This window comes from Lithobates pipiens, unplaced genomic scaffold (genome assembly GCF_037356315.1).
Source record: "Lithobates pipiens isolate NorthernLeopardFrog02 unplaced genomic scaffold, aLitPip1_a1.2 Scaffold_19, whole genome shotgun sequence".
NCBI lineage: Eukaryota > Metazoa > Chordata > Amphibia > Anura > Ranidae > Lithobates > Lithobates pipiens.
In genome coordinates this window covers 119,188,706-119,260,794 of record NW_027507764.1, presented here as the reverse complement: position 1 = coordinate 119,260,794, position 72,089 = coordinate 119,188,706, and positions in this window count along the sequence as shown.

Genomic DNA, 72,089 nt, shown 5'->3' with positions numbered 1-72,089 from the left:
CCAGTAAATACAAAAAGTCCTTAAGCCGACATTTACTCACGGCAGCTAAAAGCTTAATCCCCCTATACTGGAAGACGACCAGAGTTCCGACCATTAAAGAATGGGTCGAAAGATCACAATATATATACAAGATGGAAGAAATCTTAGCAATGAAGCGAGAAAGTAGTAACACATTCCATGAAACTTGGCAACCTTGGTTTCTTTTTACCCTCTCAACTGAATATCAACGCATTCTTACTTGATGTGTAATGGCTTTTTGTGAAAAATGAATACTCCTAGTACTACTCACTCTGTATACACCGCTTTTCCTTCATATTGTCTCCCCCCCCTCTCTAAGTTTGAACAATATACCAATACCTGTCACACAACTTATTACTCATATGTCTTGTTACTCAAACTTACTCTGCTCCCCCTCTGGCCTTACAGGCTATTTGTTTTTAAACAACACATACCCCTACCCAAACGTCCTCCTGCCCTTATTTCTCTTCTCTCTTCTTCCTCACCCCCCCCCCCCATTGTTTTTGTTTTTTTATAAATTTTACATCTTCATCATCACAATTTGCAATTTTAATTTTTCTTCTCCACCCCACTCCACTCCCTTCTTTCTAATGCACTCATTGTTTATATTAATGCTTTCCATAGAATTCTAATTAACAACTTATACTGTACTACCACAAACTGTACCAGTTTTTATTTTTGTCATTTTCATGTTATATAACACTGTATCAATGTATACAACTTTTGAATTCAATAAAAACTTTAATTGTGAAAAAAATAAAAATAAATGAACTTCTCATTATCTGGACAGAATGCTTGGGGAGATAGTGATGTGTTCCTGCTTAGGAGATATATGTTAGCTTGGGGTGGGGGGGCTGCAAACTCTGCAGGGCTCCAACACACACTCGCTACTATTCCAACCCTTCACATATTTCCACATAAACTTCCCTCCTGGCAATAAACTTTGCCAGGTATTGTGCTCAGCTTACCACCCCAAACTGATGTTCCTCCCTCAGCTCACCTCTCTCCCTGCATGTCCTGTGAGCAGAGTAGCTGATCTACCCGTCAGCTAGAGCTAGACCTGATCTACCCTTCAGCTAGCTGTGATTGACAGGTAGATCGAAGTGGAAGCTGTCATGGGGTCCCCTACTGGCAATGCCTGAATGGTCAGGTGTGCGCCACTTACTATTGCGAGCTGTGTCGGCAGCTGCTAGTGTAGCACCTGCCACACAGCTCACATACTTCAAAGTCTTGCAGGACGCGGCTGCGAACGGGAACTGAGTTCCTGTTGTGGAAAAAGTACAGGAACTCCATTCCCATGCGTCCCCGCAGGACTTGAGCCCTGTATATATATATATATATATATATATATATATATATATATATATATATATATATATATATATATATATATAAAGCAAATAGTACATGGATAAAAATCAGTTCATGTCCTGAAAATATCAGTACTAACACAGCGCTAAACAATAAACAAATTAAAGTCCCAAATAACAGCATAAAAATCCAAAAGGAGATTGTGCAGAAAGGATGACAATGATGGTATAATCAACGCTGTGAGGTGATAATAATGTTCATCAAAAAGTGCTGTAACTACTCCATCCACCAGGATTGCACCAATATTTCACCGCATGAAGTTCGTATCCCCTCAGGGGGTTAAACTCACCAGATATAAGAATAATAAGCGCCTTTAAGGGAATAATCACGTTTTTATATACCGCAATTCAAATGTCCTCCACCAGGGTTCGTCTGCCAAACACGCTTCCTTGCTTGCTTCTGGGCTCTCACTCTTTCTGCTACACCCTATCTTCTCTCTTCTTGTGCCAGAAGGTATATAAAAACGGGATTATTCCCTTAAAGGCGCTTATTATTCTTATATCTGGTGAGTTTAACCCCCTGAGGGGATACGAACTTTACGCGGTGAAATATTGGTGCAATCCTGGTGGATGGAGTAGTTACAGCACTTTTTGATGAACATTATTATCACCTCACAGCGTTGATTATACCATCATTGTCACCCTTTCTGCACAATCTCCTTTTGGATTTTTATGCTGTTATTTGGGACTTTAATTTGTTTATTGTTTAGCGCTGTGTTAGTACTGATATTTTCAGGACATGAACTGATTTTTATCCATGTACTATTTGCTTTATGACTTTTTCTACTTTAATGGCTGCTGCCCTATAGACCCTCGAGACTAATTCGATAGGTCATTATTATATCTGTTTACTATTTTTCTGAATGTTTGGTCTGCTGAAATAGGCGCTGAGTGGGGTACTGTGGGCCTATCTTATACCCTTTTTGTTCTATATATATATATATATATATATATATATATATATATATATATCTATATCTATATCTATATCTATATCTATATCTATATCTATATCTATATCTATATCTATATATATATATATATATATATATATATATATAAGCCCTATGTGATTTCATATCTATATGTAATACACTCTTCATCAAATGTGCTTTAAAATGTATGGCTTTCCCTTTCATGAACAAGAAAATAAGGATGTTATTCTGTTGGGCTGGTATAATAATGCTGTGGGGCTGGTATCAAATTTTTTCCAGGGCTGGTTTTTACTCCCAGTCCAGCCCTGCCTGAAAGGGAATTCAACATTCTGGATAACGGTTCAATGGTGATGTTGAAGAGGAGAGGGGAGAGAGGGCACCCTTGACGCGTGCCTTTAGTGAGGGGGATGTCGGGAGACATAAAGTCAGGGGTGGCAGTTGGAGAAGCGTATATCTTTTGAATAAAATGTAAGATGGGGCCTGACATGCTGAACGCCCTCATGACCATGAACAGCCAGAAGAAACTAATGTTGTCAAAGGCTTTTTCGGCATCAAGCAGAATAATGGCTGTGTCATTGTCAGAGTGCATCCTGGCAAACTCGAGGACCAGGAGGACTTTGTGGATGTTAAGTTTGGCAGAATGCCCCAGCACAAATCCCAATTGGCCCTGGTGGAGGATTAATGGATGGAAGCATGCCAAACGGGATGCAATGATTTTAGAGAGAATTTTAGCATCAACATTGATTAGGGAAATAGGTCTATAGGAGCCAGGAAGAAGAAGAAGATCCTTTCTCTTTTTGGCTATGAGTTTGACATGTGCTTGTGAGCCAAAGGGTAGGTACGGGCCCTCAGCCCACATGGATTTATAGGTCAGCTTGTAAAATTCTGCAGATAGTCCATCGGGGGCTTTTCCCGCAGGAAGGGGTTTAAAAGTAAGGCAAATATCCTCTCAGGATATGGTATTTGCAAGTAGTTTTCCCGCTGCATCCCTGTCAATAAGATCTTCAGAGTAGAGCGATTTGTAGTAGTCAGTCAGGAGGGTTCTGATCCCAGAGGGCGCATTAACAATAACACCAGTAGAGGGGCGTAAAGCTCCAATATGGGTTGGTGGGTGGCGACCAGAACATAGTTTTGCCAACAAACTGCCAGCCTTGTTACTATATATCTATATCTATGGAAATGCAAGGTAGAGTATGATTGCCTGGTGATTTCCTGCTGAGCGGACCAATGGTCAAAAGTGCGCATAGCTGTTTGCCAGGCAAATATATTAGCTATATATTAGCTGTTAGCTTTGTAATATTGGATGCAAATTAGTTTTTTAAATTGTGAGGTATAGGAGATAAAAAGATGAGCCCCATTGGTTTCGGCAAATTTTGCCCACGCATTCTGTAGGGAGTGTTTAAAGTTGTCATTGTCAGTCAAGTAGGAGGGGGAAGTGCCAGGTGTTAGCGGCACAAGGTAATGCTATTCTGGAGAGCTATACACTAATGGCGGAGTGATCAGAGATAACCATTTCCTCAATGTTAAACTCTGTCAATAGAGGGAGTGCACCTCGGGGAGTAAAAAAAAGTAGTTAATACGGGAGAATGAGCCGAGGTGAAGGGAGAACAAGGTGTATTCCCGATCTATGGGGTGGAAGAAGCGCCAGATTTCTGTAAGGTGAAGCATGGAGACCGATTGGGCTAGCAAAGTAGAAGTGTCAGTTAATGGGGTTTGTCTTGTGGATCCCTGTGTGCGATCTTCAGATATGTGAATGACAGAGTTAAAATCTCCCCCTATAAGTTGGAAGTGTTCAGGGATCTGTAGTGCCCAAGAGTTGAAATTTTGGAAAAAGGTTTGTCCGGGAGAGTTAGGTGAATAGACATTGGAGATAGGGGGTGTCACAGGAAGCAACCGTTAGGTGAACAGTGAGTCTGCGACCGTCCAAGCCCATCTCTTTTGAGCGTAAAGTGTGATGGAGATTTTTGTGAAGTAAAATAGCAACTCTGGCCTTGCGTCCCACTGCTGGAGAGCCATAGACCTAACCCATCCATAATTTAGAAAGGTGAGGAAAGTCCTCTGCAGCCAGATGGGTCTCCTATAGTAGCACAACATCTGCTCGCAGACACTTAAGGTGCCTCAAAATTTGCATCCGTTTATTGGGGGAATGGAGCCCCTTAACATTCCATGAGATTACCTTTAAGTGACCCCCAGCATCCCAAGGAGCCATGACTGACATAATAGGTAACCGTAAGGTAGCCCGGACAGACATCGCCCTGTCGGATTCAGTATCAGAAAGACTTTGGTGGTGTACTAAAGAGAACTTGAGAAAACAGAGAACAGTTAACCAGACACGTAAAATAACAATAAAAGGGAGGGCAAGTCTCCAAAAACCTGTGTGGGATTTCACTTTTTTCCCTATGGCGAACACTTCCAAAACACTCCTGCCAGAGAGCGCTCTCCCTGAGCATGAATGTATGAGCCAGCTCTGAGGAGGGGGTAGGGGAGGTGGGAAAGGGAGAGTAGGGGGGTGTTGAGGAGAAATAGGGAACAAGGGAAGGGGGAGAGCAGAGAGGGGGAACCAAAATTAAAGAAGAGACAACAGGTTGGAGAGTTCAATACAGTGCTTCAGGCAGCAGGCTTCAGTCAGTAGGGTCCCCTGGGAGGGATAGAGAGAAAAAAAGAGCCTTGGTCCCTCAATGGGAGGGAGCCTCACCTATCAGGGGAGGCAAGGGGCACTTGAGGCCAAGGGTGGGTGATAATAGAAATGGTGGGCTGCAAAATAGAAGAGACAAAGTCTACCAATGATGGATGGAGTAGGCAGTCAACAGTGTGCAGATTTATCATCCAGAGGTCCAAAGCGCACCCTCTTGTAGGGAGGTTTTTGAGGACTTTGCTGACTTCTGGAAGATGAAGCAGATCTTCTGGGTGAGGAAGGTGGAAGGATCTTCCTGTTCCATAGCTGATGGTTGTGCAGTGCTAAGGTAGTGCTCTGCTTCAGATGGAGAAGTGAAATAAAGGCGCGTGTCTGGTTGGATGTGCAGGGTTGCTGGGTACGTTAGGGTAAATTTAATGTGATGGTTGTAAAGTGAGGAGCAAACAGCAAATAAGGCTTTGCACTGGCACATAACTTCAATAGAGTAATCTGCAAAGAGTAGTAATGGATGGTTGTCAACAGATAAGTTGTGCACTCTGCAAAATTTTTGAATTATGCTGTATTGGTCTGTGTAGTTGAGATATCTAACAATCACTGGTCAAGGCTTGGAACGCATTTCTGATGGCTGGCCAATGCGATGCGCACGTTCCACTAAGCATGGAGTGCGTAACTCCAGCTGCTCCGGGATGGTGGAGGAACAGATGGTGGTAAGCCTGGAGGGGGAATACGATTTAGGAAATCCAATGATGCGCAAGCTGTTGCAACCTGAGCGATTTTCTGAACCGTCCACTTTTTCTTGTAGATCCTTCTGAGCTGTGGAGAACATGGCAATGGCAGCAGACATGGTCACAGCATCATCCTCTATGGAAAAGATTTGCTCCTCCAGTTGATCAATTCGTAGGGCTTGTGACTGCAGTTCTTTATGGAGGTGTTCTATCCCTTTAAGGACTGCTTGGTCCACTGCTTGGGTGACCATAGGGGTCAAAAGAGTCACCATAGCCTGGGCAATACTTGCAGGAGAGGCTGGGTCCATCGGTGTTGGTATAGAGGGAGCCTGCATACTCGTGGGCAGTTCTCCAGTGTTCAGCACAGCAGAGGGAGGGAGCGACATATTGGCTGCAGCATGTGTCATGTCCCCTATTTCCGGGAGGAGCGGTGGCCGTTCGGGCCGTGGATCGCTCAACAAAATGATCCATAAGTGTTCCCCTGGCAGGGGAGAGGACATTGGGAGAATACCTCAGGCTTTGGCTGATCTGTGTTGTGCAGTATTCGGGGGAGCGTGGCGGGAGCTGTGATCGCCTAGCTCCTCTTCATGCGGCGCTGTAACCGTTGGGTGTGTTTTACAGCAAAAAAAGTTAAAACATTTTTTTTCAAAATTGTCCGGCTTTTTTTTTTATAGCGCAAAAAATAAAAATCATAGAGGTGATCAATTACCAACTAAAGAAAGCTTTAAATTGTGGGAAAAAAGGGCATCCATTTTGTTTGAGAATGGCGCCGCACGACTGCGCAATTTTTAGTTAAATTAATGCTGTGCCGCATCGCAAAAAATGGCCTGGTACCTTTTTTTTTCAGCAAGAAATCATCTATGTAGTCTTTTATTAGACTCTCCAGTATCTTCCCAACTATAGAAGTTAAACTAACAGGTCCATAGTTACTTAGTAAAGACTTTGATCCCTTTTGAATTATAGGCACCACATTGACCTTATGCCAATCCAGTGGTACTATGCCAGTCAATAGTCATTAAAGAGTCCCTAAAATTAGAAACAATGGCTTAGAAATGACAGAGCTCAATTCTTTTAGGATCTGTGGGTGTATGCCATCTGGTCCAAGTGCTTTATCCATCTTATTCTGTATAAATATTTCTGGATCATATCACTTTTGACCCATTGTGGATTATTTGGGGCTGTGTCAATACCACCCCCATTATGGCCATGGCCTCCCCCATGGTCCTTTGTATACACAGAGCTGAAGAAAGTATTTAATAAATTTGCCTTCTCTTTATCCCCAGTCAGACCCGTCATAAAATAAATGCTTAAGCTCACACTGCCAAACTATTTTGAGTAATTTACCTGGAACATGTGTGTAGTTCAGATTTAGGCCCCTCTCACATAGGCCATCTGATTGGGTCCACCTGTCCATTTTTCAGGTGGACCTGATAAGAAGGTGGGTTTATACCCACCTACCTCCAAGTTTGATCTGGTCTGATGAAAAAAGACTTAAGGGAATTTTTTTCTCTTCTGTTTAGGTGAATCAGATTGGATGGTAGTTGGGTGTAAATGGACAGGCAGTCTATTTCACATAGGCTGCCCATAGAGCGGGCTCTGTCCAAATCTGTTCTGCAGAAGCAGAGTGGACACAGATGTACTCTGCTCTGATCAGCGAGTCTGTGAGCTGATCGGAATGGGTTCTGCATGGAATCCACCCTGTGTTAAAGGGGCCTTAGGCTAGAGACTGAGAAAGTATTAAAGCCAGAAGATCAGCATGACTAGGCAGCTAAAATTTTAAGCTAAGCAGTATATATATTTCTTTCATCACGGGTTGCCCTTAAAAAAGTTTTATTTAAATCAGAACTAAAGCATCACAACTTATACCTAACCCTCCTACTTCAATGGTTGATGCCGTTTTCACAATTACCTGTATGTGTGAGCGGCAACTGCATAGAGATCTACCACTTATACCTTTCTTAGTCATTACTTCCTATACTTGCCCAAAAGTTCAAACTATTCTTTAGTAATATTGAGTGGATTATATATAGATTAGGTCTGAATTGGAAGTGAGGAAACAGAGGCTCAGACTCAGCTGTAAGACAATTCAAACATGGCTAGAGGTAAATTATAATTAATGTTGGATTTATGTTTCTAGGCTCTTTGTTTTAAATGTTTGTACAAGGTGCACCCATGACACCGAATTTACAGACCATTACAGGTTTTCTAAAGACAGAACACATAAGGAGCTGTTAGCCTACAGGCTCCCTCTCTCTAATTGATACTTTGGAGGGAGCCATCAATAGACAATAGGAGGGAGGGGGGATGACATACACCTGTGAATCATTGATTTGCTTGTACATTTCAGCTTGAACTTTAGAGCTCTGTACACAACAGACAGTAAAGCAGTAACTTTTTTTGTATTTCCCCCAAATTACCAATTTAACTGCTGGAAAAATGTCACAAACGTAAAAAGTTCAATTTGCTGCTCACTTTGCTGCTTAGTTAAACTTTTCTAGAAAAAATATATATTTTTTTTTAATTTAGTGTTTATTTTTGTAAATTTATTTAATTGAATATCATTTATAATATGTTTTCCCTTTGTGTACTGTCACTTTACATGTTTTCATTTTATTTTAATTTGTTTGCTGTCTGTTTTCTTCCTGTGAGAAAAGTGAAAAATAATGAGGGTAATGAGAGATTGATTTTTGACACATGAACTGGTCCAGTTTAGTAGAAAGGAACTTCGGTAACCCTCAGAAGCAATTAAAAGCCCATTTCACACCTATAAACCAAAAAAAAATAAAAAAAATAAATAAATAATAATAATTTTGCCTCTCCTATTGACTCCAATAAACTTTACTGAAATCTCAGAATTTTTGCTGAAATTTCAGCATGTTCTATGACATGATTGATAGCCTGGTTACTTCACAGTAACACTTGTAATACCTTTTCAACACTGGCAAAAGGTCACCATTTTAGCAAGATTTGGAAGTGTTGGTCTGTCAAATCAGTGAGATAGCTTCATACATAAGACTCCTGGCATTAGAAAGGGTTGTCCCAAAACATTGCTATTTTGTGTGGAGCTCTCATTGATATGCCAAATATAATATACCCTATGACACCCTGTTATAATGCTGGATCAAATTAATTATACTGATGTTTGAAACTTGAAAAAAGACTTTATGAAAATGGATGTCCACTGTGCTGACCTTTTGTTGATTTATACTTTCTATAATAGTCATAATAGTTTAATAATGAAATGGTGTAGTGCTCTCAGTACGATTTCCAGCATGGTGGCCTGTATTTTGATTTCTACCCTGGATGCAATTTTGTATACAATGAGCTCTGGCTGGATGAATCCATCAGATCACACTTTTAAATTGTCTGCTGTCTCAAAAAATAATAAAACAGCTGCAAAGATATGGAAAAATCTTTAAAAATCTTTAATTGCATTCATTTATCAAATGGGGCTAGTTTAAGGAAGCCTTTTTTGATAAGATGTCTATACACATTTTTCCTTTTTATCTGTTGTGGAAGAAAGCTTCCTATTACCTCCCACTGAATCCATATTCCAGAACAGCATCAGGCTCCCTAAGGCAAATAAGAGTCACAACAGTCTTTCTGACCTGCTATTTATTTAAACAGCATTATCTATGTTCTGGTACGTTTCTATAGAATAGCCAGAGAGGAGCAAATCCCCTGCTGTTCCGTTTGCAGGATTGTATACAACATGCCATCAGCGGCTCTGTTTAGTGATTCAATTCATAAATCTTTTTCCATGCTAGTTCAAATAAAAATACCTTTACAGATCTATATAAAAGTGTTAAAATTTTAATAAGATGGGGGCACCATTTAAACATATGGGATTATTGAAGCTTCCATCTTTCAGGCTAAACTTCCCTTTACATGACAGTATACTATAATGATGTACTCAGGTGCAGTGTAGACTCTCAATTTTCACGTTATGCTTAAAGTGATTGTAAGGGTTCATTTTTATTTTTTTATTTTTATTTTTTTAACATATCATACTTACCTCCACTGTGCAGCTCGTTTTCCACAGAGTGGCCTCAAACCTCGTCTTACCGGGTCCCTCGGTGGCTTTCACGGCTCCTCCCCACATCAGATAACCCCCTAGGAGAAGCACTCTCCCGAGGGGGTTACCTTGTGGGCGTGCTCCCGGGTCCACCATTCGGTGTCCATAGCCGCCGAATGTATGACTTGGCCCTGCCCCCCGGCACCCACGTCATTCGATTTGATTGACAGGAGCGGGAGCCAATGGCTGTGCTGCTAACAATCTATCCAATCAAGAGCCGAGAACCCTGGGCAAAGAGAGAGCACGTTCCCGCCAGGTCAAGTTCCAGGGCTCAGGTAAGTAAAATGGGGGATGAGGGGCCGGTCACTGCCAGGTGTTTTTTCACCTTAATGCATAGGATGTATTAAGGTGAAGAAACACGAAGGTCCACAACCCCTTTAAGGTAGGTTTTTAGGATTCGAATCATACTAAAAAAACAAAAAAACAAAACAAAGACAAAACAAAAAAAATCTTATAGAAATGGAACAAATCCTCTTGGTGTCAAAGTTAAAGTATTCAGTGCGTCCGGAAAGTGTTCACAGCGCTTCACTTTTTCCACATTTTGTTATGTTACAGCCTTATTCCAAAATGGATTAAATTCAGTGTTTCCATCAAAATTCTACAAACAATACCCCATAATGACAACATGAAAGACGTTTGTTTGAAATCTTTGCAAATGTATTAAAAATAAAAAATAAAAATAATCGCATGTACATAGAGTAAGTATTCACAGCCTTTGCCATGACACTCAAAATTGAGCTGAGATGCATCCTATTTCCACTGATCATACTTGAGATGTTTCTACAACTTGATTGGAGTCCACCTGTCATAAATGCAGTTGATTGGACATGATTTTGAAAGACACACACCTGTCTAAATAAGGTCCCACAGTTTACAGTGTATGTCAGAACACAAACCAAGCGATTTTATTCCAAGGAATTGTCTGTAGACCTCTGAACCAGGATTGTATCGAAGCAGAGATCTGGGGAAGGATGCAGAAAAATTTCTGCAGCATTGAAGGTCCCAATGAGCACAGTGGCCTCCATCAACCGTAAATGGAAGAAGTTTGGAACCACTAAGACTCCTCTTAGAGCAGGCCACTCAGCCAAACTGAGCAATAGGGGAGAAGGGTCTTAGTCAGGGATGTGACCAAAAACCTGATGGTCACTTTGACAGAGCTCCAGCATTTCTCTGTGGAAGAAGAACAACAACCATCTCTATAGCACTCCACCAATCAGGCCTGTTTGGTAGAGTGGCTAGACAGAGGCCACACCTCAGTAAAAGACACATGACAGCCCACCTGGAATTTGTCAAAAGGCACCTGAAGGACTCTCATACCATTGCAAACAAAATTCTCTAGTCTGATGAAACAGAGATTGAACTCTTTGGCCTGAATGGCAAGGGTCATGTCTGGAGGAAACCAGGCACAGCTCATCACCTGGTCAATATCACCCCCACAGTGAAGCATAGCGGTGGCAGCATCATGCTGTGGGGATGTTTTTCACTGTCAGGAACTGGGAGACTAGTCAGGATTGAAGGAAATATGAATGCAGCAATATACAGAGACATCCTCAATAAAAACCTGCTTCAGAGTGCTCTGGACAAAAGACTGAGACGAAGGTTCTTTTTCCAACAGGACAACAACTCTAAGCACACAGTCAAGATAACGAAGGAGGGGCTATGCACAACTTTGTGAATGTCCTTGAGTGGCCCAGCCGGAGCCCAGACTTGAACCCAATTGAACATCTCTTTAGAGATCTGAAAATGGCTGTGCACCGACGCTCCCCATCCAACCTGATGGAGCTTGAGAGGTCCTGCAAAGAAGAATGGGAGAAACTGCCCAAAATAGGTGTGCCAAGCTTGCAGCATCATACTCAAAAAGACTTGAGGCTGTAATTGGTGCCAAAGGTGCTTCAATAAAGTATTGAGCAAATGCTGTAAATACTTATGTACATGTGATTTCTTTTCATTTTTTATTTTTAATACATTTGCTAAAATGTATTTGCTAAAACTTCAAACAAACTTCTTTCATGTTGTCATTATGGAGTATTGTTTGTAGAATTTTGAGTAAAATAAGGAATTTAATCAATTTTGGAATAAGGCTGTAACATAACAAAATGTGGAAAAAGTGAAGTGCTGTGAATACTTTCTGGATGCACTGTATATGAACCCATTTGGTTTAAAACAGAAATGCTGTTTTGTTCTGCTCTCAAAGTACCACCTCTGCATTTAGAGAAAGCAAATCTTACACTTAAATGCCCATCAATGCAGCCTTATCAGTGTCCATCTGCATGCTTGTCAGTTTCATTTGCAGCCTTGCAGCCTTGTCAGTGTCATTTGCAGCCTTGCAGCCTTATCAGTGTCCATCTGCAGCCTTCTCAGTGTCATTTGAAGATTTGCCCAGGCTGCAGTTAAACTGCATTGACATGCCAGTGTCACTGCAGTTTGAAAATGGCGCCCCCAAGATACACAGAGCCGGTCCTGTGTATCTCAGCTCTTCTCAGCTCCTCTCATAGTCCCGCCCGGTCCCGCCCTATGATGGACATAACACAGGTCCAATGGCGGGACTGGGCATGACTGTGAGCAGAGCCGAGTGCCGCCCATATACATACATAGCTGAGTGTACTCGGCTAGGCTCGGATAGCTCCGCTCACAGTCACGCCCAGTCCCTGTGTTATGTCCATCATAGGGCGGGACTGGTCGTGACTGTGAGCGGAACTAGCCGAGGATAGCCAAGTACACTCAGCTATGTATAAATATCAGCGGCGCTCGCTCCTCCACCCACAATCAGCGGGGGATCAGTGGGGATCGGCGTATAACACGCACCCACGATTTTCCCCCGATTTAGAAAAAAGTGCGTGTTATACGCCGATAAATACGGTATATTGCAGCTTACCAATTATTGGATGTTGTGGCTGCATGAGTTTCCTTTTCTTTGGCTTTTCCCCTTTTTTTACCTGGTGATCTGGCCAACAACACACCTCCAGTATTAGTGAGACATAACTCTGTGGGAATGAGAATAGGTGGCACAGCAGACAGTAGCATTGTCCGTCTTGGGAGGCGATGGTAGTGTTAATGTTAAATGTATTAGCAGGTTTAGAACCACTAACAAGTTGAAGCCAAAATCCATCACACATTTTATAATCAATTACAGCAAACATTTATTTTTTCATTTGGGATAAGGGTTTTGCATGAATTAATAAAAGCCAAACATTTTAATCACCCCTGCCAGTATTAAGTGGTTTGTCTTATCCATGCAAATTGACACATTCTGCTGGAGAGTTTGTGCTGTGAAAAACTTGCTGGCTGGATTACCAGATAAAAATAGAAGAACGACGTCTAAAAATGTAAACTAATGCAGCCATCACATCTAAGAATTGTTAAGCTGCAATATAATGAATGATTGGTTTTGGGTTTAATGCTACTTTAAATGCATTATAGCCTATAAGGACTAAACTGTTTGATGCTCTGTATACATATTTACCTAAGGTATATTAAGAGATGAAAAATTACAAACACATTACAATATCCCTTATCTCATGGCATATTACACTGATTGATTGTAATAGGTACAGTTTTGATTTAAATCAAAAAGCTTAAAGAAATAAAATGATACCTTTCTAGCATTCAGTTGAATTGTTAAGCAGTTTGCAAACCACGTTTGCTCTTTTTAATGATCGAGAAATTGATTGCGGAGCGGTCATTACAAGAGTAATTACCAGCAAGGAAATATTTAAACACCTTTCAGAGCAGCTCAGAATGCCTCTGCAACTCTTCTCAGGGTCACCGGTCATTTACATATCTATGCACTTACTGACATACCGTCAGCCTTTTTTTATTGTTGTCCTTTATCCACTTTTGACATTGAAACTATTCCCATCTTCCATTATCTATATGTCACACATTTTTCGCATGCTTGCAGTTGTTGTTAATATGGAATGCACAAGATCATTTGTTTTAGGGTGTCACTTATGTCACCATTTCATATATAATTATATACTGGAATTTTTGAAAACACATAAACCCTAGCCTACAAAGCTTACAGGGATCAATATTGTAAAGACTTATGTCATGATTGAATATTAAACTTATATACAGCCATGTTTACTATGTACTGACAGATTAATGTTCCATTAGTTGTGATAAATAGCATAGCATGTTTCTTTGCACAACAAAAAAAAATTGAACCACAGTGGGTGCAAATGGCAAGGAAAGCTTGTTTTATATCAAACATATGTAATTTCCCTGTCCAGGCTCCATTTCTAGTCTGTTACGAATAACTTGTGTCCATTCATAAACTACAAAGCTTCCTACGAGTAGCTGATTAGCACTCAGCCCAACTCGATTTTGTTGTGGGAACAGGACAGAAAGTCCCTGTGCTGCTGCTGGAACACAGCAATGTGTACTGTATTTAGCTTATACTACTGTAGTGCTGCTACTTCTAATGCAGTACGTGCTATGTGTTTAAATTTAGTTTTTGCTCAAAACTGTAGTAAGTTTTGGGGTTAATTGTGCTAAATTGTACTTTGGCATCAATTTGGCTGGGCTGTATAGAAGTTCTGCCTGGTCATAGGTGGGGTAGTACACCTGTGGGAGGCTTTAGAACGCAGTCTGGTTGGACGCATTGGGTACTAATCTCTATCTCGGAGCCAATCAGTGGGCGCGTTTGTCTCACTGTGTAATCTGGGAGAGGGTACTTAAGGTGCCGAAGTCACATGGTTCTGGATTCCGGTCCAGAAGTTGTTGCTGACTCCGTGCTACTGGTCCTCCTGACCAGCCCCCTCTTGGCCTGGGGTGCGGATCCATCTGTTTCCAAGCCTCAGAGCTGGCTAGCTTGAGGCGCAGTAACTGGAAGGAGGATTCTAAGGTATTCCGGTGCTGTCTCGGGTTTGGAGAGGCCCAGCAACTCTACATGCGACCAGGGGAGGACGCTTCAGTAAGAGAGCCACGCACAGGGCTGGCTTCTCGGTAAGAGCCTGGAAGCTGAACTGTCATGGACAGTGATTGAATCCACAATTCTTAGGCCGCGTACACACGGGCGGACTGTTCGCCCAACTTTGTCCGCTGAACAGTGTTTCAGCGGACAGTCCGCTCGTGTGTGGGCGTTCAGCGGACAGTTTCAGCGGACAGTTTGACGAACAAGGTTTTTCGGAAATTCCGAAAAACTGTCCGCTGAAACTTTGTTTGAGCGAACAGTCCGCCCGTGTGTAGGCTTGTTCGACAAACTAAGTTCCGCGCATGCTCAGAAAGGCTTAACACGCCGAAAGTTATAATGCAGTGTATAGGACGTCGTATTTTTCGTCCCGTCGTACGTGCCGTTCACGTCATTGCGCACGGTTTCAGCAAACTGTTCGTTCGTCGTGTGTGGCCATGTCCGTCCATGCTAATTTTGAGCGGACTGTTTGCCGAAACTGTTTGACGGACAAAGTTGGGCGAACAGTCCGCCCGTGTGTACGCGGCCTTACAGTATTGCCGGACCAGTTTAAAGATTCTGGTACAGTAATAAAAGTTCCTACTTCTATCCTTCCAGTTGTAACTAAGTTTCCAACCAAGTCTGTGTGAGAGACTTTGAAAAGCTAGAATTACCTGTTGGCTGGTAAACCCAAACTTAAGGATTTTTCCAACAGTTAAAGAGTCCAGTTTGGAGCGGCTGTTCCTTGGATTGTGTACAGAGAGAGAGACTTTTATTGAAGTCAGCAGTTCCAACCACCTGAGCTAAACTTTACTCTTATACCCTCTATTCCCAACTTAGAGACTGAGTTTGTTCAACTGTTTTATGTAAAATAAAAATCCTAACAAGGAATTCAAGTGTTGGTCTCTACAGTTACTGGGTTATCAACCCTGGGAACCCCTAGACAAGGACAAGGACAATGAGTGGGGGTAATTGGTAAACCCAGAAAAATTCAGAAGCTCCTTCGGGGTTAGTGCTACACTACATACAGTGTATACTGCGCTCCCAATGGGCACATCTGTTAGTAAAGAAAATAGTTCATTTGGACCAGCTTGGTCTAAAGCAGAGTTCTCAAACTTGCTCAGCTGTTGCAGGACTATAAGTCTCATCATTTGCCTGTGGCGGTCATGCTTATAACAGCCTTGCAATGCCTCATGGGACTTGTAGTTCTGCAACAGCTGGAGGGCCACCAGTTTAACCACTTGACATTCGTGCTATGGCCGAATGGTGGCCAAAGCGCGTATCTGAATTCCTGGGAGGCCGTCATATGATGGCCTCCCTTGTGCATGCTCCCTGCGCGTGCCTTACAGGGTGCACGCAGAGCACGCTGTGATCACAGAGTCACTGAGACTCGGGTGATCACCGATCCAGTCCCGGCCCCTTACCATGTGATCAGCTGTCAGCCAATGACAGCTGATCACATGATCAAAATAAAAGCTTGGTGATTGTTTTTTTTCCTCCTCACGCTGAGAGCGGAGGAGAAATAAAAAGCCGATCACCAGCTCATCTTAAAGGGACATCGGTCCCGAAAAAGGAAGAGGCAATTGTGCCTCATTTATGCCACCTATCAGTGCCCAAAGTGCCACCTATCAATGCCCACCAGTAGTGCCAATTAGTGTCACCTAGAAGTGTAACCGATCAGTGCCCATCACTGCCACCCATCAGTGCCCATCACTGTCACCTATCGGTGCCCATCAATGCCGCCTCATCAGCGTATATTAATGACAAAAATGACCCATTTTAAAATTTTATAACAAAATTTTAAAAAAATAAAAAATCGCACAGGTGATCAAATACCACCAAAAGAAAGCTCTATTTGGGGGGAAAAAAATGATAAAAATGTCATTTGAGTACAATGTTATAGGACCGCGCAATTGTCATTCAAAATGCATCAGCGCTGAAAGGTGAAAATTGGTCTGGATAGGAGGGGGGTTTAAGTGCCCGGTAAGCAAGTGGTTAAGATCCCTAGTCTAAACTATCTATTTAAAGTCTGAATAGATGAGAGACACCACACTATTTAAACTATTAAAATCACAGTAAAACTGGAGTAAGGTTTTAATGCTTAAAAGAACCGCTTCTCTTTTTAGTAAAGTGTCCTTTTACATTTTAACTTATCCCACTCATTAAAACCCAGATAGTAAAATACTTACCTTCATCTATGCTCCTGAGAACTTTACTGCTTTCCCTCCCTGGCACCACACAGACTTTGCAGCAAGAACTCCTGGCAGCATCCAGCTCCTGCTGCAAAAGTGGACTGGTTGTTCATTTCAGTATATCTTTATTGTTGACATGATTAACCCTGAACATGACTAAAAAAACAACTTTTACGGTAGACGGTAGAGCTTTAGGATCCTTTGCAAATATTTTCCAGTTTTGCTTTAGGCCCCTTTCACACTGGGGAATTTTTCAGGTGCTACAGCACTAAAAACAGCGCTCGTATAGCGCGTGAAAAAATCTGGCCCCTTTCACTCCAGTGTGAAAGCCGGAGGGCTTTCACACTGGAGCGGTGCACTAGCAGGATGGAGCGGTGCGCTAACGGGCCGCATTTTTGGAGCTGTGAAGGAGCGGTGTATTCACTGCTCCTAAACCGCTCCTACCCATTGAAATCAATGGGGCAGCGCGGCAATACCGCCGGCAAAGCTCCACTGCAGCGGCACTTTGCGGGCGGTTTTAACACTTTTTCGGCCGCTAGCAGGGGTTAATACCACCCCACTAGCGGCCGCATAGCGCCGCTAAAACTACAGTAAAGCAGCGCTAAAAATAGCGCCGCTTTACTGCCGACGCCGCTCCCGCCCCAGTGTGAAAGGGGCCTTAGTGTTGTTTGCAGACCTCAGTAGCTTAAAGTTATTGTAAACCTTTGTTTGTTTGTTTTTTTATAATAAACATGTTATACTTACCTGCTCTGTACAATGGCTATTTCCACCAGAACAACATTGGAACTGTAAGTTGTAACAACTAATGGGTTTTTCAAACCCTTGAAAAAGTCACGTGTCAGTGACGCAACGCATCGGGAGAAGCCGGGTGATGTCACTTGTGGTCATGTCCGAGACCGGAAGTCTGTGTTTTACACGCTGCTGATATTTGTAATTTGAGATGTAAGTTGCTACTTTTTAACCACTTCAGCCCCAGAAGAATTTACCCCCTTCCTGAGCAGAGCACTTTTTGTGATTTGGCACTGCCTCGCTTTAACTGACAATTGCGCGGTCATGCTATGTGGCTCTCAAACAAAATTGATGTCCTTTTTTTCCCACAAATAGAGCTTTCTTTTGGTGGTATTTGATCACCCCTGCACTTTTTATTTTTTGCGCTATAAACAAGAAAAGAGTGACAATTTTGAAAAAAAGCATTATATTTTACATTTTGCTATAATAAATATCTCCCAAAATATATAAAATTATTAAATTAAATATATTGTTTTCCTCGGTTTAAGCTGATACGTATTCTTCTACATATTTTTGGTAAGCAAAATCTCAATAAGCGCTTATTGATTGGTTTGCGCAAAAGTTATAGCGTTTACAAAATAGGACATGGCATTTTTATTAATATTTTTTTTTACTAGTAATGACTGTGATCAGCAATTTTTATCATGACTTCGACATTATGGCGGACACATCGGACATTTTTGACACATTTTTGGGACCACTGTCATTTATACAGCAATCAGTGCTATACAAATGTACTGATTCCTGTGTAAATGACACTGGCAGTGAAGGGATTAACCACTAGGGGGCAGTGTAGGGGTTAATTGTGTCCTGGGGAGTGTTTCTAACTCAGGGGCATGGCTATATGTGACACATCACTGATCTCTGCTCTCGATCACAGGAAGCAGAGATCAGTGATGCTATCTCTAGGCAGAATGGAGAGATGTTTGTTTACTTTAGCTTCTCCCTGTTCTTCCTCTCCGTGAGGCAATCACGTGTGCCCACTGGCCGCCTCTTAAAGGGCAACGTACAGGTATGTTAGTTTGCCTGTACAAGCCCTTCTGCCAACGTATATCGGCATAAAGCGTTTGGCAATCGGTTAATAAATGTAATTGTTTTAACTACTACACAATGGAGATCCCTTTTGTCCTTGAATAACATTCTCTAAGTGGAGGAGCTTTGGAGATAGGTCATTCTAAAACCTAGACCGCACAGGAAAGGAGCTGTGTCCGTGCCTCTGTCCCGCTGTGATATCTCCAACAGAGAGGAATGAAGTACAGATTGCCAGTAAATATTATCTAGATGCATGATTAGACCCGTTAGGGGTCTCTACTGGAGGTGAGAGGCTAGAGCACACTGGTTGTGGATTTTAAAGTGGTCTGCAAGTTTTTTACCACATTTATTTATCCTCTGCACTTGTAAGCTTATTACTTCCCTTCCCTTCCCTTTTGCACTACTTTGCACAGTTGAAAAAACTACTTTTTGCATTTTTTGTGTATTTACAAAGTCTTGATTGGACTATTATTGTTTTTTGAACTCCATATTATTTGTTATTTATTTACATTTTTATTTGAATTTAATATTTTTTTCCTACAGCAGTTGCTCACTGACACATTGGACCCAGAGCTACTGAATCAAGTGACGAGACCAGGCCAGATTAAAAATAGGTAAGTACACAGATAATTTTGTTTTAAATTCAATAATTTTTATTGTGTTTGGGAAAAGTATTGCAAAGATACTTTGGATAACCAAACACAAAGGAGGTCATTTACGAAAGGCAAATCCACTTGGCACTGCAAGTGCACTTGGAAGTGCAGTCGCTCTAAATCTAAGGGGTAGATCGGAAATGAGTGGAAGCTCTGCTGATTTTATCATCCAATCATGTGCAAGCTAAAAAGCTGTTTATTTTCCTTGCATGTCCCCCTCGCATCTACAGCGACTTTACTTCCAAGTGCACTTGTAGTGCAAAGTGGATTTTCCTTTAGTAAATAACCCCCAAAGTATACTTATTTTCTGATTTTATCATCCAAACATGTGCAGGCTAAAGTGCTGTTTTGCTGTTTTTTTATTTTCCTTGCATGTCCCCCTCGGATCTATAGTGACTGCACTTCGAAATGCACTTTCACGTGCACTTGTAGTGCAAAGTGTATTTGCCTTTTGTAAATAACCCCCATAGTAATGTAAATTGTAGCCATTTATAGTGTACACAGAGTTAGCCATATTTGTCACTTTAAGGACTTAACAATACTTTGGCTTTAGTTACAAAATAGTATAACTAAAGTATAACTAAAGGCAAAAAGAAAAGAAAATCTCAAATTTTGGTTTGTCCCCAGAACAGTAATATAAGAGAAGTCTTTGAATGGGAAAACTTGTTCTAGTGACCTGGGGGGCCCCAAGGGATTACCTTAATTTGCAGGGATTTCCTCTTATTTCCAGTTTTACCTATAAAACTGGAAGTGAAGGTACATTTTCCTCAATGGGACACAGATGGCAAAAAAAAAAAACTGAAAGTGATAAGGGTCATAGCCCTCCTTTACGATATCCAAAATGAAAAAAAAGTTTTCCGTATAATGAGAATGAATGAAAAAATGTCCTCACACTACCTCACCAGCTGTTATACCATGATCAATAAAATAAAATAAGTGTTTCTCTAAGGAGCAGCTCCAAACATAAATAAGTAAATTAACACAAAAATAGTGTAGTGCTCCTAAATGATCAAATCTTTATCTCTTATTAAGATCTCATCTACCTTTTCATACAATTCAAATATATAAAAACTGCAAATGTGCAATATTGAAAAAGGGGTGCCAAATATAGAGACACATAAAACTGCTACCTACGTCCTATCAAATTGAAAGAGAATTTAATTGAGGCTATTGTGGAATTTTATGGTACTGTGCGAAGGACCAAAATAAAAAAATCTATTTTTCTTCCAACAATGTATACAAAACATTAGACATGTGCACCGTCAATAAATGTGTTTCGCTTTGCTCCGTTCAGTTTCATATTAGCCGTTAATTCGTATTTCGCAATTTGGTTTCGTATGAAATCCAAATTTTCATTAGGTTCGTTAACTTTTCGTAACAATTACAAACATTTGTTATGATGAATTTATCATTATGAGGGGCTCCCACCATTCCCGTGCTGTGCTCATTAACCACTTTCAGACCAGATAATTTTGCTGGCTTAAGACCAGACCACTTTTTGCGATTCGGCACAGCGTCACTTTAACTGACAATTGCGTGGTTTTGCGACGTGGCTCCCAGACAAAATTGATGTCCCTTTTTTCTCACAAATAGAGCTTTCTTTTGGTGGTATTTGATCACCCCTGCGGTTTTTATTTTTTGCGCTATAAACAAAAATAGAGTGACATTTTTGAAAAAAACGCATTCTTTTTTACTTTTTGCTATAATAAATATCCCCCAAAAATATATAAATAAAAAAAATTTCCTCAGTTTAGGCCGATACGTATTCTTCTACATATTTTTGGTAAAAAAATCTCAATAAGCGATTATTGATTGGTTTGTGCAAAATTTATAGCGTTTACAAAATAGTGGATAGTTTTATGGCATTTTTATTAATATATATTTTTTTACTACTGTAATAATAGCGGCGATCAGCGATTTTTTTTTATTGTGACTGCGACATTATGGCGGACACATCAGACATTTTTGACACATTTGTGGGACCATTGTCATTTATACAGCAATCAGTGCTATAAAAATGCACGGATTCCTGTGTAAATGACACTGGCAGTGAAGGGGTTAACCAGGGGGTGGTAGTGTAGGGGTTAAGTGTGTTCTAGGGGCGTGTTACTAACTGTGGGGGGCTGGGCTGTGTGTTATTGAGCACTGATCTCTGCTCCAATCACATGGAGCAGAGATCAGTGTCACTTGTTGCTAGGCAGAACGGGGAGATTCTGTTTACATCGGCATCTCCCCGGTCAGCCTCCCCGTGAGACAATCGTGAGTATCCCCACGGCGATCGAGTCTGCGGGACCCGCGACCGGACTCGCGGGACCCGCGACCGGAATCACGGGGTCCCGACCAGCGCGCTCGCGATGGCAGGGTGGCAAATACAAATGGACGTACCTGTACGCCAATTTGCCTGCCTGTGCCATTCTGCCGAAGTATATAGTCGTACGCCGGTTGGGAAGTGGTTAAGAGGGGCTCCCACCATCCCTGTGCTGTGCTGACTTCCTGGGTTTTTAACTTCATCATAATGAATAACAGTGATTAACGAACATTCTTATTTTGTCCGATTCTGAATCTCCCATCGACTACCAGTACCATTCTCCCATTCCCGTATTAGAGAAGGTCATTTTCCCAACCCTCACTCAGCAGCAGAAGAAAACCTCTGATTGGTCAACAAAACACCAGTCACTTTTCCGTTGTAACAGAATTTGGATTCCGAAACTTGTAAACGAAATTTCGTACAAATTTCAGAAGTATAGCAATTCGTATTTCGGATCCTGCCAAATGTACGAATTTACGTAAATTCGTACAAATTTTCGATTCGTACGAAACTAATCGCACATGTCTACAAAACATCTAAAAAATAGACATGGAGAGCCGTGTCTTGAACATTCAGCTCTATAGAATCACAGATGGAGTGACCAATAGGAGATGACTATTGCCAACTAAAACATATACCATCTGTGTGTTGGACGCTCAACATGTTTCGCGGGATAAACCATCGCTTCTTCGAGAGCTTGATATATAATTAATATTTTAGAGCAATCATCATATTTAATGCTGGGGCACAGTCAAAATGCAGGAGACCCAAATAGTACAAGTCTATCCCAGCGGATGCGGGAACTCCACATTAGGGGGCACACAGTCCTCCGTTGTGGCACGGATGCAGATCATCTAAGACAGGTCCTCCCAAAGTTGAAACTTAATCATGGCAAGGAGACTCTATCATACCTGCAGTGATACACTTATAAAAGGAAGAGTAGCAGGATATGGATATGTCTATAGCAATGTTTTTAATACATTGTTGGAATAAAAATGAAAAAATGTATACTTACCTTGTGTATATTAAGTAGGGGTGTGCATCTTCACTGGGCTCACGATTCGATTCGATTACGATTATCTGCTCAACGTTTCGATTCGATTCGATTCCACGATGCATCACGATGCATCACGATTACCGACGAGCTCCCACTTCCGCTTGGGCCGCTTAGTGTCTTTTTAAACAAACTGAAAAATACTGAACCTCCCCCATCAAACGCAGCCACTTGTGCCCGTCAAACGCAGCCACTTGTGCCCTTCAAACGCAGCCACCTGTGCCCGTCAAATGCAACCACCTGTGCCCGTCAAATGCAGCCAGCGTGAGGTGTAAGTAGAGTACAAACCCATTTGTACTCTACTTACTGTTACATTGCATGATGTGCCCCGCTGTATTTATTAAAAAAAGTATGTGCTTTTTAAAAAAGTGTGTCACTATACCGCATGTATTACTCCATCCACACATAGTATAATTATATATATATATATATATATATATATATATATATATATATATATATATATATATATATATATATATTGTAAGGGATCTTCCCGGGGTAGGGTGTGTTTGGACACAGTTCACAGCAGACTTGGAATTTATAAAGCAGATCTTGGCGTTTATTCGTGGTACAAACAGTCCAGCAAACAAAATATACAGCAACACCGTGCTTTCTAAGTACAACAAAAATAAAAGTCTTAGCCCGGCTGGGCGCTTACTAACAGGTTCTGCTCACCTATCTGACACTTACAAACACAGCGTCTTTCGCCTGGATATCGCAGGGTGAGTTTTAGCTCCAGCAGTGGCTGTGCTTGCAGCTTCCTTCAACACACAGATTGTTCATTCCCTGGCTGAGAGCAACCACCTGCAGACCCTGCAGTGCCTTTAGCTTCCCAGGCTAATTAGGATCAAAGCTCACCTGATCCCAAACCCAGAACTGGATCGGGGGATGTGGAATGACAGGTCCCTCTACCAAACCTACCTGCCATTCCATATAAACCCAGGCCCGGCAAAATTAAATAACAACTCAGCAGCATATCGCTGCTGAGAAACTGATCCATCCTGGATTTACCATCTCACACTGTGTAGCAACCTAGGTGAGATGTACACCCCCTCGATCACTTCTCCAGTGACATGTCTACATATCCCCCCCCTCTTTTTCAGACCGGAGGGCTGAGCCTTTTGTCCCCACAGACAACTTACCCTTGACAATGCGTCAGCATTTGCCTGTAATTTCCCTGGCCTGTGTTCCACAGTGAAATTAAAGTTTTGTAGGGAGAGAAACCATCTAGTCACTCTTGCATTTCTCTCCTTGTTTAACTTCATCCATGTTAGGGGGTCATGGTCTGTCACCAACTTGAATTTCCTGCCTAGCAAGTAATACTTTAACGATTCTAGGGCCCACTTTACTGCCAAACATTCTCGCTCCACAATGGCATAATTTTTCTCAGCCGGGGTTAGTTTTCTACTCAAGTACGTCACTGGATGCTCCTCACCATTCACTACTTGTGAGAGTACTGCACCTAAGCCTGTGTTAGAGGCATCTGTCTGGACCAGAAATTCTCGCCTGAAATCGGGGGTACCTAAGACAGGTGGTTGGCACAAGGCCGACTTAAGGCTTTGGAAAGCCTTCTCGGCCTCTGGGGTCCACGTGACCATTGCTGTCTTTCCGCCCTTTGTCAAGTCAGTTAGTGGAGCAGCAACTGAGGCAAAGTTCGGCACAAATCTACGGTAATACCCCGTAATACCCAGGAAAGCTCTAACCTGTTTCTTTGTCAGGGGTCTAGGCCAATTCTGTATTGCCTCAATTTTATTTAGCTGTGGCTTAATCAACCCTCTCCCAATAATGTAGCCTAGATATTTGGCCTCTTCTAGGGCTAGAGCACACTTCTCGGCATTTATGGTCAACCCCGCATCACTTATGGCATCCAACACGGCCTGTACCTTACAGAGGTGACTTTCCCAATCAGGGCTAAAAATGACCACATCATCGAGGTAGGCAGCTTAGTAATCACGATGTGGTCGCAGAATCAAGTCCATCAACCTCTGGAAAGTTGCAGGCGCTCCATGTAACCCGAATGGCATCACTACATACTGGAATAGCCCATCAGGGGTGGAGAATGCAGTTTTCTCTTTAGCCTCACCAGAAAGTGGAATCTGCCAGTAGCCCTTTGTGAGATCGAGGGTGGTTATGTACCTGGCGTTACCCAACTTCTCAATCAACTCATCTACCCTGGGCATAGGATACGCATTGAACTTGGAGATCTCATTCAACTTTCTGAAATCGTTACAGAACCTCCAAGTTCCATTGGGCTTTGGGATTAGCACAATTGGGCTGGACCATTCACTCTGTGACACCTCAATTACCCCCAGAGCAAGCATACGTTTTACCTCGGCAGATACGGCTTCCCTACGTGCCTCGGGTATCCTATAGGGCTTAAGGTTTACTCTGCTTCTAGGCTCAGTTTCAATGTGATGATGGATGAGGTGTGTACGCCCTGGGAGGTCAGAGAACTTGTTTTTGTTTTTCTGTAAAAATTCCTGAGCCTCCTGTTTCTGTGACACTGATAGAGTATCACCTACCTTGACTGGAGGGATTGGTGGTGACAAATTATTAACAGTATTTGTCGCCACCAAGGATTCCCTGTCTTTCCAGGGCTTGATCAAGTTTATGTGATAAACTTGGAAAGGCTTCCTTCTACCTGGTTGGTGCACCTTGTAGTTCACCTCACTGACCTTTTCAACAATTTCATAGGGACCTTGCCACTTCGCCAAGAATTTACTCTCAACAGTGGGGACTAGTATAAGGACCCTATCGCCTGGGTTGAATGTCCTGATTCTTGCGGACCGGTTGTAAATTCTACTTTGGGCCTCTTGAGCCCTCTGGCGGTGTTCCCTTACCAGGGGCATTACAGTGGCTATACGGTCCTGCATTTGTGCTACATGCTCAATAACACTCTTGTATGGGGTGGACTCATTCTCCCATGTCTCTTTTGCAATGTCTAGTAGACCCCTAGGGTGATGACCATAGACCAACTCGAATGGTGAGAACCCTGTGGACGCTTGGGGCACCTCCCTAATAGCAAACATGAGGTAGGGTAATAAATGATCCCAGTCACGCCCATCTTTTGCCACCACTTTCTTCAACATATGTTTCAAAGTTTTATTAAATCTCTCCACCAATCCGTCCGTCTGGGGGTGGTATACAGAGGTATGGATGTGTGAGATTTTAAATAGTCTGCATAATTCCTTCATTACTTTCGACATAAATGGCGTACCTTGGTCAGTTAGGATTTCTTTGGGGATCCCAGTCCTAGAGAACATATAAAACAACTCACGTGCAATTGTTTTAGATGCAGTGTTTCTTAAGGGTACAGCCTCAGGATAGCGGGTCGCATAATCCAGGACTACCAAAATATACTGGTGTCCTCTAGCTGACTTTACAATGGGACCCACTAAATCCATGGCAATACGCTCAAAAGGCACCTCTATAATAGGGAGCGAAACCAAAGGACTGCGAAAATGTGACACTGGGGCACTAACCTGACATGTGGGGCACGACTCACAGTATTTTTTAATGTCATCATATATGGCCGGCCAAAAAAACCTCTGGAGAACCCTCTCTCGCGTTTTGTCAGTCCCCAAGTGTCCCCCAAGAACATGGTTATGTGCCATGTCAAGCACCTGACGCCGGTACGGCTTAGGTACCAGAAGCTGTTCCACAATCTCATCCTTAACCTTATTGACTCTATAGAAAAGATCATTAGTCACCGAAAAATGTGGAAATCTTTTTTCAGCATCTGGTTCCTGAGGTACCCCGTTCATAACAGCAACCTGCTCTCTCGCATTTTTGAGAGTGGGGTCCTGTAATTGTGCAGCCCCAAAATTATCGCTAGACACCTCTAAGTCTAGTATATTTTGCTCAGTGGGAGGAGCCTCCTCCTCCCCAGCCAGGACCTGCAAAGGAAAACAATCATTTTCATCCTGTACACTTTTATCATTCACAGTGGACAAGGCAACCCCCTTAGAGGTATCCTCACTCCTTTTGGGGATTTTTCTTTTTTCCCAGAGAGCCCAGAATAAAGGAAAATCGCGCCCCAATATTACATTATGCATGAGGTTTTTAACCACACCCACTTCATATTGTACTGTGCCTTGTTCAGTCCCGACTTTAGCCAGCACTATAGGGTACACTTTTGTATCACCATGTATACACACAACGCTCATATGCTTTTTAGACTCTAAGTCCCCAGTCACCAGGCTAGCATGCACCAAGGTTACGAGGCTTCCTGAGTCCATTAACGCTTTAACAGGAAAGTCATTGATTGTGATGTCGCAGATTTGCGGTTCAGTCTCTAGTCCAGGAACTGCAGCACAAGATGGTTCCGCAAATAGCGACATTCCATGGGTTCAGAGGTAAGAGGGCAATGGGCCGACACGTGTCCCGCCTCATGGCATCTCCAACACTGGATAGGGCCTGGTCTCTTTGGCAAGGAGTCCTTTTCAGAGCCCCTTAGCCACCTGGGACCACCACCAGTCTTTTGTCCCTGAGACACCACTTGAGCCCTTTTCCCTCCATCAGCACCCCTCCACACTCCCCCCAATAGATGGAAGTCTCTTACCAGCTGACGGCACAGATCTGGCGCTCCGGGGAGGTGAAGATTCTGCAGGAACATCACGGAGGTAGTCCTCAGTCGCCTGGAACCTCTCCACAAGGTTGACAAGTTCGTTGGCATTCTTAGGATCACCTTGTCCCACCCAGCGTTGCAGGTCAGTAGGAAGTGCTCGGAGGTAGCGATCCATCACGACCTTCTCTAGGATTTGTGCAGGAGTAGAAGTGTCTGGCTCCAACCACTTTCTTGCCAAATGGATTAGGTCATACATCTGGGACCTCGCTGATTTGTCCAGACTGTAGCTCCAGTTGCGTACCCTCCGGGCACGGACTGCAGTAGTAACTCCTAGTCGGGCAAGTATCTCCTCTTTTAGCCGAGTATAGTCCTTAACCTCTTGCTCACTGAGGTCATAGTAGGCCTTTTGAGGTTCACCTGTTAAATAGGGCGCAATTACCTCTGCCCACTCAGCGGCTGGTAACTTCTCTCGCTCAGCCACGCGCTCAAATACTGTTAGATAGGCTTCAACATCGTCCTCAGCAGTCATCTTTTGCAGCGCTTTCTGCACAGTCCTTCTCCCAAAAAAAATCTCTGGAGCGGCTCCCATCACCACAGGCGCCTCTCGATTTGCTATCAGGTGCTCGATAAGTTGTTGTTGTGCAGCCATGGACTGTTCATGTCGTCTATTGACCTCTGTCTGAGCCTGCTGTTGTGCAGCCATGGACTGTTCATGTCGTCTATTGGCCTCTGTCTGAGCCTGCTGTTGTTGCAAACTCACTTGCATAAACTGCTTCAGCATCTCCTCCATGTTGCTGGACTGTTCTTGGAGTGTAGTTGCAGCTTTCACCCAGGACATCAGCAGCTGTAGCCAAGTCTGTCCACACCGTTGCCCCTAGCAACCGCGTTGCCCGCTACCTCCACCAATTGTAAGGGATCTTCCCGGGGTAGGGTGTGTTTGGACACAGTTCACAGCAGACTTGGAATTTATAAAGCAGATCTTGGCGTTTATTCGTGGTACAAACAGTCCAGCAAACAAAATATACAGCAACACCGTGCTTTCTAAGTACAACAAAAATAAAAGTCTTAGCCCGGCTGGGCGCTTACTAACAGGTTCTGCTCACCTATCTGACACTTACAAACACAGCGTCTTTCGCCTGGATATCGCAGGGTGAGTTTTAGCTCCAGCAGTGGCTGTGCTTGCAGCTTCCTTCAACACACAGATTGTTCATTCCCTGGCTGAGAGCAACCACCTGCAGACCCTGCAGTGCCTTTAGCTTCCCAGGCTAATTAGGATCAAAGCTCACCTGATCCCAAACCCAGAACTGGATCGGGGGATGTGGAATGACAGGTCCCTCTACCAAACCTACCTGCCATTCCATATAAACCCAGGCCCGGCAAAATTAAATAACAACTCAGCAGCATATCGCTGCTGAGAAACTGATCCATCCTGGATTTACCATCTCACACTGTGTAGCAACCTAGGTGAGATGTACACCCCCTCGATCACTTCTCCAGTGACATGTCTACAATATATATATATATATATATATATATATGTGTGTGGATGCAGTAATACACATACATTATATATATATATATATATATATATATATATATATGTGTATGTGTATGTGTATGTGTATGTGTATGTGTATGTGTATGTGTATGTGTATGTGTATGTGTATGTGTATGTGTGTGTGTGTGTGTGTGTGTGTGTGTGTGTGTGTGTGTGTGTGTGTGTGTGTGTGTGTGTGTATAGAATAGACTAATAATATTGTACAGGGGATGGTGGAAATGTGATTTGCATTCTAAGGTAGAGTGGGAGGAGCCGCAGTGCAGAGGGCTGGACAGGCGGAGTTCCGATATGAGCCGAGAGCCAGGGGGAACATTCTCGGCACAACACCGGCCCGCCTCCCGCCTCTCTCCTCTCTCGAGTCCTGACGTCAGCAGGGAATTCTCAGCCCCGCCCGCTGACTATAGTTATCATATCAGAAGAGAGGCGGGCGGGGCTAAGAATTCCCCACTGATGTCAGGACTCGAGAGACGTGGGAGAAGAGAGGAGGGAGGCGAGAGGAGGGCCGGGCTCGGCATGGGACATTATCGGGATGTATTTACTATGAATTTCAGGAATCAAGTGACACTTTTTTTTAAAAGCATATACAGCGGGGCACATCATTAACTGTAAGTTGCCATTTATTTAAAAAAAGTCATTATAAAACTATGCTCAGAGTGCTTTCTTGGGAGGGGCGGGGCAAGTTTCTATGACGTCACCCGCAATCGATTATCGGGTCCGTATGCATCGATGCCGAATCGGGGACACCCAAATCCTGATGCATCGATGCAACGATTAATTTCAGCACCCCTAATATTAAGCCTTTGTACGGTAACATGAAATGCACATAAGCCTCAATTCACTTCCATTTCCAAATGTGCAATGTGGTATAAACCATAAAAGAATGAAGTGCACAGTCCCTTTAAGAACCCTTCATGTACAGTAGCTTTCCAATACATTATACTTGAAAAACCAAAGTGCTAATGGCACAACTGTGCCAGAACACACAATTAAACAGAAATATGTTCATATATAGTCAATGAAACATCCACTGTGCTTTACACTTCTTAAATGTTCTCTCATACAAAATCTTGCTGCCAATGAACCAATCTATCTCCACCATGGAACCACCTTTGTGCCCCTTTTGCATAGAACCTAACCTCCTTTAGTGGACCCTGTACTGGTGATGCGTACTGGGCCCCTCACAAAGCTGGAGGGAAGGGCAAGGACAGCATGTTGTTGAGAATTCAGCCATGACAGTTAGTAACATGAGTTGGTGAATAGCAGCATTGGCCCCCTTTTTTATCCCCTCCATCCACCTTCAGTTCATACAATACACAAACTGTTAGCCGATGGCAGAATCTCCATATCATATCCTGGGAAGGACAGATGCAGACCCTCACTCCTATTAGCAAAATCCACACTTTGGTCTAGAAACCCTAAAAAAAACATCAGACTTGACAAGTCAGAATAACTAGAGTTTTAATAGAACCCCCCCCCCCCCCCCCCCCCCCGTAAATAGCTCAGCTGGAGGAATGGCCAATACACATTCCTGATTAACTGGTTATTAGCAAAGACTAAAACTTCAGAATATTTAATAACTTCTGAAATAATAACAGTACTGCCAGAATAAGAACATATTTACCTCCATTGGTTAATTAGTAATGTTTTAGATCCATACACCCCTATATTGGACTAAATAGGGGAGCCAACCACACACGTTAAACCTGCGAGTAGACATATTTATATCTATTTCAAAGCTAATCCAATGCTGGCAATAATATTCACATTAGCAGTAAACTGTAGGTATTCAGAGGTATTAATACCTATAGAAAACAACATTTGTCACAGACCACCCCCCCCCCCCCTTTATTTTAGGCAAGGTCAGTCACAGCTCTGTTTGCTTTTCTCCCCATGGAGATTCTGTCAGTACTAGGATCCCTTTAAGATCCAGCAAAACTCACCTGACACAGCCTTTGCTTGGGAAACAGTGATTGGCCAGCTCACCAATAAAATCACCTGTATCAGCATACCACCAGTGTTTGCGATAGCGTTGTTACCTTGTGTGTTCCTGCTTGACCCAGCTGAAATCTGCTCTGTATTATGTAGCGATGACACTTTTGACAAGGTGTCTGTCATGTACAAATTTAGTTTTTGCCTCAGAACAGTAAAGGGGTTCTGAGGGTTAATTATGTAGGTTCAACTTTGACATCAGTTTTGCTGGGCTGTGTTATGCCGCGTACACACGAGCGGACTGTATGGCATACTTAGTTTGTCATACAATCCGACGGACAGTCCGTCGTACTTTCCACTGAACGGACTTGACCACACACGGATGCACAAACAGTCAGTCGAAAGCTTGCGCGATGACGTGTACAGCACGTACGACGGGACTAGAAATAGGAAGTCCAAGACACAGCAAAGCACCCTTCCGCCGTGTAAATCCTTTCTGGGCATGCGCCATTCTTAGTCCGTCGAACTAGCATACTGACGACCATACTGTCCGCTGAAACCAAAGTACGACGGAAAGAATTTCGAAAAAACCGAAATACTTAGTACGCCAGACTGCACGCTGAAAAAGTCCACTGAAGCCCACACACGAGCGGATTGTCCGCTGAAATGTGTTTCGACGGACTAAGTACGCCATACAGTCCGCTCGTGTGTACGCGGCATTAGAGTTCTGCCTAGTCATGTGTACAGTTAGGTGCACATGACAGGCCCAGAACCAGGCCTGGTTGGACGCTTTAGGTATCAGCTTTCCCTGGAGCCAATCAGTGGGTGTGCCTGGCCCCGCTGAGGAGTCTGGGGAAGGGTACTTAAGATGTTGAAGTCACGTGTTCAGGGTTCGTTCGTGAGGCCATAGCTGCCTGTTCCTGATTCTGGACCGGGGTAGCCCCCCGAGGGGTCCAGGTCACAGGAGCGTTCGTAGCTCCGCAACATTCTTCGGATGGTTAGCCCCAATAGACCCGCCTGGTCTGGGTAAGGATCCGTCTGTTCCCGAGTCTCGGAACCGGCTGGTCCGAGGCGCAGTAACTGAGGGAGGATTCAAGGTGTCCGGGTGTGCTCTCGGCTTGGAGGGGCATTGCAGCTCATGTAAGTGACCTGGGGAGGACTCTTCGGAGGAGGGACAACAATCTGGCATCCCGAGTAGTGATGGACGAACTTCCGACGGGACGTTTCGCGAACGCGAAACGCGAACGGACACAAACGTTCGCGAAAACGACCGTTCGCCGCGGGCTCCATTGACTTCAATGGGAGGCGAATTTCGCAAACCTTTAGGTCGAATTTGCGGCCACGGGGTAATTATTAGGGGGTAGCACGTAGTCCCACCACCTGGACAATAGCATAATACATGTATGAGGTGAATTTGGGATCGATAACTACAAGCATTTTTTTTTTATTTGGGAAATTGTTCTGACAATTCAGGACTATGGAGCTAATGAAGGCAATGGAGGAGAGGGAAGGTCAGGGACCAGGGTAGGCAAACAAGAGGGTGCAGGAGATACAGAGCACTGACAGCAGCACCGTAATACAGAGCACTGACATCAGCACCGTGACATACAGCGCTGACAGCAGCTCCGTGACATACAGCGCTGACAGCAGCTCCGTGACATACAGCGCTGACAGCAGCTCCGTGACATACAGCGCTGACAGCAGCTCCGTGACATACAGCGCTGACAGCAGCTCCGTGACATACAGCGCTGACAGCAGCACCGTGACATACAGCGCTGACAGCAGCTCCGTGACATACAGCGCTGACAGCAGCTCCGTGACATACAGCGCTGACAGCAGCTCCGTGACATACAGCACTGACAGCAGCTCCGTGACATACAGCGCTGACAGCAGCTCCGTGACATACAGCGCTGACAGCAGCACCGTGACATACAGCGCTGACAGCAGCTCCGTGACATACAGCGCTGACAGCAGCTCCGTGACATACAGCGCTGACAGCAGCTCCGTGACATACAGCGCTGACAGCAGCTCCGTGACATACAGCGCTGACAGCAGCTCCGTGACATACAGCGCTGACAGCAGCTCCGTGACATACAGCGCTGACAGCAGCTCCGTGACATACAGCGCTGACAGCAGCTCCGTGACATACAGCGCTGACAGCAGCTCCGTGACATACAGCGCTGACAGCAGCTCCGTGACATACAGCGCTGACAGCAGCACCGTAAGCAGCCCCAGGAGGAAGTCAGCACAGCACAGGGATGGTGTGATCCCCTCATAATAAGAACCCCCAGGAGGAAGTCAGCACAGCACAGGGATGGTGGGAGCCCCTCATAATAAGAACACCCAGGAGGAAGTCAGCACAGCACAGGGATGGTGGGAACCCCTCATAATAAGCAGCCCCAGTAGAAATATGACACCGCTCAACCTCTTCAAAGAGGAGGGTAGGGGCATATAGTACGGTGTGCTTTTTTGGGTCAGGGAAGTGAGCCAAATGAATTAAGAAGGTCTGTGTGCTTGATTCCAAAAATTGTTTATAGACATATACATGGTCTACTGATCACATGTGTTGAATTCCTCCGAGATCCATGCCTCATTCATTTTTAGAAATGTGAGGTAGTTAACACTGTGGTGAGCTAGGCGAGTACGCTTATCGGTCACAATCCCCCCTGCTGCGCTGAACGTCCTTTCGGACAGGACACTGGATGAGGGGCAAGCCAACAGTTCGATTGCAAATTGGGCAAGCTCTGGCCAGAGGTCAAGCCTGCCCACCCAGTAGTCTAGGGGTTCATCACTCCTCAGAGCGTCCACATCGGCCGTTAACCCAATGTAGTCGGACACCTGACGGTCTAGGCGTTCCCTGATGCTGGATCCGGATGACACCTGTCGATGGGTCGGCTGAAAGAATGACCTCATATCCGAAGTCACCAACACATCTTCAAACCGGCCTCTTCTTGCAGGCGCTGTTGGATTGGTACCCGCAAATCCTTCTCTGGGAGTGGGAATTGCTCCTCTGCCAGCGCACGCAAAAGCAGAATGCAGCATTTCTCGAAGCAAGGCCTGGAAGTGCTGCATTCTGACAGCCCTCTGCGACGGCGGTAACATTTCCGCCATTTTGTGTTTGTACCGGGGGTCTAAGTACGTTGCCACCCAGTACTGGTCCTTGACCCTCATGCTTTTTATACGGGGGTCCCTATTAAAACACTGGAGCATGAAGGCCCCCATTTGCACTAAAGTGGAAGCGGTGTGGTGGCCTGGCTCCTGCTCATCATCCAGGATAATGTCGTCCTCTTCATTCTCCTCTCCCCATCCTCGCACAACAGGGATCCCAGAAAGGTTTAAAGCATGCTCTTCTTGCTCCTGCTCATCCGCCCCGGCACCATCCTCCTCTGACTCCTCATCAGACTCCTGTTGTTGACTTGTCTCAGATAGAGTAGCCCCCCCTGGGAATTCATCCAGCATTGCGACTTCCTCATCTTCCCGCTCCTGCTCCTCCACAGCCTGATCAATGACACGACGCAATGCACGCTCCAGAAAGAAGGCATAAGGTACCATGTCACTGATGGCGCCATGGCTGCGACTGACCAGTTTGGTGATCTCCTCAAATGGCCGCAGAAGTCTGCATGTGTCGCGCATGAGCAGCCACTGGCGCGGTGAAAAAAAACCCAGCTCCCCAGAACCGTTTCTTTCGCAGAGTTCATACAGGTAGACGTTAACTGCACGTTTCTGCTGGAGCAGCCTATCAAGCATATAGAAGGTTGAGTTCCATCGCGTCGGGCAATCGCAAATAAGACGTCTGACCGGCAGATGGTGTCGCCGCTGAATGTCAGCAAGGCGAGCCATGGCCGTGTAAGATCTTCTGAAATGGGCCGAGATTTTCCTTGCCTGCCGCAAGATGTCCTGGACCCCAGGGTATTTGACAAGGAATCGCTGCACGACCAAGTTTAAGACGTGTGCCATGCACGGCACGTGCGTGATTTTGCCCTGTTTCAATGCGCTAAGCAGATTGGCACCGTTGTCACACACCACTTTACCAACTGTCAAATTGAGCGGTGTTAGCCACTCATCTGCCTGTGAACGCAAAGCTGAAAGGAGTGCCGGGCCAGTGTGGCTCTTTGCTTCCAGGCACAACAGACGCAGCACGGCATGGCAACGTCTCACCTGGCATGTGGAATAGGTTCTGGGGAGCTTGGGCGGTGCAGTGGAAGAGACGCTAGCAGCGGAAAAGGAGGAGGCAGCTGAGGAGGAGAGGGAGGAGGATGGAGTAGGAGGAGGAGAAGAAGAGTCAGGCCTGCATGCAATCCGTGGCGGTAAAACCAAATCTACACGGGTGCCACGGGTTACATGCTTGACGGCCGTCAGAAGGTTCACCCAGTGGGCAGTAAAACTGATATACCTTCCCTGCCCGTGTTTGCTAGACCACGTGTCTGTGGTCAGATGTATCTTGGCACCGACACTGTGTGCCAGAGATACATTCACTTGCCGCTGAACATGGCCATATAGCTCTGGGATGCCCTTCTCTGAGAAATACTTCCTTCCTGGGACCTTCCATTGTGGTGTTCCAATGGCCACAAATTTGCGAAAGGCCTCCGAGTCCACCAGTTTATATGGCAGTAGTTGGCGGGCTATGAGTTCTGACAAGCCAGCCGCCAACCGTTGGGCAAGAGGGTTATCCGGCGTCATCATTTTTTTACGCTCAAACATTAGGCCCACGGAAGCCTGCCTTTTTGCAGAAAAATGTGAGCTTGGCGTGATGGAAGGTGGAGTGGAGGACAATTGTGAGGAGAGAGGAGAAGGAGAAGTAGAAGACGAGGCTGGACGGTGAGAGCCTGCAGTGTGGCTTTGTGTGTTCCGTTGCTCCCACTGGGCTCGGTGATGGCTGCTCATGTGCCTTCTTAAGGCGGTCGTCCCTAGGTGAGTATTGGGCTTACCGCGACTAACGCGTTGACTGCAAAGATTGCAGATGGCAACGCTATTGTCAGCAGCGGACACGTTAAAAAAAGCCCACACTGCGGAGCCATGTGCCGGTGTCCTGGGAGCGCCAGATGTGACCGTACATGGTCGATGACTCGCTCCTGATACATTTGCAGTCTGCTTTGTCCCTGCTGTGCAATGTAAGTCATTGCTGCTTCTCCTCCCTATCTGCTGGTCCATATCTCCCTCTGAACTCCCCTCCTCTTCCTCTCTTGTGGGCACCCACGTGACATCACTAGACACGTCATCATCAACGTCACCTTCCCCACCGCTATAAGTAGAGTAGGCAGCAACACCGGGGACCAACCTCCTCCTTGGGCTGATCTGGGTACTGGCGTCAGACTGCTGAGTAGCGCTTGTTGCTACCTCCTCTTCCTGATCCAATACCAAGAGTGGCTGCGCATCAGAAATGTCCTCTTGATATGGATCGGAAAATAATTCCAGTGACTCAAGCGGAAGGTATGTGGTGGTGGTGGTGGTGGTCGTGTTGTTGGTGGTAGTGTCTTTGGGGGTGCACATAGCAGAGAGTGAAGAAGAGGGTGCAGATCGAGAGGATGAGGAGGGTGCAGAAGAGTAAGGCTGAGCGAGCCACTCAACCAAGTCTGGTGCATCCTTTAAAGTAATTGAACGCACCTTCTGCAACTTCCCACTTTGGCTCAAGCCTGTTGCTCCTGCCCTACCCCTACCACCCCTGCGGAAGGGCCTGCCTCTTCCTCTGCATGTCATTTTTTAAATGACCCTGTGACAAAACTCTTAGTCCCTATACCGCTGAAGGACTGCTGCAGTATAGGTGAGCGGTCAGCAGTGGTGCACGTCAACCCTATCTATTGTGGACCTATAGCGGTCCTTACAGAACAGCAGACTGTACCGCACTCAAGCCTATGTACCGTAGCACCCTATACCAAGTTACCAGTCCTTATAAGAACTTTTGTGGACCAAGCAGGTTGTGTATTAGTGTTTAGCAGACTGTACGTCAGTCCCTATACCGCTGAAGGACTGCTGCAGTATAGGGCAGCGGTCAGCAGTGGTGCACGTCAACCCTATCTATTGTGGACCGATAGCGGTCCTTACAGAACAGCAGACTGTACCGCACTCAAGCCTATGTACCGTAGCACCCTATACCAAGTTACCAGTCCTTATAAGAACTTTTGTGGACCAAGCAGGTTGTGTGTTAGTGTTTAGCAGACTGTGCGTCAGTCCCTATACCGCTGAAGGACTGCTGCAGTATAGGGCAGCGGTCAGCAGTAGTGCACGGCAACCCTATGTATTGTGGACCGATAGCGGTCCTTACAGAACAGCAGACTGTAACGCACTCAGGCCTATGTACCGTAGCACCCTATACCAAGTTACCAGTCCTTATAAGAACTTTTGTGGACCAAGCAGGTTGTGTGTTAGTGATTAGCAGACTGTACGTCAGTCCCTATACCAATGAAGGACTGCTGCAGTATAGGGCAGCGGTCAGCAGTAGTGCACGGCAACCCTATGTATTGTGGACCGATAGCGGTCCTTACAGAACAGCAGACTGTAACGCACTCAGGCCTATGTACCGTAGCACCCTATACCAAGTTACCAGTCCTTATAAAAACTTTTGTGGACCAAGCAGGTTGTGTGTTAGTGTTTAGCAGACTGTGCGTCAGTCCCTATACCGCTGAAGGACTGCTGCAGTATAGGGCAGCGGTCAGCAGTGGTGCACGTCAACCCTATCTATTGTGGACCGATAGCGGTCCTTACAGAACAGCAGACTGTACCGCACTCAAGCCTATGTACCGTAGCACCCTATACCAAGTTACCAGTCCTTATAAGAACTTTTGTGGAACAAGCAGGTTGTGTGTTAGTGATTAGCAGACTGTACGTCAGTCCCTATACCAATGAAGGACTGCTGCAGTATAGGGCAGCGGTCAGCAGTAGTGCACGGCAACCCTATGTATTGTGGACCGATAGCGGTCCTTACAGAACAGCAGACTGTACTGCACTCAGGCCTATGTACCGTAGCACCCTATACCAAGTTACCAGTCCTTATAAAAACTTTTGTGGACCAAGCAGGTTGTGTGTTAGTGTTTAGCAGACTGTGCGTCAGTCCCTATACCGCTGAAGGACTGCTGCAGTATAGGGCAGCGGTCAGCAGTAGTGCACGGCAACCCTATGTATTGTGGACCGATAGCGGTCCTTACAGAACAGCAGACTGTAACGCACTCAGGCCTATGTACCGTAGCACCCTATACCAAGTTACCAGTCCTTATAAGAACTTTTGTGGACCAAGCAGGTTGTGTGTTAGTGATTAGCAGACTGTACGTCAGTCCCTATACCAATGAAGGACTGCTGCAGTATAGGGCAGCGGTCAGCAGTAGTGCACGGCAACCCTATGTATTGTGGACCGATAGCGGTCCTTACAGAACAGCAGACTGTAACGCACTCAGGCCTATGTACCGTAGCACCCTATACCAAGTTACCAGTCCTTATAAAAACTTTTGTGGACCAAGCAGGTTGTGTGTTAGTGTTTAGCAGACTGTGCGTCAGTCCCTATACCGCTGAAGGACTGCTGCAGTATAGGGCAGCGGTCAGCAGTAGTGCACGGCAACCCTATGTATTGTGGACCGATAGCGGTCCTTACAGAACAGCAGACTGTAACGCACTCAGGCCTATGTACCGTAGCACCCTATACCAAGTTACCAGTCCTTATAAGAACTTTTGTGGACCAAGCAGGTTGTGTGTTAGTGATTAGCAGACTGTACGTCAGTCCCTATACCAATGAAGGACTGCTGCAGTATAGGGCAGCGGTCAGCAGTAGTGCACGGCAACCCTATGTATTGTGGACCGATAGCGGTCCTTACAGAACAGCAGACTGTAACGCACTCAGGCCTATGTACCGTAGCACCCTATACCAAGTTACCAGTCCTTATAAGAACTTTTGTGGAACAAGCAGGTTGTGTGTTAGTGATTAGCAGACTGTACGTCAGTCCCTATACCAATGAAGGACTGCTGCAGTATAGGGCAGCGGTCAGCAGTAGTGCACGGCAACCCTATGTATTGTGGACCGATAGCGGTCCTTACAGAACAGCAGACTGTAACGCACTCAGGCCTATGTACCGTAGCACCCTATACCAAGTTACCAGTCCTTATAAGAACTTTTGTGGACCAAGCAGGTTGTGTGTTAGTGATTAGCAGACTGTACGTCAGTCCCTATACCAATGAAGGACTGCTGCAGTATAGGGCAGCGGTCAGCAGTAGTGCACGGCAACCCTATGTATTGTGGACCGATAGCGGTCCTTACAGAACAGCAGACTGTACTGCACTCAGGCCTATGTACCGTAGCACCCTATACCAAGTTACCAGTCCTTATAAAAACTTTTGTGGACCAAGCAGGTTGTGTGTTAGTGTTTAGCAGACTGTGCGTCAGTCCCTATACCGCTGAAGGACTGCTGCAGTATAGGGCAGCGGTCAGCAGTAGTGCACGGCAACCCTATGTATTGTGGACCGATAGCGGTCCTTACAGAACAGCAGACTGTAACGCACTCAGGCCTATGTACCGTAGCACCCTATACCAAGTTACCAGTCCTTATAAGAACTTTTGTGGACCAAGCAGGTTGTGTGTTAGTGATTAGCAGACTGTACGTCAGTCCCTATACCAATGAAGGACTGCTGCAGTATAGGGCAGCGGTCAGCAGTAGTGCACGGCAACCCTATGTATTGTGGACCGATAGCGGTCCTTACAGAACAGCAGACTGTACCGCACCCAAGCCTATGTACCGTAGCACCCTAGACAGACCAAGTTACCAGTCCTGATAAAGAGCTTTGTGGAACAAGTGAGTTGTGAATGATTAGCAGACTGCAGCAGAAGGGCAGCAGTCAAGTATAATATTCTTTCTATATTTGGAAGAAAGAATATTATACGTGTACAAGCCTATTACCGTACCACTGATACCAGTCCTGAAAAGAACCTTTGTGGAACTAATAGTAACAGCAAGTCTTTAAAATTATCCTCACTGCCTGACACACTGCTTCCTGCCTGTCCCTATACAAATTGGCAAAAAAGAGTAGGCTGGAACGATTAGCTGGAACAGCTCTTTTGTGGACCTGATAGTAACAGCTAATGATGATGATGATGATGATGATGAAGAAAGACTAATCTGGCTGAGCTGTCCCTAAAATAGCAGCATACAGCGCTCTGTCCCTTTATCTAAACTGACAAAAGAAACTCAGGCTGCTGACCTAACACCTATACCAGTCCTGAAAAGAACTTTTGTGTACCAAATAGCTAGCGTTTTCTCTGTCCCTACTCCACACAGGATCCTTTCCCTACAGTGACAGAAGAAAGAATGTAAAATGGCCACCGGATCGGGTGTATTTATAGGTTAGGGGGAATGTCCAAGTGTCCATGAGCTGTCATGTCTCAATTGGTTGTCCTGTAACACATGATAAACGTGTCACGAAAGGTTAAAGTTCTTGTATACATTAAACACGTAAGTCCGCCGGGGCGAACGACGGAAAAAGGCGTTCGAACCCGCGGACGGCGAAAGTCGGAAATTCGCCGCGAAACGACCGCCGGGCGAACCGTTCGGCCATCACTAATCCCGAGAAGTGCCTGGTTGCTATGTTGTGAAGGACATCAGCAAATACACGCTTTTCCAGTGCTGCCAAGGAGACAGAGAACGTTCCAGGTACTGAGGAAAAGGTTCCTGTTCACTTTCTGTTACAAGTTGTTCAAGGTCAAAGATTTCACAAGTGTTGGATCAAAGTACTGACTGCCATAATCTCTGGCTAGAGATTTGTTCAGCTTTGAAGCGCCCAGCTGCGAGTGGCTGCTCTCTGGGTGGTATTAGAGACTTTCTGATAACTACCAGTTCAAGGTGCCTGAGTTTCTTCACCCTTGTCCTTGTTCCCATACGAGACTGTGTTTGTTGGATGTTACCCCTGCAAATAAAAATCTTTCTAAAGGACTTTTATGGTGTCAGCATCCAAAGTTGTTGGGTACTAACCCTGGGAACCCCTAGACATGGAAGAACCAGCCAAGCGGAGGTAACCGGTAAGCCCAAAAGTTAAGGCCACCCTGCCAAGGGTTATGGCCGCTACATGTATGACCCAGCTAGTTTTGACCCTGTTTTGCTCGCTTCTGATTACGTACCATTTAGACTCTGATCTACCTGTGTATGACCCAGTTCGTCTAGACTATGCTTTGCCTGATTCTACTGTAGTGCCAGACTCAGCGTTACCACTTGGCTGCCCACCTGTTATATCTGCAGCAGTGAACCACAAGCACCAGCCAACCTCTACCTTCATCTGCAGTGATAAACTACAAGATCCATCTGACCTGCTGTGCTTAGACCTGCTCATTGTATGTGCTCTTGTTTATTGAACTTGTTGCATAATCAGCACATCTAAACTGTTACCTGCTATCTGTTCCTAGCCTGACATATTCTGTGTAAAGAGGCGGTTTCCTGCTTGTTGGTGGCTCTTGCCATCCATCTTATTTTTTTATTTTTTTATTTCATGTCTGAGGTGGAATCCATAGCAGATGGGTGATCCAGACTGTTAAGACCCCCATAGAAGGCTTTAAACTCTGCCACTATGTTGGTGGACTTATTCAATTTCTGTCCAAGAGAGCCAATGATATGAGGAATGTAGATCTTAGTACACGGACCCTGCAGGGCCCTTGTACCAGGTTTGTTAGAGAATTCGCACGTGGTACAATGTGCCCAAGCCAGTTTTTGCTTTGTTTTGTGGTAAAGAAGGGAGTGGAGTTCCTCACAAACCCTAAGAAGCTCCTGATACTTAGATCGTGCAAGGCTGGCCTTATGGGGACATTCTAAACTACTTAGCTGACTCAAAAGTTAATCGGCGTGACCTCTCCCCTTTGATGCGAGCCCAATTTGGATCAATGTACCCCGTATAACTGGCTTATGAGTGAGGCTCCATTTAACGCAAAGTATTTCCACAGGGCAGCCAGTAGCTCAGCGCATATCTCCTCTGACTGAAGTAAGGCCTCATTTAACCTTCATGAAGAAGGGACCCGAGTCACCGGGCCCAGCTGAAAAGTTAAATGAACAGGCACATGATCCGAAAAGGAAATGACATTGATACTAGCAGACACAACCCTGGGCAGATCCTTATGCGCAATCAGGAGATAATCAAGGCAACAGTAAGTATGGTGAACATGCGAAAAGAAAGAGTAGTCACGTTCTTGGGGGTGCATCAACCAAATGAAGGAGGTGGAAATCTGTCTTCAAGTGCTTAAGGCAAGAATAAGGGAGATGGGATGAGCCATGTGATATACATCCAGTAGAGGATTTGCAAAGTTAAGGTCCCCTTCAAAGACAAGGAGTCCCTCCTCAAACTCCATAAGCTGTCATGAAAATCTCACGAAGAGATTGTCCTCCAGGTCTTCTGATGTACGACCGTCGCGGGTACGCACGATCGTACGAACGCCCTTACGTTCGTACACAGGTGCGCGTGCGCGGGCATGCGCACGGTCGCGTGCGTGCGTCCGTATTGGCGCCAAACGGCCTATTTAAACCAGCCTCTTGCCAACAGTCTTTGCTGTCTGCTCAACAGCGTTATACCTGTGAGACCTGATCTGTGTTGTTTGTTCCTGTTTGACCAGGCCTGCCTGTGACCCATCTGCTATCCGCCTGCACCCGACCTCGGCTTGTTGTGACTATTCTCCTGCCTGTTCCCTTGTACTTCGTTCCCGCCTGGTATCCGATTCGGCCTGCTCTGACCATCCGTCTGCTAGAAGGGTAACCTGCTTATATACTGAACTGTTCATCTGCTATAAGTACCTGCTCATTTTGAACTACCTATCTGCTGCAATAACCTGCTATACTGGACTGTTCATCTGCTATAGGTGCATGCTCATATTGAACTACCTATCTGCTGCAAATAATCTGCTTACTGAACTGTTCATCTGCTATAAGTGCTTGCTCATATTGAACTACCTGTCTGCTGCAAGTCACCTGCTTATACTGGATTGTATTATCTGCTACAAGTGATCTGCTAGTATTACACCATCCATCTGCTTCTAGTACCTGCTTATATTGACTGTTATCTGCTGCAAGCACTTGTGTATATTACCCTGTTCACCTGCTACTAGTGACCTGCTTCCCTGCACTGTTTATCTCCAAGTTACCTGCTCCATTGAACTGTGTATCTGCTATAAACTACCTGCTGGTCCCTTCACTGTGATCACCTGCTCCACTGATCCTCGCCTACCCATCCTACCCATCTGTTGATCCTGCCAGGCACCTGTACCCCTCCTTACTCCTGTGTTCCCTGTTGTATTGCCAGGAAACCGGTAGTGGGAGTCGTAAAGGAGGCCTCTCTCCGCAATCCGGGCTCGCTACTAGAAGGTACGTGACAGTAGCAGACAGCCAATGCCTGAGCCCGAGCGGGGAGCCTCCGCCATGGAAGAACTTTGTCAACACCTGGCAGGACTGTCTGAGGCAGTTAAGGGCCTTCAACAAGGCTACACTCGGCTGTAGGAACGGGTAATTACTCTTTCCAACCCCTCCGGATCCTTGGGGGCCCCTCAACCATCAGTTTCTTCAGCTGAAGCAGTTCCAACACCTACAGTTGTGATGCTACCACCAGAACCTAAAGTTCCCATACCCGAGCGATTTTCTGGGAATCGCAGTGGCTTCAGGGCCTTCCGCAACTCCTGCGAATTATATTTTGCCCTCCAACCACGGACCTTCTCTTTAGAGGCTACCAAGGTGGGTTTTGTGGTGTCTCTACTCTCTGGAGACCCCCAGACCTGGGCCCACCGCCTGTTAGAAAACCAGGACGCAGCGTTGACTAATCTTTCTACTTTTTTTGATGCTATGGCTCAATTGTATGAAGATCCTCAACTTTCAGCAACTGCAGAAACCGCTTTGCGGACCCTCCAGCAGGGACGAAGGGCGGTGGAAGATTATGTGGCCGAGTTCAGGCGATGGGGTGCGGATACGAACTGGAATGATGCTGCCCTTCGCCATCAGTTCCGCTTGGGACTCTCTGATTCTTTGAAGGATGAGCTTGCTAGAGTCGGTGTCCCACAGACATTAAACGCACTAATTGACTTGGCGATACAGATCGATCGTCGTCTGAGAGAGAGGAGAGCTGAGAGGGCCACTGGTTTCTCTCGTCCAACCTGGATGCTTCCAAAGGCCCCAAGCCATTTACATCCAGCACCTGCCACCCGATCCACGTCTGACACACCTGAGCCAATGCAACTTGGAGTCTTGCGGCCATCTCTTACCCCCGAAGAACGTCAACGCCGGCGGAATAATAACTTATGCCTCTATTGCGGGGAATCTGGACATTACGTCAGGAACTGTCCAATAAAACTTCGTAAGTGTCCATCCGTGCCTCCTTATCTCCCAGACTCTCTAATGAAGTTTCCATCTCACCTCATCATTTCTGTCTCCTTTCAGTTCCCAGGAAAGACTTTACAGACACCCGCCATTATTGATTCCGGGGCATGCAGCTGTTTTATGGATTCATCCTTTGCTGCCCAACATCAGATTCCTCTCCTACCTAAGACCCGTGGACTCTCTATTCATTTGGCCGATGGCTCCGCTATTAAATCTGGTCCTGTAACTCGAGAAACTGCACCTCTATCTACTGTTATCTCTGGTTCTCATCGAGAACTTCTCCGGATGGACATTATCACCTCCCCTCTTTTTCCTGTAATCCTTGGGATGCCCTGGCTACAGGCTCACAATCCAACCATAAATTGGACTACAGGAGAAATTACCTTTTCTTCACCGTATTGCCAAAAGTTCTGTGGTTCATCCGGTTCTCTGAGACCAGCAACTTTATTATCTATTGACTCAGAGATCGATTTACGTCAAGCCATTCCCGAAGTCTACCATGAATTTTTGGACGTGTTCAGTAAACAAAAGGCAGAGGTGCTCCCGCCCCACCGGGCTTATGACTGCCCCATTGAGTTACTTCCTGGAGCCAAGATTCCGTTTGGAAGGGTTTTTCCCTTAACAGAAGTAGAGCAGGAGAAACTCAAAGAATACCTCGAAGAAAATTTAAAGAAGGGGTTCATTCGCCCGTCTACGTCCCCAGCAGGTGCAGGTATTTTCTTTGTTGAGAAAAAGGACCACACTCTCCGACCCTGCGTAGACTACCGTGAATTAAACAACATCACTATAAAGAACCGGTACCCTCTCCCTCTTTTTCCAGAGTTATTCCAAAGACTGGGAATTGCCACGGTGTTCACTAAACTCGATCTCCGTGGGGCTTACAACTTGATCCGTATCAAGGCCGGAGATGAGTGGAAGACTGCTTTCCGTACCCGATTCAGACACTTCGAGTATTTGGTGATGCCCTTCGGTTTGTGTAATGCCCCCGCCACCTTCCAATATTTTATCAATGATGTGCTCCGGGACTTTCTGGACTTATTTGCTGTCGTTTATTTAGATGATATTTTGATTTTTTCTTCCTCCCTTGAAGCCCATCGCAAGCACGTCAAAAGCGTGTTGGGTCGGCTCCGCCAACATGGACTATATGCAAAAGCAGACAAGTGTTTGTTCGAACAGGAAAGTATACCATTCCTGGGGTTGATCATCTCTAGTAAGGGTATAAAAATGGACCCCCAGAAGATTGCTGCGATTTTGGACTGGCCGACTCCTGTAGACCGGAAAGGAATCCAACGTTTTATTGGATTCGCCAACTTCTACCGCAAATTTATTAAAGGTTTCTCAGCTATTGTTGCACCCATCACACAACTAACTAGACAAGGAACCCGTTTTCATTGGACCTCTGAAGCTCAAAAAGCATTCGAGACTCTCAAGGGACTTTTCACCTCCGCTCCTATTTTAAGACATCCAGATTCCTCCCTGCCATTTGTTTTAGAAGTGGATGCATCCGAAATCTCCGTAGGAGCTATATTATCCCAGAGACAAGGAACTAAGGCCCTGCTTCATCCTGTGGCTTTCTTTTCACGTAAGTTATCTGCAGCCGAGAAAAATTACGATGTCGGAGACCGGGAGCTGTTGGCCATTAAATCCGCATTAGAAGAGTGGCGTTATTTGTTGGAAGGAGCTTCGCATCCAATTCTAATATTTACAGATCACAAAAACCTGGAGTACTTAAGATCTGCAAAAAGACTAAAACCAAGACAAGCCAGGTGGGCACTCTTCTTCTCCTGGTTCTCTTTCCATGTGACGTATCGCCCAGGGTCTAAAAATATAAAACCAGATGCCTTGTCACGGATGTTCCACAAGTCCCAGGAGAATTCTCCTCCGGATACCATTCTCGCTCCTGGGAATTTCCTTCTGCTTCAGGAAGATCTTCTCTCTCGGCTTAGACAAGCCTCCATGGGACAAAGACCCTTCTCAGAACCAGAACTACAAACCAGAGGTGGGTTACTGTGGTATAAAGACAAGATCTACATCCCCGAAACTCTGTGGGTATCTGTTCTAGAGCTGTGTCATGACCACGCACTCGCCGGACATTTTGGTATCACTAGAACCATTGATTTGGTACAGCGTACTTTTTGGTGGCCTCAGTTACGGGAGGATTGCAGGAAATACGTGAACACCTGCACTACGTGCATTAGGAGTAAGAACTGTAAAACCAAGGCCTGGGGCCTCCTTAAACCGTTGTCTGTTCCGGACAGGCCATGGAAAATGCTGTCTCTAGACTTCATTGTTGAATTGCCTCCGGCAGACGATCATACCACTATCTTGGTGGTGGTCGATCGTCTGTCAAAGATGGCACATTTTATTCCCATGAAGGGTACCCCTTCAGCCTCTGAAACTGCACAAGTGTTTATCAAAGAAATAATTAGGCTCCATGGGGTACCAGCCAATATAGTTTCGGATCGAGGAGTACAGTTCACCTCTCGATTCTGGAAGTCCCTCTGCAAGGCCTTGAATATTGAGCTATCGTTCTCATCCGCTTATCATCCTCAGTCCAATGGGCAGACAGAGAGGACAAACCAAACTCTCGAACAATATTTACGCTGTTTTTCCTCTTTTGCACAAGATGATTGGATCTCCCTGCTTCCAGTAGCTGAATTTGCGTATAATAATTCTCTCCATTCCGCCATCAAACAGACACCCTTTTTTGCCAATTATGGCTTCCACCCTTCATTTTTACCCAACTCCCTTCCTGAATGTTCAGTACCTGCGGTCCAGGAAAAGATGAACTTTTTTTCAACCAACAACAAACTTCTACAAGAAACAATGACTAAGACTCAAGAGCACAACAAGGCAACCTTTGACAGGAAGAGACGAGGAGAGTTAGTACTGGTACCTGGTGATTTGGTGTGGCTATCCACGGTAAACTTGAAAATGGCGTGTCCTTCAAGGAAACTAGGTCCCAAGTTTTTAGGACCTTTCTCAGTCAAAAGGAAGATTAACGAGGTTGCTTTTGAACTAGAACTTCCAGACTCACTAAAGGTTCATCAGGTATTCCATGTATCCTTATTGAAACCTTTCACTCCCAATCCATTTCCTAACCGAAAAACCACTCCTCCTGATCCGATCTTGGTTGATGGTGAAGAAGAATTTGAAATTGAAGCCATCCTAAAATCCAGAAGAAGAGGAAACCAGAACCAGTTCTTAATCAAATGGAAAGGATATGGTCCTGAAGAGAACTCCTGGGAGCCTGAGGACAACATTCATGCGAAAAATTTGATTCGATCCTTTAAAAGGGCCCATCCGGAAAAGTTTGCCCAAAAGGGCATCCGGAGGCTGCCCCTTGGGAGGGGGCAATGTCATGAAAATCTCACGAAGAGATTGTCCTCCAGGTCTTCTGATGTACGATCGTCGCGGGTACGCACGATCGTACGAACGCCCTTACGTTCGTACACAGGTGCGCGTGCGTGGGCACGCGCACGGTCGCGTGCGTGCGTCCGTATTGGCGCCAAACGGCCTATTTAAACCAGCCTCTTGCCAACAGTCTTTGCTGTCTGCTCAACAGCGTTATACCTGTGAGACCTGATCTGTGTTGTTTGTTCCTGTTTGACCCGGCCTGCCTGTGACCCATCTGCTATCCGCCTGCACCCGACCTCGGCTTGTTGTGACTATTCTCCTGCCTGTTCCCTTGTACTTCGTTCCCGCCTGGTATCCGATTCGGCCTGCTCTGACCATCCGTCTGCTAGAAGGGTAACCTGCTTATATACTGAACTGTTCATCTGCTATAAGTACCTGCTCATTTTGAACTACCTATCTGCTGCAATAACCTGCTATACTGGACTGTTCATCTGCTATAAGTGCCTGCTCATATTGAACTACCTATCTGCTGCAAATAATCTGCTTACTGAACTGTTCATCTGCTATAAGTGCTTGCTCATATTGAACTACCTGTCTGCTGCAAGTCACCTGCTTATACTGGATTGTATTATCTGCTACAAGTGATCTGCTAGTATTACACCATCCATCTGCTTCTAGTACCTGCTTATATTGACTGTTATCTGCTGCAAGCACTTGTGTATATTACCCTGTTCACCTGCTACTAGTGACCTGCTTCCCTGCACTGTTTATCTCCAAGTTACCTGCTCCATTGAACTGTGTATCTGCTATAAACTACCTGCTGGTCCCTTCACTGTGATCACCTGCTCCACTGATCCTCGCCTACCCATCCTACCCATCTGTTGATCCTGCCAGGCACCTGTACCCCTCCTTACTCCTGTGTTCCCTGTTGTATTGCCAGGAAACCGGTAGTGGGAGTCGTAAAGGAGGCCTCTCTCCGCAATCCGGGCTCGCTACTAGAAGGTACGTGACATAAGCACTGGAAGGAGCGCCCTAAGAAAATGGGGGCAGTCTACATTCAGAAAGTAAACATTGGCAAAGGTGACCTGCGTATCACCCTCCTTCCTCTTTAGAAGGAGTAAACAACCATCTTTGCCTCTTTAGATCTGTGCTATCTAGCAGTTTGAATGGCCTGGCCCCAATGATGGCACTCCCATATATGTGCACAGGATTCATCATCGTGGCACAGCACTCTCTGTAATAATGGCACACTCACTGTGCTGTGGATGCAGAGTTACTGTGCATGGACCACTGATGTCATCATCAGGAGTCAATGTAAATAGCTATAAATGGAGTAAGAGTAGGAGATATTCATGGTACCTCCAAGTAAGCCTTATTATATTCTTACCTGTAGGGAAAAGTTTGAACACAGAGTTTAATACCACTTCAATGTCACTGGTCTATAAATGTAACTCCCTCATAACAGTCACAGCAGCTATTCAAAAAGCCTTCTCCTGTGCTCACAATGGTTAACCCAAAGGTATACAGTGTAAAATTCCTTCTGGACCAGAAGACCAGTGGTTTGCTGCACCCTCAGGACAATGGGTTTCCTTAGACTGAAAAACAACAATAAAAAGAGAAGGGCGCACCAACCTAGTGCATTACCTCAATAAAATGTAATCAAGAAATAAAAACAGCAATAGATAGACTCACAAACCCATATTGTATAAACGCATATCATAGGAAGTGGGATCAGTGGCCTTAAGGTCTAATGTATTCTATTGGTACTGCTGGAAGACTAGGCGGCACCCATAATAGCTGATGGCTGACATGTTTCAAAGGCAAACTCTCCTCATCAGAGCCAGGGTAATAAAAGGTACACTACCCTGGATCTGATGAAGAGGGTTCACCCTTAAAACGTGTTTGTGAGTATATCTATTGCTTTTTAATTTTTTTATTTAATATTTATGCGCTAAGTCGATGCGCCCTTCTCTTTTCTATTGCTGTTTTTTCAGTGGGTGTGTTGTCTCGCTGTGTATTCTGGGAAAAGATACTTAAGGTACTGAGGTCCCTTGGTTCGAGGATCCAGTCCAGAAGTATGTTCTGACTGACCAGCCCCCAGAGGCCCTCATGGCCTGGGGTGCGGATCCATCCATTTCCGAGTCTCGGGACTGGCTAGCCCGAGGCACAGTAACTGGAAGGAGGGTTTCAAGGTGGTCCTGTGCCATCTCGGTTTTGGAGAGGCCCAGTAAGTGAAAAGGCAACCAGGGGAGGACTCTTCTGAAGAGGGCCACACACAAGGCTGGCTGTTCAGCAAGAGCCTGGAAGCTAAGCTGGAAAGGACACCAGGTGAATCCACACTCATATGGTATCGCTGGACCGGCTGCAAGATACTGGTACCGTATAAGAGTTCTCTAATTTCATCCTTCAGTTACAACCAAGTCTGTGAGAGAGGCTTTTCATTCTAAGGTTCTACAACCTAGTCTGTGGCAAAGACTTTGCTTTATCTGAATCACCTGTCGGTTGCTAAATTCACCAAAAGGGGATAGTTGTAATATCCAGTTGCGAATGGCTATTCCCTGGATTGCATAGAGAGAGACATTCAAGTGTCAGCAGTTCCAAGAGTACCTGAGCTTTTCTACCTATACCCTCTATTCCCTACTGAGAGACTGTGTTTTGTTCAAGGATTTGCAAATAAAAATCCCTAAAGTGGATCTGGTGTCAGTCTCTACAGTTCATTGGGCCATCTACCCCTAGGCGCACATGAGGTCAAGAAGGTAACGGTAAGCCCAAAAATAATCAGCCGCTCCTTCGGTGGTCAGTGCTGCATGTGGGGGCTCGCAGTCCGGGATTTGCCGTTACCCCTCACAATGAAAAGAACTGTACATGTGAGTTTATGGAATAGAGGGTAGAAGTTTTTTTTGGACTGCGCCATTTTGTGAAAGGCAAAAGATATTCACTGTTGGTGTGTAAGTGTGGGAGGAGCCCTTGGAAAAGCCCACGAGTTGTGCAACCAGAGGAACCAGTGGGAGGAGTCTTGCCTGTTTCATTTCCCTGCATGAGGAACCTCGTGAGTGTGTTGTAGGAGGAGAACGAAGTCAGTCGTGTTTTATTGTATGGAGAAAAGTTTTATCGGAAGAAAAAGAATGTTCCGAGTTCCAGGGACATCGTCTGTTCTGGGGACCCAGGATGTCATCAGTAGGAGGTCCTACGTGTATGAGGCTGCCTTGTACCGTGTTGACTGACACGGGGATCCGCCTGCTGCCGCAGGGGTGGTTTATCCTTTATACCTCCGGGGACATCGAGGCCCTCAGCATGCTTTGCGGAGGATGTGAGGGACTGGTCGCAAGTCCCCGGCCGTTTGTTCGTTGCTGAAGATGTGGAGACTACTTGTTTGATGTGGAACAGCCTATAGAGTCGCCTTGGGCCTACCACATGGACTGGGCCACGGGCGTAGCCACCGAGTCTATTGTCTACACTCCGATGGTGAGGCCTACAGTTTTTGCATCATCTACTGTTGCGGGTACCCTGGAAAAAGACATTGTTTCTTCCCATGTTAGAGGCTTCGTCCATCACCACTGCTACTGCTATGCCTGCTCTGGAGGATGTGGAGCGTGCAAATACCTGTCGCGGCCGCGGTAGAGGACCACCTTCCAGTCCGGGGCTGGACTTCATCAGAAGGAGGCGATTGCCCTGGAGAAGCCAACAAAGTCTACCGGTGAGAAACCTGGGGAAATTATGGGGAGCGGGACTGTGAAAAGTTACTTGCCAGCAGAAGAGGTACGGGAGTCAGACTCAGACTCTTCTTCTTATGCTGGGGACGTTGATGAGTTATTTGAGACAATGTCTCAAGAGTTGCTATGGGCCTGTGGGGATGATGTGGCCGCTACCTGTGCTGACATTTCGGGGCTGGTTAGCCCTTACTTCAGGGAACGTATCACCATGGGCGGAAACCCCGACTACCGTTCTTATTAGACAAAGTTAAGTGTGTTATATATTTCTTTCCCTTCCCCATTCCAAACCCCAAAAAGTTCAGGTACTCAAATTTTTGTAGTATTAGGAGTTTTTTTTTTTAGTCAGAAGATGAGGACATTGTCTAAATAACCTGGCGGAGTGTGTAGTGCCGGGCTCCTGAAGAGCACGCGCTATGTTTTTGTCAATTTAAATGTTCCTAAGACCATAGTTGGGTTTTAGGGTTAATTGTAGTAAATTATGGTCTCAGTATCAGTTTGGCTGGACTGTATTATGTTCTGCCTGACAATAGGTGTGGGTATCACCTTTGGCAGGCATTGGAACGCAGTTCGGTTGGATGCATTGGGTGCCAATCTTTCTCGGAACCAATCAGTGGGTGTGTTGTCCCACTGTGTATTCTGGGAAAGGGTACTTAAGGTATTGAGGTCATGTGGTTCGAGGTTCCAGTCCAGAAGAATGTTCTGACTCCATGGTCCTGGTCCTCCTGACCAGCCCCCAGAGGCCCTCATGGCCTGGGGTGCGGATCCATCCATTTCCGAGTCTCCAAGGTGGTCTTCCAAGGCGGTCTTGTGCCATCTGGGTTTTGGAGAGGCCCAGCAACTGAAAACGCAAACCAGGGGAGGACTCTTCAGAAGAGGGCCACGCACAAGGCTGGCTGCTCAGCAAGAGCCTGGAAGCTAAGCTGGAAAGGACACCAGGTGAATCCACACTCGTACGGTATGGCTTTCGGGGATCAGTGCTACATGACTATCCAGCACTGACTGAAAAACAACATTATCATTTTTGGTGATAATAAGGATGCTGGTAAATATGTGATGAATTCCATGATGGAAATGTACACTATTCAGACTGATTGCAAGACACAGACATATTCTTATATGTGTAGAATGCAGTTTTCCTTTGTATCCCATACCCATAAATAAAATAATACTGCTGACTAGGGATGAGCTCGGTGTTCGAGTTGAACGCATGTTCGACTCTTAAATTGGCCATTCATCTGTTCGGCGAAATCAGAACTTTGTGGACCGTTTGCACCATATTCGTGTGGCGTGAACGGCCCGCAATTAACTATGCCATCACAGTGCATTGCTGGCTCATGATTGGCCAAGCATGCACTGTGACCCCCGCATGCTTGGCCAATCACACCCTGGCAGTGAGGAGAGCCATAATTGGCCACAGGCAAGGATGCCTGTGGCCAATTATAGCTCAGGGGGTTTAGTACACGCCCCACACTATATAAAGCCGCCAGCGCGGCGGCCTCGTGTAGTGTGTTGCGGCGTTCAGGGAGAGAGCAGGATAGGCAGGGACAGTGTGTTCTTTTCTTGTGAATCTAGAGCTGTTAAAGTGGGTGTTGTGTGCCTCCAGCACAATATACACCTGAAGCTACCCTTTACTGCTGGTGTTATGTAATACAGGCATCTGCAGCAGTTAAAGTGGGTGTTGTGTGCCTCCAGCAGAGTATACACCTGAAGATACCCCTTATTGCTGGTGTTCTGTAATACAGGCATCTGCAGCAGTTAAAGTGGGTGTTGTGTGCCTCAAGCACAGCATACACCTCAAGCTACCCTTTCTTACCTGTGTTCTGTAATACAGGCATCTGCAGCAGTTAAATTGGGTGTTGTGTGCCTCCAGCACAGTATACACCTGAAGCTACCCCTTATTGCTGGTGTTGTTCTGTTTCTGTAACACAAGCAGGCAGCTGCAGTGATTACAGTCGGTGTACTGTGTCATCTGCTCAGTGTGCACCTAAAGCCACCCTATTGCTGGTTTTACCATCTCCCTGCAGTCCATTACTATGTCTGGAAGCCAACAAGGAGAGGCAGACAGTCACGAGCCAATAAAAGAGGGCGAGCAGGCTCTGTGTCTAGAGGCAACAGTGCTGGTCGTGGACGCGGTGCATCATCATCAGCACATGGCCATGGGACACGTTTGTCCTTATTTTCGGCAGCTGGACGTGTTGAGCCGCATCATGCTGAAGACTTGGGAGTGGATGACCAAGCCCTCCTCATCCTCCTTATCCTCTCTCACCCAGGCTCAGGGTACTAGCAAAGCAGCTGCCAACGCATCCTCTTCCCTCATCTCAATGTCATCAGTCACTCCTTCCCTAGACCATGTCCTCCTAAGGAGTCCCTCGAACTGTTTGAGCACAGTATTGGGTACATGCTCCAGGAAGATGCCCAGCGTTTTGAAGGCTCTGATGATGATACCCAGCTAGAGGAAGGCAGTAGCATGAGCACAGAGAGAGGGGATGCTCAAGAAGGACAGCAATCTGGCAGTCATGTTCCACCAGCTGCAGCATATTGCCAGGTTTGCTCCAGTGATGAAGAGGGAGGGGATGACTCCGCCTGTGCAGGGCGCTGCTTCTGCGCGTTATTCCAAAAGTTCTTTGGTGTAGGCCTTTTTTGAGATGAGTGCATCAGATTGCACCAATGCTATCTGCAACATATGTCTCAAGCGTATCTCACGTGGCCAAAACATCAGCCGCTTGGGCACCACATGCTTGACCAGACATATGTTGAGCTGCCATGCAGTTCGTTGGCAAGCGTACCTAAAAGACCCACACCAAAGAACAAAGCGGACCTCTCCTTGCTCCTCATCAGCTAGGATCTCCAACCCCACTAGACCTTCAGTCCTCTCTGAAACCTGCACTGAGAGGAATGAAGGTGTAGAATTAGGTGTGTCACAGCCAAGTACTTACGGGCACTCTGCTAGCAGTACATCGACATCCGATTTTAGCAGGCAAATTTCCCTGCCCCAGCTGCTTGACCATCGAAAGAAGTTCACTCCCAGCCATCCACAAGCCCAGGGGTTGAATGCTTGCTTGGCTAAATTGCTAGCACTTCAGCTTCTGCCTTTTCAGTTGGTAGACTCGGCCCCCTTCCGTAAGTTTGTGCAATGTGCGGTTCCTCAGTGGCAGGTCCATAAACACCACGGAAGGCGATTCCGGCTCTCTACCGGCATGTGGAAGGCAATGTCCATGCCTCGCTGAAGAGGGCGGTCAGCAGTAAGGTGCATATTACTGCTGACTCATGGTCCAGCAGGCATGGACAGGGAAGTTACCTAATTTTCCCGGCCCATTGGGTCATTCTTCTGGCAGCTGGGAAGGATGCAAGACAAGGTGCAGTAGTGTTGGAGGTTGTTCTGCCACCACGCCTCCAAAATGCTACTACTGGTTTTGACACACCTCTCTCCTCCACCCCCTCCTCTTCTTCTTCCTCCATGGCCTCTTCCAATGCTCTGTCCTCTGAACCAGCGGTGCTCCATAGGCGTTCAAGGGGCTATGCAAGTACGCAGGCAAAAAGATACCATGCCGTGCTTGCGCTGGTTTGTTTGGGGGACAGGAGCCACACTGAGGCAGATATTTTGTCAGCTCTGCAGGGGCAGGCCGAGAGGTGGTTGACGCCATGCCAGCTTAAGCCAGGAAGAGTGGTTTGCGACAATGATACCCACCTCCTCTCTGCCCTCCAACAGGGACAACGGACCCATGTGCCCTGTGTGGCTCACATCCTTAACCCGGTGGTGCAGCGGTTCTTGGGCAGGTACCCGGGCTTACAGGATGTCCTGAGGCAGGCCAGGAAAGTCTGTGTGCATTTCTGCCGATCATTTAATGCCAGTGCACAGTATGCAATTGAGCTACTGGCATGTCCTGCATCCGGCATTCATTTGGAACGCACCTTCAGTGCTGCTGGAGGCTTTGTAACCAATCATAGGGTTCACCTGTCCACCGACTCGGTTTATCGACTCCTCTTCATAAAGATGAATCAGTCTTGGATCACCACCAGCTACCAAGCACCTGAAGCTGATATAACCGAATATTTTTTTTGAAATGTCACATCCCTTCAAGACTGCTTATGCTGATGCTGAGTGTCCTGTTAGGTTGACTGACTATCCTCTTCCTCCTCAATGATCCTGCTGATAGCTTGGAAGAACATTTTTAGTTCTGGGTGACACCACCAGTGGCTAAGGCCCAATTTTTCAGCCCCTGTTTAACAGGGGCATGTAATTACAATTTTTGATGCAATGCTTTGCAGCAGGGCTCATTCCTGCACTCCAGCTAGAGTATCTGGGAGAGGTTGAAGTGTCGTGGCACCAGTACCAGTGGTTAAGGCCCAATTTTCCAGCCCCTGTTTAACAGGGGCATGTAATTACAGTTTTTGATGCAATGCTTTGCAGCAGGGCTCATTCCTGCACTCCAACTATAGCATCTGGGAGAGGTTGCAGTGTCATGGCACCAGCACCAGCGCCTAAGGCCCAATTTTTCAGGCCTTGTGTAACAGGGGCATGTAATTACAATTCTTGATATATTTCACAGCAGGGCTCATTCCTGCACCCACCCAGAGTAACTGTGAGGACTTATAGTGTTGTGGCACCACCACCACCACCACAACCACCAAAGGCCCAATTTTTCTACCACTGTTCAACAATGGCATGTAATTACAATTCTTGATATAATCGATCACAGCAGGGTGCTCCAGCACCCACCAAGAGTAACTTTGAGGGCTTAAAGTGTTGTGGCAACACCAACACCTTAGGCCCACATTTCTGCAGAGCATATAGGGCAGGCCCCTACTTTCAAACATCCAACTTACAAACGTCTCCTACTTGCAAACGGAAGGAGACAACAGGAAGTGAGATGAAAAAAGACGGATGGCCCAAAAATTTTTACAGGGGTGATAACCTTTCCCTATGTTTTCCAAAAAGCTTAAAAATATATTTTTTGACTGGAGGTACACTTTAAAAATGTACCAGTTCAAAATTACAAACAGATTCTACTTAACACAACAAACCTATAAAGTCCCTGTCTTGTTTGCACCGCCTGTATGCTGCTGTTCTGAGTATATAGGGCCTGGGGGCCACACGCCTTTCCTTTTTTTCATTTGGGTACGAGGTTCCCCTTAATATCCATACAAGACCCAAAGGGGCTGGTAATGGGCAGGGGGGGGGCTACCCATGCCATTTTTTTCTCAATGATATTCATCCGTATTGCCGGAACCAGATATTACATTAAAACCGCAAGCAGTTTTAACCACTTGCCACCCCCGCCATATAGCAAAATGACGGTGGCAAAGTGGTTTTAATATCCTGACCGGACGTCATATGATGTGATCGGGATATTAAGCCACTGAGCGCCACTGGGGGGTGCGCATCGCGGCGACCGTTGTTGCGGGGTGTCAATCTGACACCCCGCAACTACGATCTCTGTGTAGAGTCTCCGACAGAGATTCTTTACCACGTGATCAGCCGTGTCCAATCATGGCTGATCACAGTGTAAATCCATGCCGCCTATCCATGCCCATCCATGCCGCCTATCCATGCCAATCCGTGCCAGCTATCAGTGCCAATTTGTGCCACCTATCAGTGCCCATCCGTGCCACCTATCAGTGCCACCTATCAGTGCCACATATCAGTGCCCATCAATGCCACCTCATCAGTGCCACTTCACTGGTGCCACCTCATTGGTGCCCATCAGTGCCACCTTATCAGTGCCCGTCAGTGCAGTCCCATCAGTGCCCATCAGTGAAGGAGAAAGCTTACTTATTTACAAAGTTTTGAAACTGAAACAAAAAAAAATTTTTTATTTGTTTAGCAAAAAATAAAAACCGTAGAGGTGATCAAATACCACCAAAAGAAAGCTCTATTTTTGGGAAAAAAATTATAAAAGTTTCACTTGGGTACAGTGTAGCATGACCGTGCAATTGTCATTCAAATTGCAACAGCGCTGAAAACACAAAATTGGTCTGGGCAGTAAGGTGCTTAAGTGCCTGGTATTGAAGTGATTAAATGACTTTTTTTCAGTTTAAATGTCATTTTGTGCAGGGGCTGTTCTAAACATGGGAAACATGTGCCACTTCACTGGCATACTATAGACACCCCCCAGGCATGATATTTAAAGGAATATTTCACTTTTTTAGTTTTTTTTTTACTTTAATCGTCATTAAAATTAGTGCTCCCGAAAAAACGGCCGTTTAAAAAAAAAAATTGGCATTGATCCATGTCCCCTGGGACAGGAGCCGGGTCCCCAAACCCTTTTTAGGACAATATCTTGCATATTAGCCATTAAAATTAGCACTTTTTATTTTGAACGTTCGAGTCCCATAGACTTCAATAGGGTTCTAAAGTTCGTACGAATTTCCGGTCCGTTCGAAAGTTCTGGTGCAAACCGAACCGGGAGGTGTTTGGCTCATCCCTACTGCTGACACCCGTGTTTTGCTGCAGTGTCAAAACAGTAGTACCCCACAATATTATTCTGGAATAAATGAAATGCTTGTTTCTACCCCCCTTTATATTTTTTTGTGGGCTACAATTTAAACAAGCATCTGTGATCTTGCTGAGCAGCACAATGAAAAGGTATGTGAACTTAAAGAGCAATTTTTTATATCCAATTATTTTTCTGCTGCGTGATAAAATTATTCCAAACCTGGTAAATTCAGTAAAGATAATATGTCCTTGTGTTGCAAAATATCCCCATAGATGAGCACTCCGTAATTTTTCATACATTGAGTCATCCATTTCATACATTAAGTCTTCATAAACCATAATAAATTTGAGCCGGATGCATTTATGAAAGCATTGTAGCTTATGATTTTCTGATTAATAAAGGTGAGTGGGACCTACACATTAGCGACACTTTAATCCATTTTATAAACCTTTTCTGAATAATTCTTTGTCTGACAGAAAATATACAGAACAACATATTCTCCTTGACTTGAAATAACTGTGTGCCAGTATGCCAATGTATTTTCTGAATTTATTGGGTAATAATAGTGTCAGGTGTTAAATGCAATTATCACTTCCATATTTGTTGTCAGCAAGTTGTTTTCTGTTTCATTACGCAACAAGTAATTCTGATTTACTTAAAAATCAGAACAGACATAGCGGATGGGTTGGTTAGGGGGCTATTAACAATCCGGCAATATAAAGAAAATAGCATGTTGTCCACTCCTTGTTTTTGAGTGCCAATGGCTCAAATGTTATGTACTGTCAGCCAAATCTGTCAAGGTCCCCATATATAAGTCAATTATCCACCATAAAAAGTCAGTTTAGACTGTTTCTGTTTAAATTCAAGACATCTAAGGCCGCGTACACACGCGAGGACTGTTCGCCCAACCTTGTTCGTCAAACAGTTTTGGCAAACAGTCCGCTCAAAATTAGCATGGACGGACATGGCCACACACGACGAACGAACAGTTTGCTGAAACCGTGCGCGATGACGTGAACGGCACGTACGAAGGGGCGAAAAATACGACGTCCTATACACTGCATTATAACTTTCGGCGTGTAAATCCTTTCTGAGCATGCGCGGAACTTAGTTTGACGAACAAGCCTACACACGGGCGGACTGTTCGCTGAAACAAGGTTTCAGCGGACAGTTTTTCGGAAATTCCGTAAAACCTTGTTCGTCAATCTGTCCGCTGAAACTGTCCGCTGAAAGCCCACACACGAGCGGACTGTCCGCCCAAACACTGTTCAGCGGACAAAGTTGGGCGAACAGTCCGCCCGTGTGTACGCGGCCTAAGAGGAGCCCCAACTTTCAAAGCCAACAGACATCCAATCCAAAATTCAATCCCCAGGAAGGATAATGTGATGGTAGTTGTATTAGTATATGCATGGGATTATTGTATATTTATATAATAATTATAATATTTCTATAATAAGTATACTTTGGTTCACAACTTTTTTAGTTCCCCCTGTCAGCTTAAACAGACACCATCACCAGACCATTATTTAACCACTAGGCGTCCGCGCTATAGCCGAAAGATGGCTGCAGTGCGGACGCCAATTTCTGGGAGGCCGTACCTGGACACCCTCCTGTTTACTTCCGCAATGCGTGCTCCCGCGAGCGCGCATCGGGGAAGTTCTGTGCTGGCCGTGTCCCTTGGACACAGCCAGTCACAGATCGCTGTAAATGGCCAATCACAGTGGCCGTTTACAGCGCATATGAGATCATCTGTCATTGCCGGTGTCATGTCAAATAGTGTCCCCCGTCGGATAGTGTCCTCTGTGTACTGCGCATGTGCAGTGCACATGACAAGCAGATTCTGAAAATATCGGAAAAGGGACGGCGAATGCGCCGTGAGTCCAGGTTGAAGCCCCACCATCCAAGTGGACATAGAGTCAGAATAAAAAAGAGCCAAGTGAAGCTAAGTGCGGCGAGCAAAGCCAGCCCGCGAGGGGACCTCTAATTATGTGCAGCCCTATGTCCACTTGGATGGTGGGGCTTGCACCTGGACTCACGGCGCAGACGCCGTTCATCTTCGGAGATTTTCTGAATCTCCTTGTGCTCCGTACTGCGCAAGCGCTGCTCCTGCGCAGTACACAGCGTACACTATTCGATAGGCGGACATTTTTGGACAGAACACCGGCTCTCCCTCCTCATACAGAGACAGCATGTGAGGAGGGAGAGACGAACGGCTGCAAATCTGTAAGTGTGCACAAAAAAAAATGAAAATAAAGTGCCATGTCAGTGCCATGTGTCCCCACTGCCACCTGTCAGTGCCACCTGTCCCCAGTGCCATCTGTCCCCAGTGCCACCTGTCAGTGTCATCTGTCTCCAGTGCCACGTATAAGTGCCCTCTGTCCCCAGTGCCATGTATAAGTGCCATCTGTCCCCAGTGCCACGTATAAGTGCCATCTGTCATTAGTGCCACATAGTGCCATCTGTCATCAGTGCCACATCAGTGTCATGTGTGATCAGTGCCACATATTAGTGCCATCTGTCATCAGTGCCACGTATCAGTGCCATCTGTCATCAGTGCCACCTGTCAGTGTCATGTGCCATCTGTTATCAGTGTCACGTGTCATCAGTGCCACGTATTAGTGGCCTCTATCATCAGTGATACGTGTCATCAGTGCCACTTATTAGTGCCATCTGTCATCAGTGCCACGTATTAGTGCCACGTGTCATCAGTGCCACATATAAGTGCCATCTGTCATCAGTGCCACATATTAGTGCCATCTGTCATCAGTGCCACATCAGTGTCATGTGTCATCAGTGCCACATATCAGTGCCACTTTGGTGTCACGTGTCATTGTCCTGGTGCTCCAGGGCCTTCAAAAGTGTAATAGGTAGTCAACAAGTTAGATGTGTAATTTATGCTCCTATAACATGTGATGGTGCTCCCTGCATGTTGGGCCTCTGTATCTTTGTATATGGCCAGGCTGTGGAAAAGTCACACACATGTGATATTGTAATACTCAGGAGGAGTAGCATAATTTATTTTGGGGTGTCATTTGTGGTATACACATGCCATGTTATAGAAATAACCTATTACAATGACAATTTTGTGGGAAAAAAAATCTTCAAAAACCTCACCATACATATTACTAAATACCTTGGAATGTCTACTTTCCAAAAAGGGGTCATTTGGGGGGTATTTGTACATTCCTGGCTTGTTCGGGATGCAAGAAATTATATGTCGTCAGGGCATCAGGTCTGATAATTTTTTTTATGATTTTCACCACAGCTTGTAGACTCTATAAATTTCACAAAGACCAAATAATATCCACTAATTTGGGTTATTTTTACCAAAGAGATGAATCAGTATAAATTGTGGCCAAAATTTATGAAGAAAAATTAATAATTAGCAAAATTGTATCACACAAACAAAGAAAAATGCTTTTTTTTCAAAATTTTCTGTCTTTTTCATTTATAGCGCAAAAAATTTACTTTAAACTTTAATAAACTCAGCAGAGCTTCCCCAGCAGAGCTTCCCCTCGGATCTACCCCTCAGATTTACAGCGACTGCACTTTCAAGTGCACTTTCAGTGCAATATCAAGTGCACTTTGCACTTGTAGTTTGCACTTGTGGTGCAAAGCGGATTTGCCTTTCGTAAATAACCCCCATTGTGTCTACTATGTAAAGAAAAATTGTGAAAATTTTGTGTAAAAAATGTGTAAAACATTAAAGCTACACCCAAGCATTTAGGTCCCTCTACTCCCACATGCATGCATGTAGGAACATAAATGCAAATGCCAGTGGCGCCTATGGATGAATACGCTGAATTATATACAGATTACATATCACTGTGATCAGAGTGAGAGCAATAATTTTAGACCCATTATTCATGGTTTACTGCTAGTCTAGGGCTTTTAAAGCCACTCACATGTAATAGGTGGAAAAATGCATATTATAAGCTTTGTGGCTTTCTTCAGTAAATCCTGGGCAATAGTGTGATGATCCAAGGCAGGTGAAGCAGTATTTGTCAGTAACAATGCATACAAAATGCCAGAGACTAACCTGACAGAGTGGGAACTGAGCTATAGACATCAAATGCTGGGAGGTATGAAGGGGGCATGGTCAGACACCAGGAGGTGTGAAGTAGCATGGCTACGTGTTTCAAAGCAGTAAAACCTTTTTTTCAAGCCTCAAAAACCTCATACTAGCCTCATACATCCTTCTAGTAGCTTCATTTCTGCCTTCAGGCTTGGCTATGACTATTCTCGTGCACCCCAACAGTATAACTGGGCCCCAATGCTGGCCAGTTGTTATGTGTTTACTGTTAAATTTCTTTCTCAATTGTGTCATTTCCCCAATGTTTGCCTCCTAGGTGTACATTCCAATTGTTAATTGAGTTCATTGAGTAACCTATTGTTTCTGTCCATTTGCCAGTCCTAGATGTGATTAGTCTTGTGTCAGCAATACCTCATTGCCTAATTATTGTGTGATTTTTACCCCAATGGGTAATATTTGTTTGTTTTTTTACAGGTGGTGACTGCCCCTATTTTTAAAATATATGAAAATCTGTTCAATAAAGTGAGTCCTGCTTTACTCTACATTGGTTCTGTCTGATGCTTGGGGTGAGCTTACTATATTTTGGTTTCAGAGTGAAGGAAGCTGTATCTTAGTGGAGATATATCCAGTTGGGGTGTCAGGCATCCATCACAGTCTATATCAGTGATGTCAGCACAGCCATGCACATCCCTCTTTTCCAGGCAACTCAAGAGGTTCTGCATGGCCACCGCATAATAAGTGAGGCTCTCATCCTCCTGTTGTTTTCTTGCAAAGTACCTTCACCTCAGCTACGGAAGCAGTATCCTCTCCCCAAACAGTCCTTCCGAGTGTGACACAATTTGTTCTAAAGTAGCATGCTCCTCCTCTGGCAGTGCCATCACTGCTCGGTGTCATCATCTAAGGTGTTAATAGCCAGCTCTGTCACCAGCGGGGCAGAGACCTGGTACAGGTATGCGGCACTCTCCAGTCTCTCCTCCCACTTTGCCAAGAGCATTTTTGAGCCATTAAACTTGAGCATTAGGGCTAAGGTGGATCCTAGCAGAGTCATGATGAAGCCCAATCCTCCCTGCGCACCAGATGCAAGGGTCATATCCTGCCGACTGCCCCCATGGATGGGTAGGCGCAGCAGCGGCAGTAAAGACACAGAGTCCAGGTGTAGATATACTCAGAACTTGTATTGCAGAGAATGCCAACTACAAACATGTCGCTAGGGTAATACTCATAGTTTAGTTCAAAGCCGAGAGGCAGCGGGTAAAAATGTACTGATGGCATCTGTCTTCAGAGGGTGGAATGCAGCCTGGCAGGTCCGGTCTCAAAGGGGAGGCTACGGTACAATATTGCGAGTCTCTAGCCTGTTCCTACTCATCTGGAACCCTTCCCTGCTGCTATCACTTTCCTTGACAGGCGGGCGCACTCTCCCTACTCTAGCGACTTTGCAAAAATGCGTGCCAAGCATCGCTGTCTCAGTGACTCGGGAAACCGTAGTGGGCCTATGTTCCCCATGACTTCCTCTCCTTCTGCATTGCTGCTGCGGTTGAGCACCACCTGTGGTGGAGACAACAGACTGCACCTGCCTACACATGGTACAAGAGATACATAAAAGGAGCATGAAATGTTAGGGTAACATACACTTTCAAAATCACAAATGAAAATCTTCATGTTTGACTGGAATGTGCCTTTAAATTCCATTTTGATCATGTATAACACAATTATTTCATGTAATTACATGCAATAAAACAAATGGAAGTCTAATTAAACTTGAACTTTAATCAAAACCTAAAAGCCACACAAATCAATAGGGCAGACTGTATGATTACCAGAAGATCCTTTTCTTGAAGCATGAATAAAAATACCACTCTTCCTAAGCAGCCTAGCGTAGGCTTAGATCACATGATCTCCGGCTGCCAAGGAGCATTGTGGGCATTTAAATGGCTACTGTTTTCAGACAGACCTGTTGTGTGACTTGCATGGAAATGAAAGAATCATCAAAGGACATTATCGTTGCCCCAATGTATCTATGGAATTACAAACCATGCACTCAAATAAGGTTTTAAAATATGAACATGCATTGATAAGCCTATTTATTTTCTCTTTCACATGCATATCAAACAACATTAAAATGTCTATAATATCGTATAACCACTGACTGTAAAATGCAGTACATAGCAGGCTGCTTAATATGTAAATAAGTATGCAAATCCAACAATCCAGAACGTAGCCAGCTCCTAATAATGCATCTAAGACCTAGGATCCGATGCTACCTTGCAATCTGGACAGTATTGTAAATGAGCGAATATGAATACTAAGCAGGGTAATCTTAGGACACACCGATGCCTGTGCCTGAATATAAATATATAACCAGAAAGGTTCAGCAATTTACATAGCACAAAACAGCTGAATAAATATTGAGAATGCTATAGAATGCCTCAAGGTGTTGATAAAGCAATTTGTCTGCTTTTCTGGGTCTATTGTAAGGATCATACATTATTTGCAATAACAATTATGCTAATATTGGCAATAACGGGGAGTTTGGTACATGGAATCCATGCTTCATTCACAAAGTAAAAGTTAGATGTTGTTCCGGATTGATGAGCTGCAGCCTGCACAATATGATTACAGCAGTGATCAACTCTCAGTTCTGGGAACAGTTAATAACACGGGCCAGCGACTAACTCTCATTGTAGCAATTAAATAACCAACTGGGAAATCTTAGTCATTTAGTCTATCTTCATTTTAATAAGCCATAATTCAAGCTGCTTATATGATAATAGCTGTGCAGTTTTTGATTTAGAATAAATCTGAAGCACCTATCAGAAAAAAACACAATGATAATCGGCCTCATTGGAGAGACTCTACGGGAGATAGTTAAATTCTTTCCACTTAGAGATAAAGGATGTTCAGTGAATCCCAGTCCCTGATCATTAAGCTGAACTGTAGGTATGATTTTTGTTGTATAGTTACAATTGCCCAGCTTGGCACAATATGTGTGTATATGTCATACCTTATGGGCTGCTGAGGAAGCTGATAATCACTGTAGGAGTTGGTGCTACTACAGTGATAGCCACTATCCTCTGGGTCCTGTGCCAAGCGGCTGCTCTACTGCACATTGACCACATGGGGTTGCTCGCTCCACATTACGCCCAATCATAGAACACCTTGTATTTTAATAAATTAATATAATGCATTCCCTGAGAAGTGTACACCTTTATTTATTAAACCAAATATGGGGCGTTCTAATAATGGCGATGATGACATGCAGGCTACGCTCTATGTCCTGAGTGTAGAGGGAATCCTTCACAGAGGACCCAAGCAGAAGCTAAAAGATCACAGCTAGGGATGACCGCCGAGTTCGAGTTGAACTCATGTTCGTCTCGAACATTGCCTGTTCGCGGAATAGCGAACAATTTGGGGTGTTTGCGGCAAATTCAAAAAGCCACGGAACACCCTGCAAAAAGTCTATGGGAGAAATCTAAAGTGCTAATTTTAAAGGCTTATATGCAAGTTATTGTCATTGCCCTAGGGGACATGTATCAATGCAAAAAAAGTTTTAAAAATGGGTGTTTTTTCGGGAGCAGTGATTTTAATAATGCTTCAAGTGAAACAATAAAGGTGTAATATTCCTTTAAATTTCGTACCTGGGGTTGTGTGTAGTATGCCTGTAAAGGGGCACATGTTTCCCGTGCTTAGAATTGTCCCTGCACAAAGTTTAATTTCTGCAGGGAAAAAAGTCATTTAAAAGCACTTGCGGCTATAATGAATTGTCGACTCCCCGTAATACAGAGAACAGTCACTGAAAGTCATTGATAAAAAAAAAAAAATGCGTGGGGTTCCCCCCAAATTCAACTACCAGGCCCTTCAGGTCTGGTATGGGTATTAAGGAGAATCCCGCATCAAATTAAAAAAATAATTACGTAGGCTTCCCCCCAAAAATCCATACCAGACCCTTTATCTGAGCACGCAACCTGACTGGCCACAGGAAAAGAAGGGGGGATGAGAGAGCGCCCCCCCCCCCTCCTGAACTGTACCAGGCCACATGCCCTCAACATTAGGAGGATGCTTTGGGGGTCTGTGACCCCTCAAAGCACCATGTCCCCATGTTGATGGGGACAAGGGCCTCATCCCCACAACCCTGGCCGGTGGTTGTGAGGGTCTGCGGGCAGGGGGCTTATCAGAATCTGGAAGCCCCCTTTAACAAGGGGACCCCCAGATCCCGCCCCCCCTGTTTGAAATGGTTACGAGTACATTGTACCATGAATAGGGCGAGGAGGAGTTCATGGACAAAGAATTGTTTACTCCAGCGTGACCAATTCTCTCATATGCCTTTGTTGCGGGAGATCCGCGAGAATAATCCTGATGATTTCAGGAATTATTTACCGATGACGGACCCCGTTTTTCACTGTCTGTTAGCTTTGCTGTCCCCTTATATTACGAAGAGCACACCCGAGCAAAGCCATCACTCCCGAGCAGAGACTCGTCGCCACCTTGCGGTACTTGGCGATGGGGAGAAGTCTGCAGGACATTGAGTTCTCGACAGGCATCTCCCCCCAGGCTCTGGGGATCATTATTCCAGAGACCTGTTCTGCCATCATTCGGGTCCTACAGAAGGACTATATTAAGGTAAGTTTTCTCCTTTAACATCACATTATATGTATTTAAATAGATGTCATTTTAAAATAAATTTTTATTTAAAAATGAAAAATATTTCCTTTGATTTACTGCTTGTGTTTCTTTTAACTGTCTCCTAGGTTCTCCAATGGGCTTTTTTTCTGGCCATTTTCTTCAATAGTTCCAATGTAATTTTTTGATACATGAGGTAACAATCTCTTCTTCAGCTAACTATTATTTATGTTGTGGGTCTGCTACACACACATCTTCTTTTTGTTGTTAATGTATGTAATGCATTAATGATAATAATATTCATAATTTTCAGCACCCTGAATAAATTTTTTGGAGTGACGATAATGGCCTGATTTATGCAAATTATAAAGCACTGTGGGTGTTATTTACTAAAGGAAAATCCACTTTGCCCTATAAGTGCACTGAAAGTGCACTTGTAGGGCAAAGTGGATTTGCCTTTGGTAAATAACCCCATGGTCACTGTAAACAACAACTTGAGCAAAAAACTGCTATTAAGCATTGAAAAAAGAAGCCACACATTGTTGAGTAGAAACATTTTTTACTTTGTGCACATTCACATGTGCGTTTAGAAAAGGGTTTTTTCCCAAAACAACATATTTTTTAAATACAATTTTTTGGTAGAAATATCCTTTTTTGTGGTAAACAGGCATGTTTTTTATGGTTGAATATATATTTTATTGCGTGCCAAACATAGAAAAATAACACAGTTACAAACAGGCAATTGCATCATATACGTAGCCTGGTCACAGAATAAGGCATTGCAATATAAACAGAATGAAGAGAGAAAAGAGAAAAAAAAAAAAAGGGGGGGGGGGGGAAAGCTGAGAAAGCGGGTATACCAGGGAGAAGGAGAGAAGGGGCAGGGGGGGAGGTAGAGATAGACAGTAAGAGCTGAAAGGGAGAAGAGTAGGATGGGGAAGAGCGAGAAGAAGCACAGCATTCGTATTAATAGAAGCAGACCTATGCAAAATACACCTTATTGTTATGCACTCACTTTACAACAAAAATGTTCAGTATAAAAGATGGCAGTAATCAAGTTGTTAAGGTTTGGCCGCTGGGCCACAGATGGTCATAAGAATGACTCCCTCCACCAACCGAACCCGGCAAACAGCCTGCTCATGAGATCGTAAGGTTGTTAAGGAATGATTCCGTCTGCGAGTGGTGTCGCCAAATGGACCATAACATGGTAAACCTTTCATAAGCGTCATCCGCCTTCGCCTGCAATTCCTCCATGAGCATTGTGTCATTAAGGATAGCCACCCACGCCGAAACGGGGGGGGTGGAATCTTTTTTCCAGTAGAGAGAGATGGCGTGATGAGCCGCGGAGAGACAAAAGTTCAGGAGATTGCATTTCTGCGACCGTACCGACCCAGGGAGAATGGATAAAAGTGCAGACAAAGGCGATGGAGGCAAAGAGGTCTGATACATATCATTGTAAATCGTAAAAATCTTACCCCAAAAAGGGCGTATTCCATCACATTCCCACCAGATATGAACATATGATCCCTGTGCTCCGTGACAGCGCCAACAAACATCAGAGGTGGACGGAAACATCTTGTGTACCGAGACCGGGGCCCTGTACCACCTCGAGAGTAGTTTATAATTTTTCTCCTGTGTAAACCCTGACCTGGAGGATTGATGCGTATGAGTAAAGGAGGTGGACCATTGTGCGGGGGAGATCTCTAAGTGTAGGTCCCTAGACCAGTGGTCCGTGAATGCAGGGAGAGTAGCATACAATCGGGTTTGGATGTCTTTATAGATGTACGACAGGGTATGTCTTGGGGTTTGAGTCAGGTTGCAGAGATCCTCAAATGGTGTGAGCGGTCTATGCGTTTTTCCGGAAAGATGGAGATCTCTGCAAATCTGAGTCAGCGAGATAGTTCTGAGCCAGTCCGTCTTTACAATGGACTGGGGATGTGGAGGAGGACGGAAATGACCGGTAGTAGGATGAACAAATTGATTGGCTGTGGGCCAGTGCTCACGGGTATAGAGCCCGCAGTGTTGCTTAGCCGCAAGGGCCGGGAGGGCCGGGTTGTCGAACAGGGGGGTCAACGGGCCAGGGTCCGTGGATAGGGCATAAGGGACAGCTTTAGCATACCATATTGTGAGAGCTGCCCTTGTTAGAGGGGAAATCCCCTGCATCATCCGGAACCTGGCGTGATGTCCCCACATAAGGGCCCGCAGGTCCACTGGGGCCATATCTTGTTCAATAAAGGTGGAAGGTTTAAGGCGAGGTCTCGGGAACCAGTCCAAGAGTCGGGATAGTATCGCGGATGTGTGGTACAGTCGGAAGTCAGGGAGGCCTGCTCCCCCTCTGAGTTTGGGGGCATTTAAAACTTTATGTTTGAGTCTAGAGGGGTGGTGTTGCCACACAAACCTACCCACCATTGCTCGCAAGGCCAGAAAAAAGGATGTCGGTAGAAGGATGGGAAGGGTCTGGAACAAATATAACGCCTTCGGGAGGATATCCATTTTAATAACACTCATTCTCCCCCACCAGGAGAGGTTGAGAGTGTGCCATTTTTCAAGAGAAGTCAACAAAGGGCTAAAGTTTAGCGCGTACACGTCGTTAAGGTTAGCAGGGATCTCCGTACCGAGATATTTGATCGAACGAGATTCCCATTTGAAGGAGAAGCGTTGCTGGACAAATTTTAGGTCGGTCTGGGATAGAGATACATTTAAAGCTTCCGTTTTGTGTAGATTCAGTTTAAAATTACTATGAGCACCAAACCGATCAAGCTCCTCGAGTATGGCAGGAAGGCTAATGCGGGGTCGAGTGACATACAATAGTAAATCATCTGCATAGAGAGATAGCTTACAGGGAGCCGAGGGGGTGTTAATCCCATGAATAGAACTATTATTCCTGATGGCTTGAGCCAGATGTTCGACCGTTATCGCAAACAAAAGAGGCGATAAGGGGCACCCCTGTCTGGTACCGTTCCGGATTCCAAAGGCTTCCGACGTTTCCCCATTAGCTAGGACCCTGGCAGATGGATTCTCGTATAGAGCCATAATTTTGGAGAGCATGCGTGGACCCAAACCTATTTGCAATAGGGAGGCCTGGAGAAACTTCCAGTTCACCCTATCGAACGCCTTTTCGGCATCACAAGCTAAGAGACAAGTGGGGATATTGTGTGATTTGGCGTACGAGATAAGGTGCAGGGTTTTAGTGGTGTTGTCCCTGGCTTCACGGCCTGGGACAAATCCCACTTGGTCTCCATGAATGATCGAGGGGAGCAGGGGGGCTAGGCGTGTCGCCAGGATTTTGGAATAGAGTTTGAGGTCCACGTTTAATAGGGATATAGGCCTATAATTTCCACATTGTGTGTGATCCTTCCCTGGTTTGGGTATGATCACTATTTGGGCTTGGAGAATCTGCGGGGAAAGGGGATACGTGTCATCTATTTCCTCGAACGTCTTGGCCATAAGCGGGGCGAGTTGGGAGGCAAATTTCTTATAAAAGAGCGGAGAGTATCCGTCGGGCCCAGGGCTTTTACCATTCTTCAGACCTTTTATTGCTATAAGGAAGTCATTCGTAGTCAGGGGCAGTTCTAGAGTAGAACTATCAGTAGAGGAAATGGCAGGTAAGGCCGTGTCCCGAATATATTGCGATAAATCGGGTGGAGAAACGGAGGGGGAGGGAGTACTCGGGGAGGGGAGATTGTAAAGTGAGGAGTAGAAGTCTCGGAACTCCGAAACAATCTCAGAGTTCCGAAACCTCTTCTGTTGGGCAGAGGAAGAGAGGTAGGGGATGTGTTGCCTCCGCATTCTGGGACTGAGAATGCGCGCGAGATGCCTTCCGCACTTGTTCGCCTGCGAGCAGTGAATGTGACGGCCCTTGTGGAACGCGTTCAATGACTTGGCTGAGAAAATCTGAAGTAGATCCCGACGAGCATTCGAGAGTTCCGTGAGAGTGCGCGGTTCTAGAGTGCGTTTATGCGAGGCTTCCAGGGAAGCTATCAGGGAGAAAAGTCGGCGTATATCGTCAGTGCGCGCTCGCTTCAACCTGGAGCCGTGCTTTATAAAAACACCACGGATGACGCATTTCAGGGCCTCCCATTTGGTCATGTTGCTAGTCTCATCATGGGCGTGATCAGTAGTAAAGTCCGTGATGACTTGGGATACCTCAGAGATACATAAGGTATCTGTCAGCAAATTGTCGTTCAGCCTCCATGCGCCTCGACGGAGGCAGCGAGGAAGGTTCCCGAGGGTCAAGTGTACCGGAGCGTGATCCGACCACAGCCGCAACCCGATCTCACATTGAGGGGAAAAGTCTAAAAGGTTTTGGCTGAGGAGAATGTAATCAATCCTACTATAAGAGTTATGTGCCGGGGAGTAATAAGTGTAGTCCCTGTCAGATGGGTGTAATAGCCTCCAGGTGTCTACTAGTGTCATGTCTGCTAATGTGGCTCTGAGCTTGGTCAACGAGGTGGGTGACAGGTGGGACTTACCAGTGGAAGAGTCGAGTCTCGGCACAAGAGGGACATTCAGATCGCCCCCTAGGATCAGATTAGTGGTTCCGAAAGATTTGAGGCGAGCGGTCACGGAGCACAGGAACTGGAGTTGATTCTGATTGGGGAGATAAACATTGGCAATAGTCAATACATTTTCAAAACACTGCAATTTTAAAAATAAAAACCTGCCATGAGGATCTATGTCGCTCTCAAGCACTTGTGGTGTAAAAGAACTATGAAATGCAATTGAGACCCCCTTGGAGCAAGCAAGAGGGTTCGTGCTGTGAAACCAGGCGGTGTAATGTCTATCTGGGATAGAGGGTACTTTATCAGACCTAAAGTGAGTCTCCTGTAACAATAGAACTTTCGAACCAGCTTTATGAAAGTGACGTAAAATCTGTCTACGCTTTTCAGGAGTGTTAAATCCTCTACAATTGAGAGAGGAGAACTTAAGATCTATCCCAGCAGACATATCGTACGGATGTAGGCGGCATGATAATTGGGTTCAGCAAGTGCGGCTAAGCAGAAGAGTGTGGAAGAGAGCTGTGCAGCAAGGGTAAGGAAGAGAGGAAGAACGAAGAAGAGCCAGGAAGGAGAGAGGTGAAGAAGGTCAGAGCACTGAAGAAGGACAGAGGAAATGTGAGGCCCTAGGAAGGCTAGGGACATGTAGTGCAGGCAAAAGTGTGAACAATGGTCCAGGAACAGCATGAGTTGATGGTCACTGAATAGCAGAAGATGTAAAATTGTAGGGAGATTGCTCCCTCTAGTGTCTATATGAGGGTAAAAGTGATAGACACTACAACAAAAGAGACTAAAGAATAAAACAGAAACAAAGTCACTAAAGACTCTGTACACCCTATCGTGGGGGAACGTGGGTGAGGTTAACTCAGGGGCTCCGCCCCACCTACAATAAACTGTACTAAATGCTAAACAGACAAACAGCACACAGCGCCTGAAAATATAAATGATAGATGATGTGCGTTACCGAAATCAGATAGTAAAACTACAGGACGGGCAACCGTCCACTAACGTTTGAAGGGCACATGACATCAAGTCAGGGGAGCAAAGTTAGTAGGCTTAGTATAAAAAACATATGAACCGAACAGTCAACCTGAAAAAAGATAAAAAGGAGAGGAAAAAAAAGAAAAACAAGGGAACAAATGTTTGACTTTCAGGTCAGAGGTTGTAATGGGACGACCCGGGTACCAGGAGTCCAATAAGGCCGCCGTAGAGAACGGAGAGGTAGTTACCCACTGTCAAGTGGGGCTGAGAACGTTCATCCTGGAGGAGATCTGGTGGTACGGGAGCGGGACCTCTTCTTCTTGGTCTGCTTCTCCCATGCTGAGGTGCTGGGCAGGCCAGGGGTAAAGGCAGTAAGGGGCCAATCCGGGATCCTGGTTTGGGGCA